This window comes from Salvelinus namaycush, chromosome 28 (assembly GCF_016432855.1).
Source record: "Salvelinus namaycush isolate Seneca chromosome 28, SaNama_1.0, whole genome shotgun sequence".
Classification (NCBI taxonomy): Eukaryota; Metazoa; Chordata; class Actinopteri; order Salmoniformes; family Salmonidae; genus Salvelinus; species Salvelinus namaycush.
Genome location: NC_052334.1, coordinates 46,439,104 through 46,500,051, shown reverse-complemented (window position 1 = coordinate 46,500,051; position 60,948 = coordinate 46,439,104). Strand labels below are relative to the sequence as shown.

The 60,948-nt window shown below is 42.3% G+C and overlaps 1 protein-coding gene, 1 non-coding gene and 1 pseudogene across 3 annotated transcripts; all 3 read right to left on the bottom strand.

The window, feature by feature from the left end:
- Window positions 1–608: 608 nt before the first annotated feature.
- LOC120023632 (WD repeat-containing protein 20) lies at window positions 609–12,543 on the bottom strand. 2 transcript variants are annotated; one of them, XM_038967677.1, is made up of 5 exons: window positions 12,295–12,543; window positions 6,995–7,120; window positions 5,671–5,853; window positions 4,165–5,475; window positions 609–1,514 (listed from the first exon to the last, which is right to left on the bottom strand). In XM_038967677.1, the coding sequence occupies exons 1-5, from the start codon at window positions 12,541–12,543 to the stop codon at window positions 1,464–1,466; spliced, it is 1,920 nt and encodes a 639-aa protein (XP_038823605.1). In that variant the 3' UTR covers window positions 609–1,463. The 2 variants fall into 2 exon arrangements, with proteins under 2 accessions (XP_038823605.1, XP_038823606.1); XM_038967678.1 differs by lacking the exon at window positions 6,995–7,120.
- Window positions 12,544–15,486: 2,943 nt separating this feature from the next.
- LOC120023377 lies at window positions 15,487–32,852 on the bottom strand (annotated as a pseudogene).
- On the bottom strand, window positions 17,697–17,768 carry LOC120023856. Its single transcript, XR_005472779.1, has one exon. It is a non-coding gene; the product is annotated as a small nucleolar RNA SNORD50 (small nucleolar RNA).
- Window positions 32,853–60,948: the final 28,096 nt, after the last annotated feature.

The window sequence follows — 60,948 nt, the reverse complement described above, 5'->3', positions numbered from 1 at the left end:
CCCACTGAAGTCAGTTACGACACCGAACTGCAATCAAGAACCTGGTGAGGACAAGCACACAAATGAGCTTCCCTGAGACAGTTTCTGACAGTTTGTGCAGAAATTCTTTGGTTGTACAAACCCAGAGGTTCATCAGCAATCCGGGACGATCAGACGATCCCGCAGGTGAAGAAGCTGGATGTGGAGGTGCTGGGCTGGTGTGGTTACACATGGTCTGCGGTTCGGAGGCCGGTTGGATGCACTGCCAATTTCTCTAAAATGTCGTCGGAGGCGGCTTATGGTAGAGAAATGAACATTCAATTATTTTGCAACAGCTCTGCTGGACATTCCTGCAGTCAGCATGCCAATTGTACACTACCTCAAAACTTGAGACATCTGTGGCATTGTGTGACAAAACTGCACATTTAGAGTGGCCTTTTATTGTCCCCAGCACATGGTGCACCTGTGTAAAGATCATGCGGTTTAATCAGCTTCTTGATATTCCACACCTGTCAGGAGGATGGATTATCTTGGCAAAGAGAAATGCTCACCAACAGGGATGTAAACAAAATTGTGCACAACATCAGAGAAATAAGCCTTTTGTGCACAAGGAACATTTGGTGTTGGTCTTTTATTTCAGCTCATGAAACCAACACTTTACATGTTGCGTTTATATTTTGTTCAGTAAATTAAAAATACTTTGGATGAAAGCAAATCCTTAGATACCCACATTCTTGGACTTAAAGGGATAGTTTACACTGATTTAATTTTGGTTAATCTTTTTCTTACCTTGAATGCAGTCTGAGCCTGGACTGACTGCAAAAACCACACCTACGATGACCGAGACCACCTTCTGAACGGAAGACAAGCCACACCAAAAGATGTGATAGTGTGTAGGTAGGTCAAGAACATAGTTTGACTTTAGCAACTGTAGTACCCTTTGACAATGCACATATTCCAAATCATGAAGGCTAATGTAGATGGACATGATTTTGGTGTGCAACTTTTAAACAATGGATGGTGGGCACTATAGAACACCACTGTTTTTGTGTAATTCATATAGACTTTAGCCTGTGACAGCTTGTGGCAGTCACTCCTGGCCCATGGACAACTTGCAAGGTAAGAAACAGGAATGATAAAAGTTGTTGGGTGAACTATCCTTTTAAACACAAGCATAATATGAATGGTTTCATCCAACTAAGCCAAGCTCGAAGTCCAGAAAAACAGCCTTAACGTATATGAGCGAGAGAAGACAATAAAAAAATATTTTACAAAATTCCAGAAAAGGACAGAGCAACTGTCCAAAACTGCACCACACCCTTTCCATTTCTGTATTTGAATACTTCCACCATCTAGGCCATGTGTCTGAAAATAAAATAAAAAATAAAAAACTTGCAGTGCTTTGAGGGGTGAAAAGCAGCACCAGGCTCTGGTGACAATACAGCTCTGTGATGCAGGTTTCTTAGCAGCATAAATAATGTGGGCTATACTACAGTTCCACTGGGAGAGCTGGCTTGGTTTTGGGATGACAAACCCTGGGGAAAAAAAGGAGACTTGCATTGGGGAAAGTTCACAAAGCATCAAATTCAGCACACCCATCTTCCTGCCTTCAAAATGGCCAGTGCACAGCAGTTACCTAGTGGATGATGCCGTGAATGTAATGCATTAACATATAACGTTTGTAAAATAAAGAGGTCCTCTCATAAAGAATCTGATAGAGTGTTGTGGGTGAGCGTACAAATGACTTGCTTGTTTATGCTGCGGTGCCTTGTGGGATGGTAATGCTCCAATATGGGTGTTTTAATATGGAGCCGATGCACACAAACATACTCAATTGGGATCAATGTCTTCTTTCCACTGATGAGGGCTACCTAAGTGCACTTACTTATCCACCAGGTGACTTGATTGTACTTGACATTTGAGATTGTTACCATTATGGATTTCTTTGAAAATGTATTGGCTTTGCATGGGGTGGCAGATGAACACAAACCACTCCCCTACTGATTTATTTGGACAGTGAAGCTAGAACTTTTATTTTGGCTCTATACTCCAGCATTTTGGATTTGAGATCAAATGTTTTATGTGAGGCTACAGTACAGCATGTCACATTTTATTTGAGGGTATTTTCATATTTGTTTTTACCATTTAGAAATGAATGCACTTCATATATCCAGTCCACCCATTTTAAGGTGTAATAAGTATTAAGACAAATTCACTTAAATTTAGATTAAATTACATTTTGGTGCCATATTCCTAGAACACAGTGACTACATCAAGCTTGAATTTAAAAAAAAAGTATTGGATGCATTTGCAGTTTGTTTTGGTTGTGTTTCAGATTATGTTGAAATGAATGGTAAATAATTTAGTCACTTATTGTAAATAAGAATATAATATGTTCTGAACACTTCTACATTTGGGTGTTCCGAGTGGTGCAGCGGTCTAAGGCACTGCATCTCAGTGCTAGAGGCATTACTACTGACCCTGGTTCGATTCCAGGCTGTATCACAACCGGCCGTGATTGGGAGTCCCATAGGGCGGCGCACAATTGGCCCTGCAACGTCCGGGGTTAGGGTTTGGCCCGGGGCAGGCCATCATTGTAAATAAGAATTTGTTCTCAACCGACCTGCCTAGTTAAATAAAAACACATTAATGTGGATGCTAAAATGATTACAGACAATCATGAATGAAATCGTGAATAATTTTGAGTGATTAAGTTCGATGCAAAGATCATGCCCCAAAAACATGCTCACCTCTCACCATTACCAATAACAGCAGAGGTTAGCATTTTTGGGGGGTATGACATTTATGCCTCCAACTTTCTCACTCATTATTCACAATATATTCATGATTATCCACATTAATGTAGAAGTGTTCAGAAACATATTCTTATTTACAATAAAACTGACAAAATGACTACACATTATTTACCATTACATTTCTATTAGGCAAACAAAATCCAAAACAAACTACAAATGCATCCAACAAGTTTGTAGAGTCACAAGCTTGATGGAGTCATTGAGTGCTAGAAATATTTTTATTTCACCTTTATTTAACCAGGTAGGCAAGTTGAGAACAAGTTCTCATTTACAATTGCGACCTGGCCAAGATAAAGCAAAGCAGTTCGACACATACAACACAGAGTTACACATGGAGTAAAACAAACATAGTCAATAATACAGTAGAAAAATAAGTCTATATACAATGTGAGCAAATGAGGTGAGATAAGGGAGGTAAAGGCAAAAAAAGGCCATGGTGGCGAAGTAAATACAATATAGCAAGTAAAACACTGGAATGGTAGATTTGCAGTGGAAGAATGTGCAAAGTAGAAATAGAAATACTGGGGTGCAAAGAAGCAAAATAACTAAATAAATAAATACAGTAGGGGAAGAGGTAGTTGTTTGGCCTAAATTATAGATGGGCTATGTACAGGTGCAGTAATCTGTGAGCTGCTCTGACAGCTGGTGCTTAAAGCTAGTGAGGGAGATAAGTGTTTCCAGTTTCAGAGGTTTTTGTAGTTCGTTCCAGTCATTGGCAGCAGAGAACTGGAAGGAGAGGCGGCCAAAGGAGGAATTGGCTTTGGGGGTGACCAGAGAGATATACCTGCTGGAGCGCGTGCTACAGGTGGGTGGTGCTATGGTGACCAGCGAGGTGAGATGAGGGACTTTACCTAGCAGGGTCTTGTAGATGACCTGGAGTATGTGACCAACTACTATACTTGACCAATTTTAATACACTAAGTGAATATGTCCAAATACTTGACACCTTAAAAGTTGGGTGACTAGATACATAAATGCTTTAATTTCTAAACGGTAAAATAGATATGTATGAAAACACCCTCAAATAAAAGGTGACATTCTGTACTGTAGCTTCATATAAAACATTTAATCTCAAATCCAAATTGCTGAGTACAGAGCCAAATTAAACGTTTTAGATTCACTGTCCAAATAAATACGTAGGGAAGTGTACATACAGACAGTTTGAGATGTAACATACTGCAAGTGCAAGAGATTCCCATACTCATCTACAGTAGGTAATGTTGTACACATCACAATGCTGTCTAAAATGTCCACAATAATACTAACATTTCTAAATGGATCCTTGCATTGCCCAAACAACTATTTTTTAGACTATAAAGAAATGCACAGGAATTTAGCAGAACTCCATTTCTATTCAAAAAGAACTTACCACTTTGCCAGGCCTTGCCCATGTGCAAATAAATCCCTCCTGACAAGCTGTCACTATACAGTCTTCAAGAAATATTAAGACAGTCAGTCTCTCATGTGCTATTTTTTTACAGATGAGGGGCTCTAGTAAGGGTATGTCTTCCATGTGGGGACAGAGCAGCGTCCCCAGTGTCTTTGCAGGGTCTGTTTTGGTTTTGGTGAGGATGTTGAGCTTGTCACTGCTCTTGCTGCTAATGTGGCCCATGCTGTGGTTCCGTTTGTGGTCCTTCTCGTGGTGCCGCTCTTTACGATCGTGAATGGAGAGCGTGGCGAACTTGCTTACGCCTGTGGCGATGGTGTTGTCCATGACGTTACTCTTGCTGTTGGCGGTCGTAGCTGCAGAGTGCGGTAAGCTGTTGGAGCGTGGCAGGGGAGTAGGGAGGGGGTTACCAGGGGTGTTGGTGCCGTTAGTGCTAGGGTTATTACTCACTATGCCACCACCTACCCCGCCTCCCACAGCCACGTCCCCTCCCGCCGGGGGGCTGGTAGCATTCATCACATTGGTGTGCGTTCTTGTCCGGGAAAGCGGGAGGTGGGGGAAAAGGATATCTTCTGTGAGGTCCCACAAGCAGAGTTGAGTGTCCTGGCCCACTGAGCCAAACCTGTATGTGACCTGTACCGGCCGACTGTCCGTGGAGTTGCGCTTAGAGAGTCGGGACTGCGAGCTGTTGGCCCGGTCGCGACCGAAGTGGATCTGGTCCTGGAAGTCCTCGTCACTGCCGCTGAACTCCATAGGGTCTGCATCCTCCACACTGGTTGTATAATGGTCAAACGCCACCACGCTCACCCACGACTTGTGTCCGTGACCGCGTGCAATAACCCGGCAGTCCACAAACGACCACACGGTCACCAGATCATCCTCGCCCCCCGTGACAATGTACTTTCCGTCTGGACTCCAGCACACGCACAGCAGACCCCCAAAGTAGCTTTTCATGGTCCCGTGCAGCTCCACCGCATCAAAGTTGAAGACCCGAAGGAAGCCGTCCTGGCTCACGCACGCCAGAAACTTCCCGTCGGGTGAGAAGGAAAACTCGTTAAGCGCTCCCTCGCCCACCGTCCATTTGAGCAAGGGGTTGCGCGTGGACTTGCTCTTACAAGTGTGCACTGAGTAGTTCTCGCCCTGTTTGAGCAACTGGTAGTGAGGCGCCGTGGTGCCACACGTGTGCTCCACGTTGTACAAGTACATGTTTCCACTGGAATGAGCGACTAGGAACAGACTCTCCGAGCCTGGCACCCATTTTACACAAGTTACTCTGGATTTGTCTATTAGTCTCTGGGGAAAGCGGTTTGGGATAGAAAGTGAGGAGGGAGAGAAGGCACAAATGTTACATTTCAATTGTTAGCAACAATGGCATTCATTGAGTTATATGTCAAAAACATAAGATTTGAGGCTAGTTCCCAAATGTAATTTCCATCTCTACTTCAAATTCAATCACAGTTTCTTTTTTTCCTTTCCTTCCCGACTTACTTCCTCATTGAAGAGCTTGCTGGTCTCCTTCTTGATTGGGTCGATGAGCTGCACTTGGCCTGCCGAGAAGCCCACCAGCAGGGAGACGCTCTCCGCCGTGGCCGTGAGGTGGTTGAAGTCATGACATGTGGGCTGTGTTCCTTTGTATATCCTCTTGTCGATAGGTTTGCTCAGGTCAGCAGCCTAAAAGATAAGCATACAAGAAAAGTAAGTTAATTGAAAAAAAGGGGGCTATCCCTAAGTTTTCGCCTAAAATGACATACCAAATCTAAATGACTGTAGCTCAGGCCCTGAAGCAAGGATATGTATATTCTTGGTACCATTTGAAAGGAAACACTGAAGTCTGTGGAAATGTGAATTGAATGTAGGAGAATATAACACAATAGATCGGGTAGAAGAAAATACAAAGAAAAAAACAACCAGCTTTTTTCTACCACCATCTCTGAAATGCAAGAGAAAGGTCCCAGTTCTAGCCGTCACTCTGGTTGTAATTCCGATAGTGTCCAAAAGATTGCAGAATATCGTCAAATCTGTATACTTGGACTTTGATTTAGCTTTTCCAGTATTAGTAGACATATTATAAGTTCAACATTTTCAAAACAACCAGTTTTCATAACTCTGAATATCCTTATAATTTTTGACCAAAAGGACAAGGCATGCTGTCGCACAATGTTAGCAGATAGATTTTACGACAGACACAGGGTTTCCGGATACTCCCATAAAGCCCAGCTCATTGGCTATCTAGCTAGCACCCCGATTGGTGCTTATTTGACAAAGTTAGAGTCGTTCAAGTGAAGACCGCCCGCGTCATCGGCGTGCCATGAAGGGGTCACTCTGACCAAATATGGTGTCGTTAGGATATACTACACCACAAATGATATAGTGAAGTCTGGTTGCGTTCTAGGATCTCTGAGAAATACTTACGAATGTGATTTGACTGGTTGAAACAACGTTTAGAGTTAGATTTTCACAGATTCCTTTCTTTGCAAATTGAACGAGTGGAAATACAAAATCGATCGTGCATGCTATTTGGCCCTTTTTAGGATATGAAAATTGATTTTATCTAACAAAATGACACTTCATGTTATCTCTGGGACCCTTTGGATGATAAATCAGAGCAAGATTTCAGAATGTAAGTACACATTTCACCTTCAGAGGGGAATTTATCAAACCTATCGCGGTGAAAAAAGTGTTTTGTTGTTAGGAGCTCTCAAACAATAGCATGGCATTTTTTCGCAGTAATAGCTACTGTAAATTGGACAGTGCAGTTATATTAACAAGAATTTAAGCTTTCAGCCGATTTAAGACACTTATATGTACCGACATTTGTTGTTTCTCTCAAATTTGCGATCGTGACACAAGGCGCTGCATGATTTACAACTGTCCCGTTGCGCCGATCCCTAAGAAGTTTGTATATCCTCTTGTCAATAGGTTTGCTCTGGTCAGCAGCCTGAAAGATAAGCATACAAGAAAAGTGAGTTAAGTTTGGAGCAGTAACCTTTTCAATGTTGCATGTTTTCGGCTCTTGAACAAAGCATCAATGGTGGCATGCAAAAGCAATGAAAGACATGAGTAGTACGCTCATAAAGCCACCAAATTCTTCGAACATAACAGCAAACAAAAGCTTTTTTCAAATGGCTACTGGGTCTATTACACGGTCTTTGAAGTTGATAGGTTTTTATGAGCATTACAGTATAATCAAGTGTTAAAATCAGAGGGCATCAAAGACTGATATTAGGCCTACATGACAATGAACAGTGTCTCAGGGGGATTGCTGCTGTTGATTGTTATGAACAAGAGTTCTATCCAGAAGCCCTGCAGGAAAAGTGAACTCAAAATAGGGTTACAGTAACAAGACTTACAATCAGATAACTTTGAAGCATCCAAACCCCAATTTTTTTTTTTTTTCTTAGGTTCGTGTTTTATTCTAAATGCCCTATGGGCACAGTTAATTAACAGCCACACTGGTTAATGGTTCACTCCATCGGCAGAGTGGAAAGATTCGTAGTGGTTAGAAGGCCATTTCTCGTGTCTCCAGTCTGCTCAGCTGTTGTGGCATAGGCCTATTCCAACCATAGGCATTTAGTATATCTTAGCTTGTTAATGTCAGAAAAGTACAACCTTTGGTAGTTATGCACCTGTAGGGTCTGCGTGAATAATGTAGATGTTTAGATCTGTTAACACACTTGAAAGAAATAAATGACTACAGATTTGTTTTGCTATGCCACACTGAGGAAATAAGGATCAAGCACCTGTAGCCCTGCATTATCAACCTGTCATGTCCACAACTACAGAGTGACTCACTCACTAAGATGCCTCTCTCTGAAAGAACTCTAGGAAGCACTTCCTACTTGACCATCAGTGTAACCACACTGACACATCAAAGTTGATGCAAAACCTTGCCAAGAAGGTTAACTCCATGAGTCAAAGGTTTTTAAATGACCCGCCGACTCGTTATTCGTTGATACTTAAAAAAATGTAAAAGTCGGTGGTTGTATTTGATTAACGTTTTATTAAAAAGTATGGATTTCAGCAAACAAATAAAGGCACGCAACAACAGAGGGAAAACATAGGTACACGTAAGGGTTTAAGGATTAACGTTTTTAAAGTATAGCGACTCGAATGAGTCGGGGTTCATTTAAAACTTAATCAACGCTTAATTTCGTGGAGAAATTGAGGTACAGTGCAAAACCACGCACTGGAAATTCACAGAGGTAAAGTTGGTTTTATATTCACACATTTGGACTAGAGGTCGACCGATTATGATTTTTCAACGCCGATACCGATTATTGGAGGACCAAAAACAACCGATACCGATTAATCGGACGATTTTCTTATTTATTTATTTGTAATAATGACAATTACAACAATACTGAAAGAACAATGAACACTTGTTTTAACTTTATATAATACGTCAATAAAATCAATTTAGCCTCAAATAAATAATGACATGTTCAATTTGGTTTAAATAATGCAAAAACAAAGTGTTGGAGAAGAAAGTAAAAGTGCAATATGTGCCATGTAAAAAAGCTAACGTTTAAGTTCCTTGCTGAGAACATGTAAAAGCTGGTGGTTCCTTTTAACATGAGTCTTCAATATTCCCAGGTAAGAAGTTTTAGGTTGTAGTTATTATAGGACTATTTCTCTCTATACCATTTGTATTTCATATACTTTTGACTATTGGATGTTCTTATAGGCACTTTAGTATTGCCAGTGTAACAGTATAGCTTCCGTCCCTCTCCTCACCCCTACCTGGGCTCGAACCAGGAACACATCGAAAACAGCCACCCTCGAAGCATCGTTACCCATCGCTCCACAAAAGCAGAGCAAGGGGAACAACTACTTCAAGGTCTCAGAGCGAGTGACGTCACCGATTGAAACGCTATTAGCGCGCACCCCGCTAACTAGCTAGGCATTTCACATCGGTTACACCAGCCTAATCTCGGGAGTTGATAGGCTTGAAGTCAAACAGCTCAATGCCTGAAGCACAGCGAAGAGCTGCTGGCAAACGCACAAAAGTGCTGTTTGAATGAATGCTTATGAGCCTGCTGCTGCCTACCACCGCTCAGTCAGACTGCTCTATCAAATCATAGACTTAATTATAACACAGAAATACTAGCCTTAGGTCATTACTATGGTCAAATCCAGAAACTATCCTTTCGAAAACAAAATGTTTGTTCTTTCAGTGAAATATGGAACCGTTCCGTATTTTATCTAACAGGTGGCATCCATAAGTCTAAATATTCCTGTTACATTGTACAACCTTCAATTTTATGTCATAATTACGTAAAAATCTAGAAAATTAGTTTGCAACGAGCCAGGCGGCCCAAACTGTTGCATATACCCTGACTCTGCGTGCAAGGAACGCAAGAGAAGTGACACAATTTCCTTAGTTAAAAGAAATTCATGTTAGCAGGCAATATTAACTAAATATGCAGGTTTAAAATATATACTTGTGTATTGATTTTAAGAAAGGCGTTGATGTTTATGGTTAGGTACACATTGGTGCAATGACAGTGCTTTTTTCGCGAATGCGCAGGCACAGCATCGATTTTATGCAACGCAGGACAAGCTAGATAAACTAGTAATATCATCAACCATGTGTAGTTAACTAGTGATTATGTTACGATTGATTGTTTTTTATAAGATACGTTTAATGCTAGCTAGCACTTTACCTTGGCTCCTTGCTGCACTCGCATAACAGGTAGTCAGCCTGCCACGCAGTCTCCTCGTGGAGTGTGATGTAATCGGCCTTGATCGTGTCCAAAATTGCCGATTACCGATTGTTATGAAAACTTGAAATCGCCCCTAATGTTATGTATTTCCATCAAATCAACTAGATTTTTTTTATTCAAAACAAAGTTTTTAAACGTTCCGATTAATCGGCCGACCTCTAATTCGGACATTCAACAGACATTCGCCAAAAGCCATTTTAAAAATCAATAACTAATGAATTGATTGTCACAGAAACATAAAAATAGATATGGTTTATTCTATAAATGTCTAGCATACTTTTAAAAACTTTGTTTTGAATAAAAAAATCTAGTTGATTTGAAGGAAATACATAACTTCTTTAAAATGCAATTTAAAGCTGTAGAAATCAATAACTAATTCACCGTTTGTCACAGAAACATCAAACTAGGTATGATTTATTCTATAAATGTCTAGCATACTTTTACAACCTTTGTAATGTTTCCTCAAAACAGTTTTGACTTGATAGAGGGCATGTAGTCCATCTAGAGGTTGTGTGGTCAAAGTTCTAACGAGTCTGTTATACCCTATCAGAAGGGGCCTGGCATAAAATTCTGCATCTTCAGTCATATTAAATTAGATTACAGGAAACAACTACGGGATGAAGGGGTCAGGCCTGACTAACAAAGAAGATAGGTGGATGGATCAAGAAGACCAAGACAGCTGAGAGGATCAACATGGACATTCCACAGTGGAGATAAGGAAAACTAAGAGTGACCCACAACATACACTACCGTTCAAAAGTTTCGGGTCACTTAGAAATGTCTTTGTTTTTGAAAGAAAAGCACGTTTTTTGTCCATTAAAATAACATAAAATTGAACCGAAATACAGTGTAGACTTTGTTAATGTTGTAAATGACTATTGTAGCTGGAAACAGCTGATTTAAAAAAATAAATGAATATCTACATAGGTGTACAGAGGCCCATTTATCAGCAACCATCACTCCTGTGTTCCAATGGCACGGTGTGTTAACTAATCCTAGTTTATCATTTTAAAAGGCTAATTGATCATTAGAAAACCTTTTGTAATTATGTTAGCACAGCTGAAAACTGTTGTTCTGATTAAAGAAGCAATAAAACTGGCAGTCTTTAGACAGGCTGAGTATCTGCAGCATCAGCGGGTTTGATTACAGGCTCAAAATGTCCAGAAACAAAGAACCTTCTTCTGAAACTTGTCAGTCTATTCTTGTTCTGAGAAATGAAGGCTATTCCATGCGAGAAATTGCCAAGAAACTGAAGATCTCGTACAACGCTGTGTTCAATGCTTTACAGAACAGCGCAAACTGGTTCTAACCAGAATAGAAAGTGGGAGGCCCTTGTTGCACAACTGAGCAAGAGGACAAGTACATTTCAGTGTTTAGTTTGAGAAACAGACGCCTCAAAAGTCCTCAACCGGTAGCTTCATTAAATAGTAGAGGTGACTCCGGGATGCTGGCCTTCTAGGCAGAGTTGCAAAGAGTAAGCTATATCTCAGACTAGCCAATAAAAATAAAAGATGAAGATGGGCAAAATAACACAGACACTGGACAGAGGAACTCTACCTAGAAGGCCAGCATCCCGGAGTCACCTCTTCACTGTTGACGTTGAGATTGGTGTTTTGCGGGTATTATTTAATGAAGCTGCCAGTTGAGGACTTGTGAAGCGTATGTTTCTCAAACTAGACACTCAAAGGTACTTGTCCTCTTGCTCAGTTTCCATTCTGGTTAGAGCCGGTTTGTGCTGTCCTGTGAAGGGAGTAGTACACAGCGTTGTACGAGATCTTCAGTTTCTTGGCAATTTCTCACATGGAATAGCCTTCATTTCTCAGAACAAGAATAGACTGATGAGTGGTATGTGGTCAGTCATATAACATCCTTACATACATGTGAATTTGCAAGTTATTGTGCAAATTAATTCTCAACAATACCTTGTTGACTCCATTGTTGTGAAAGGAGTTATTTAGTGTAGGTAACTTTACACCTCAATACTTTGCGTAGAGTACCTAGCTCGCCTAGGTCAGAACAGAAGCAGAGCATCCGTGCACTGTAGCGACGTCATGACCCAAGCAATTCAATTAAAGTACAGTGGAGGTCACATCTTGATTTCATGAGCATGCATTAATTGCCAATATTGGGATTCTAGTCAAATGTCCAGCATGGTCCGTAGATAGCTGTTACCTGTTAACTGACTGTCAGATTAGAGTTAGCCTGCTGGCTAGCTCGCGGTGCATAACGTTACCACAACACAATTTACTTAGACTGGTGGTGCTAGCTAGGACACAGTAACGTTACTGTGCATTAGTCATACACCAGGCAAACTGGACAACACTGACCTGTTGTCATCAGTTAAGACATACAAATTATAAATAAGACTGTTAGCATAATGTTTAGCTACCTTTCTAACGCCTTTGTAGATGTAGAAGTACAGCTCCCGGCCCACATTGAAACAGATTCGGTCGCCGTTGCCAGACTGGTCATTGACGTTGACAAATGAAACTTTGACAGGGTTCGAACCCTGGGAATTGAAAGGCACCCTATTGGGGCGGCTATATTCGGAATGAGTGAGGAGTTTATAGACGCCTTCCCGTGTAGTGAACTGAGTTTTAATTTCGCTAATCTCCTTCCCTCCTCCCTCCGCCGCCATCTTTGAATTACATTCATCCTTCCTCGAGACCGGATTTTACACATGGAACGTGCGCATGCCCGTTCATAGGTAAAAGTTGTGTCGACTCGCGCAAGTAGACCTATTCGAATGTAGGACAGGAGTAGAAGAAACCACCTCAAAACGTGATACGTTCTAACACTGGCAGCCCACATATTTCTCACCATGGTAAAATACGCATTCTTCTTCGGTGGAGTTTAACGGCGGTTGGCATCCAAAATGTTGTATTATCGCCCTAACTGAACTATAGTATACATCCATTACACTTTGTGATACAACATGTGAAAAGGGGAAACCGGAAAATAAAAATGAAATATATTTTTAATTACACTACCAACTAACCCTACACTCATTAAAACCCACAACCTTATTCTACTACTTTAACCCTATCTAACCCTACCCATGGTCAACAACCTGCGAGGACGGGACACTATACCACTCAACACACCCTGTAACTCTTCTGAAGTTAAATCTCGTACCCCCAAATACTTCTCTGCAGCTGCCACCACATCTATTTTCTGTGACTTACGTTCCATCTCCACGGTACAGTTGATAACCATTGCTATGAACACTAAGAAACCAACCTTAAAGAAACATATACACTACATGACTAAAAGTATGCGGACACCTGCTTGTTGAACATCTCGTTCCAAAATCATGGGCTTTAATATGGAGGTGGTCCCCCCTTTGCTACTATAAAAGCCTCAACTCTTCTGGGAAGGCTTCCGGTGATGACATCCCCAGGGGTCCGTGCTGATTGTACGGAGATTGTGACAGCAGGTTAAATGGCGTCCCTTGAGAAGGCAAGAATAAGATATATGTCAGGAAAAGTCCAGTATTATCATAAGGAGATGTATACTTGGAATACGGAGGAGGAATAGAGGGAAAAAGAGAGGCAGAGGAGGTTTAAGAGAGAAAGAGGGTGAGCTTGAGTCAGTTAAAAATTGCAACAAAAAGGGGGATTTGTTAAAGAAGAATGGTAGAAAGTGTAAGCAGAGTGGGCTGAAGAGGATAAATGGAAGTGAATGAGGTCGAAGTATCAGAGGTGGTAGGTGTGGTGAAGTTCTGACTCCAAGGCTTGCACCGAGGGTCAGGATAAAGATGAGTCTGTGACAGTAGGAGTGAAGCTTTTGGAAAAAGTGGACCTTTGCCTTTTGGCTGATCCATTTGTGGTTTCAGGGTGGGGGAAACAGAGTTGGGTGCTGTGGAATTGGTGAGGGTAACCAGAAGTGGTTTTGTGATAATTGTTTGTTTCTGCTGGTCAGAGGCAGAAGGTGCTCCGCGTTAAACGAATGGGGGCAAGAAATGTGAATTGTTTTGCTCTCAAGAAAAGGGTGCCATTGAAAGGAGTGATTACTGGGGTAGCAGTAAATGTAAAGACCAACTGAAGGGGAAAATCCCGGTGTTTGTGATGCTCGATGTTTGGTGCGACGCAGACAGGGTGGCGTGAGCGGTGAAACAGAAATCATTGTCTGTTCTTTTTGATGTTGAGTCTTTGCCCAACAAAGTGATGTTAGGATATATAACTTATCCTGTATGAGCTTTTGTGCCAAATACATTACGTTGTTACAGGTGTCAAGCTTATGGGCATGTGGCAGCAGTGTGTAGGAGGGAGATTCCTAGGTGTGAGAAGTGTGCAGAAGGGCATGAGACAAAGGAATGTGTTGTATTGGGGAAAGAAGCGGTATGTGTTAATTGTAGGGGTGCCCATGGGGCTGGGGATCAGAAATGTACCGTGCGAGAGAGGCAGGTTGAGCTTTCCAGGGTTACAGTAGTGTAGATATTGTCATATGCTGAGGCAGTGAAGAAAGTAGAGGAAGATGGGTCAAGGGGAGGGATCCTGAGAGGATTGGTGTGAGTAGATCTGTACCAGTACAGAAGGATAAACCAACAAGTGATATATGTTTCAGTAAGATTGGATTTTTAGCATTTATAATAATGGTTATCAACTGTACTGCGGGGATGAAACATGAGTCACAGAAAATGGAGGTTGTGGTGGCAGCTGCAGAAAGGTATTTGGGTGTGTGAGACTTGACATCAGAAGAGTTACAGGGTGTGTTAAGTGGTGGTGTCCCATACTCTACCATCTAACACTATACTAACACATTTTTTTTTAATAATACAAAAATAACACCACCCTACTCCACTATTTGAATCTATTTTGTCCTACCTCAGGCCAAGTATAAGGGAGTAGTACTTCAGTCTAGTAGGTGGCAGTAATACCACATTTATTGGATGCCAACCACCATTAAACCTCATTGAAGAAGGAAGGCTTTTCACTAGATGTTGAAACGCATCATGGGCTATTGTGTGTAGATTGATGAGGGGGGAAAAAACAATTTAATACATTTTAGAATAAGGCAGTAACGTAACAAAATGTGGAAAAAGTCAAGGGATCTGAATACATCCCGAAAGCACTATGTCCTCTCAGACCATTGGTCTAGAGTAGGACTAGGTAGGGTTAAATAGTGGAAAGGGTGTTTTTTTTTTTAGAGGGCTAATAGGTGGTAGGGTCATTTTCATTTTCTCCAATTCTTTATTATTGCATCAAATAATATGTTGGTAGGCTGTGAATTGCCTCACACACCAGTACAGTAGGTGTAGGCACCTAAAAGTTGGATACGATCTGCCAACCAAATCCCAAAGAAGAGCTCTTCAGAGAAATCTCCTGACAGTCCCGTCCCTCTCAGGTGACTCTTCAAATGGAAGTTCGGTCTTCCACGAGCAGAGACAGCACAAGTGTGCGGCCACAGGAAGAGGCAGTGCGTGATGTTAAATGCAGATTTTACTTCAACTACAGTTACATGAATAAAATGTTTCATATCGACATTAACCATACAAACTGTTTCATAAGAGTACTATACTACAAATAAATGATTAATAGGAATGATTTATTAATGGGAATTCTCTAGGCTTCTGGTGACACTACTCTGTGCAGAGCACTGCCACGCCACACTCGTAGAAGTTGTGAGGATCTTCCTTGGTGGCGATGTCAAAGTCTACGGTGAAGATGAGATCGGCTCTGGTGAAGTTCAAATACACAGGCAGAGTGACCTGTGGGATTGACAGATATACAAGTGTGTTATGTCATTAAGACAGTACAATTTTATGGTATTTGGACAATACAGACGAGGAATAGCTCCTAACTTAATTGTAGGTATTTGACTGACTTCCTATGAGCCATCTATTTATTGGATACATTCTAAGGGAATGTGAGGTCTGTATTATATGTGGAGAAAGTTGATATTTGTAATCTGGCAATACCCCGGAGGGAATAAATAAAGTTTTTGTATTGAATTGAATCCAATGAAAGCTTTGAGCTCAATCGGTTAACATTTGTACATTCCCATGTACAGTGCAGTATTTATGTTGCTATGAGCCGTACCATGTCCCTCTTCTCAGCGCTCAACTGCTTCACCCAGCGCAGCTGAGTCATTGGCAGCTCAGTGGAGATGTAGTTGGAGAGAGAGAGCTTGTTGTTGCCGTGGGTGGCTCCCTGCAGCTTCAGACCTGTCGGGAAGAAAGAGGGGTATGTTAAGATCACTTAGGTTGATTATAAACATTAGATAAACAATAGGGGCTGGTTTAAACACTTATTCTTTCTTCTAGTCAGTAGACATTGACTCAGAAGTTATTTGAGTATTAAGGTGGTGTTCTCATTATCAAAGCACTCCTCAGTGAGGCTAAGTGTGTCATCACAGCCAACCAAATAACACTCGTTCAATGGAGTTTCCATTATGAAATGTTTTTTTGATCCAGGACTAGCCTTAATATGGGTCCAAGACACCAAGGAAAATCTGCGCCAAAGCACAACTATATCAAAAAGTAGCTTTCGTGTTCCGCTGGTGTTGTGGTGATTCTTCCTCTCTGGTGAGAATACCTAGTGCCCTGACTCGTACTGTATATAGAGAGACTGAGGAGTGGACCTTTGATGCCGAAGCTGCAGACGTCGACGCGTCCTCCTGTGTGGTGGTGACGTTGACCTCCAGACACAGTGGGACCAGTACTGACGGGTGGCCGTGATGTAGGCCTCAGGGACAAACAGGCTGCCCAGGCACACATGGATGTTCTGTACAGAAGAGACATGAATTCAGAGTGGTTGGAGTCCAATGTCTCAAATTCCTGGTCAACTATGGTATCAATCCATGGCAAATCCACCATGTGGTATTAAAGGGATAACTTCTAGAGTGGCTTTGTTCTTAACTGTAAAACTGAACAACTGTTCATTGACTTCTTTAGAGTAGTTCAAGTCATTCAGAGTGGAATGAATAATATCCAAATGAGTTGCGAACATTAGCAATATGCTAACCTGACAAATTAGGCAAATAGGGTGTCTATCAACTGTGAGAAATCATTAATGGAGTCATTTTAAGGTAACACCAAATCCACTAAGATCTTCCTATGACAGGAAACTATCCCTTTAATATAGAAGTCAGATGAATGTACCTTGAGCTCCTTAGCGCCCTCGCTGGCAGCTCCCTGGGAGATGGCCTGCAGCTGCTTGAAGCGCTCGCTGAAGTCGGCCACCCACTGGATGACAGTCATGGAGGCAAGCACGGTGTAGCGGCACCAACTACGAGGCAGGATACCTGGAGGAGACATGCTACATGTTAGCATTGGGAATCCTTCTAGACAGACTCTATATAACCATATTGACTTGAAATAGTCAATATGTTATCATATTAAATTTCACATATTGTGACTGTACAACCACATTGGGGTATAACTGGAAAAGGTACATTTCCGGGAGAAAATGTGCGCTTGCTTCACCTGTATAAAAGCGTTTTATGGTAGTGGAAGAAGTGTAGGAGTTTAAATTGTTTGGCTAGTGCAGTAAAACTGAGACCAATGTGGTAGAAGTAGTAGTGAATTAATACTTAATTGAGGATTATGTGGAGAATGAGAGGAGAACCTTTGACAAGGTCGTTGATGAGGGTCCGCAGGTCGTTGGTTTGCTTCTTGCCCTCGCACACCTGCACCACATCAGTCAGGTCTTGCCGCACCTCCTGAAGCATGTGGGTGCCCATCATCACCTCACGCTCAAAGAAGCGGAACAGGGGATCCTGTGTGCGGCATTCTTTTCACCTGTACAGTCCTTGAAAAGAAACCCACACCCTGAGTGTTTGTGAACTGCATTATCAGAAGTCAGATCCGTATACGAGTTTCATTCACATGAAATCAGGTTCGGGATAGATTCATCATTTAATGCAAAGATCCTTAAGAGAAGGCAGTTTGAGTCAGTGTGCGCAAGTGTACGCTAAAACTTAAATTAAAAGCCCAGGCCTTTATTTGCTTAAATCACTGAACACAACAGGTGCTTATTAGAGACAGGCTTCTATTTGAGACAGGTGTCCATTTCCTTAACACAGACAGCTTTTGCTCATTTGCATAGTTAATTGTTCAATTTCCAGCATTTTAATACATTTCTGTCACGACCGTCGTATGAATAATTGGACCAAGGCGCAGCGTGAGTAGAGTTCCACATTTTATTGTTAGTGAAACTTCCAAAAACAACAAAGATATAACGATCGTGAAATACGTATCGCACATAGGCACTCAAACAAAACAATATCCCACATCGCAGGTGGGAAAAGGACACACTAAGTATGATCCCCAATTAGAGGTAACGAATATCAGCATCCTCCAATTGGGAACCATAACCACACAACAACATAGAAATATAATACCTAGAAACCCCCCTAGTCACGCTCTGACCTATTACACCATAGAGAACCCCGAGGGCTCTCTATGGTCAGGGCGTGACAATTTCTTCATTTCCTGCACTAATGTGTTATCTACACACCATGTCACGTTTCTTTTTCCTTTAGTATGCCTCTATTTCGTAAAAATAAAAAGTTGTGATTGAAATAATTTGAGTCATTTCGGAATGATTTAATGTAAAAAAAATCAAACATTAAACCTAAAACAATTCATGGTAAACAATTAATTTAGACCCAGTGTTTATTTGAAACAGGCATTTATTTGCTGAAATGTGTGCCGTTGCCTGGCTAGTCAGAGGGACAGGCGGCTATTTGAGACTGCGTTTACCTGAAGTGTTACGGTATGTACATACGTACTTGTGAAATATAAGTAATATAAAGAAATAGAAGTGGCAAAATACCATAAGAACACTCTTACAACCTCAACCCATCAGATCCCAGAGATGCTGCTCAAACCTGATGAGACGTTACTGGTACGTTACCTTGATATTCTCCACCGTACGCTTGAGGTGGTTGACCACCTGCGGGATGAGCGTCAGCCAATTGGTGGCAGTGGTGCGCAGCGTGCGCATCCAGGCGGGCTGGGCCTCGGTTGAGGTGGACGCCGTGCGGTCGCCCTTCATCTCCTTCTCGTAGGTCAGGTCATCCTCATCCTCCAGCATCTGCATTTTCAGCATCTTACCCATCATGTCAGTGCCTGAGCAGCCCAACAAGGGGAACCGGAGAGGAGACGGGTTAGGGAGGAGACAAGCCCGTGGAAGGAAGAGGAGTAGGAGTGAGGGGAGAAGAAATTAACGGTGGACTTGACCAATGCCTTGCATTGTAAAAAAGACAAAGCCTTGCATTCTCATACACATGTTAATAAGGGGTAGTTGTGCTTCAAAATTAGCGGTTACAATAAGTCAAGAAGACATGACGAAAACAATGACACGGACACCAAGTCAAGAGTAAACAGGAGACCATGCAATATAAAAAGTGAAGAGGGTTCCTGTGGGCTCTGAGAAAATCATAGTAACTCAAAGTGATAAAGTGATGGGGGCATGAAGTCGTGCATGAAAAAGGTTTCCAGGGCTCTGTGAGAGAAATCAATGTATTCAAATGGGAAAAGAGGGATGGATGGAGGGATGGATGCATCAATGGCTGGGAGTTGGAACCGGAAGCTAAGCAAGACACGAATTTGAAATGCAGCTGCTGGAGGGTGAGAACACCCCCATTCACATGGGTACAGCTACCACCACACGGGGCTTGTGTTATAACACTGGAACTGATAGGAGGAAAAGGAAAGAGACCTAGGGAGTAAAAATGAGCCACCAATGCCATTGCATCCAAGTTGACGGGAGCAATGTGAGAATATGTTCTGCATCAATGGTAGTCTTCTATAGGATTTAAAATTAAAATAAGATGCGTTAGAACATATGTAGAGCTATTAGAGAAATGGAGAAACTGGGAGATGAGCTCCTGTAGCTCTCCTCGCTGCTGACAAAGGATCCCACAGACAAACCCGGACACGCTCCTTGAGTTCAGCTGCAGCCGGGAACAACCAGCAGCAGACAATCGCATACCCTGAGTGGTGAGTAGGACCTTCTCAGCGTTGCTAGGCAGGCCCAGCCAGGACGTGGTCTGGGTGTCCGGCAGCAGTCCGGAGTTCATGAACTCCTCACCTCTGGAAGAAAAGACACAGAACAGCACAGTGTCAATGAGACAGTATGGAGAAAGTTAGAAAATCCCCTTCTGAAGGCGATTCCTAAATGTGTTTCCTAAATGTGTGCATTTCAGAAGTTGCACTTCTAAAGAATGTAAAGGTTTCCTATGAATTTCTTTGACATTTACAAAAGTTTTGCTGAGATGGATTGGTCACAATATATTGGAAACCATGTTATGTTTTTTTGCATGTACTGTATCAAAAAATGCAGCTTTTAGTTGCCAATGTAATGAAATAAAACGAAACTAAATTAACACCACTACCCCCCAACCCCGGCCACTGACCGGATGCCATCGGGCATCTTGATGTCCTTGTGGCCGTCCACCTTGAACTCTGAGTCGAAGCTGCCCGTGGTGAAGATGCAGTCCAGGAAGGTGTTGAGCAGCCGCTGGTCAAACTCGTTGTCGATGCGGCCGCCGTAGATGGATTAGGTCTCCAAGATCGCTCACGGGAACTTCTCTGGGGAGATGTTCTGACGGCCCTAGGGTTGTGGAGGAAGAGGAGAATAGAAGGTTACCACCATAGAAATACATACAGTCAGGGCTTTAAAGTGTGACCAATTTGGTCGCATATGCAAAGTTTTATTCTAGGAGCTGTCACGATCGTCTATAGGAGAGAGAGATGACCAAGGCGCAGCGTGTGCAAAATACATCTTCTTTTATTAGAAGAGAGGAAAAAACACGAAAACGAACACTATACACAAAACAAACCAAAACAACAAACGACCGTGAAGCTAATGACGTAAGTGCATGGACAAGCAACCAACGTTCAACATAGACAATTACCCACAAAAACCTAGTGCCTATGGCTGCCTTAAATATGGCTCCCAATCAGAGACAATTAATGACATCTGTCTCTTATTGAGAACCCTTCAGGCAACCATAGACACAGCTAGACTACTATACTAAACATAAACCCAACTACTCTAATAAACCCCCTAACCTTACAACCACCCTAGACACTACAAAAACACATACATTCACCATGTCACACCCTGACTTAACTAAAATAATAAATGAAAACAAAGATAACTAAGGCCAGGGTGTGACATAACCCCCCCCTTAAGGTGCGAACTCCGGGCGCACCAGCATAAAGTCTAGGGGAGGGTCTGGGTGGGCGTCTGTCCACGGTGGCGGCTCTGGTACTGGTCGTGGTCCCCACCCCACCATAGTCACTACCCGCTTTCGTAGCCTCCTCCAACTGACCACCCGCCAACTTAACCCAACTGGATTAAGGGGCAGCACCGGACTAAGGGGCAGCACCGGACTAAGGGGCAGCACCGGACTAAGGGGCAGCACCGGACTAAGGGGCAGCACCGGACTAAGGGGCAGCACCAGGATAAGGGGCAGCACCAGGATAAGGGACAGCACCAGGATAAGGGGCAGCTCCGGACTGAGGGACGGCAGCTCCGGACTGAGGAACGGATCCTGGCTGGATGACGGCTCTGGCGGATCCTGGCTGGACGGCTCTGGCGGATCCTGGCTGTACGGCTCATGGCTGGCTGCTCATGGCTGGCTGACGGATCTGGCTGCTCATGGCTGGCTGACGGATCTGGCTGCTCATGGCTGGCTGACGGATCTGGCTGCTCATGGCTGGCTGACGGCTCTGGCAGATCCTGTCTGGTTGGCGGCTCTGGCAGATCCTGTCTGGTTGGCGGCTCTGGCAGATCCTGTCTGGTTGGCGGCTCTGGCAGATCCTGTCTGGTTGGCGGCTCTGGCAGATCCTGTCTGGTTGGCTGCTCTGGCAGATCCTGACTGACGAATGGCTCTAGCGGCTCCTGACTGACTAACGGCTCTGACGGCTCGGGACAGACGGGCGGCTCTAATGGCTCGGGGCAGACGGATGGCTCAGACGGCGCTGGGGAGACGGATGGCTCAGATGGCGCTGGGGAGACGGATGGCTCAGATGGCGCTGGGGAGACGGATGGCTCAGATGGCACTGGGGAGACGGATGGCTCAGATGGCACTGGGCAGACGGATGGCTCTAGCCGGATGAGGCGCACTGTAGGCCTGGTGCGTGGTGCAGGAACTGGAGGCACCGGGCTAAGGACACGCACCTTCAGGCTAGTGCGGGGAGAAGGAACAGGGCATACTGGACCCTGGGGACGCACATTAGGCCTAGTGCGTGGTGCCGGAACTGGTGGTACCGGGCTGGGGACACGCATCTCAGGGCTAGTGCGGGGAGCAGCAACAGGATGCACAGGACTCTGGAGACGCACAGGAGGCTTAGTGCGTGGTGCCGGAATTGGTGGTACCGGGCTGGAGACACGCACCATAGGACGAGTGCGTGGAGGAGGAACAGGGCTCTGGAGACACACTGGAAGCCTGTTACGTGGTGTAGGCACTGGTGGAACTGGACTGGGGCGGGGAGGTGGCGCCGGAAATACCGGACCGTGCAGGCGTACTGGTTCCCTTGAACACCGAGCCTGCCCAACCTTACCTGGTTGAATGCTCCCCGTCGCCCGACCAGTGCGGGGAGGTGGAATAACCCGCACCGGGCTATGTAGGCGAACCGGGGACACCATGCGTAAGGCTGGTGCCATGTATGCCGGCCAGAGGAGACGCACTGGAGACCAGACGCGTTGAGCCGGCATCATGGCACCTGGCTCAATGCCCAATCTAGCCCTACCAGTGCGGGGAGGTGGAATAACCCGCACCGGGCTATGAACACGTACAGGAGACACCGTGCGCTTTATTGCGTAACACAGTGTCCGCCCGTACTCCCGCTCTCCACGGTTAGCCTGGGAAGTGGGCGCAGGTCTCCTACCTGCCCTCGGCCCACTACCTCTTAGCCCCCCCCAAGAAATTTTTGGGTAGTACTCACGGGCTTCCAGCCTTGCCTCCGTGCTGCCTCCTCATATCGCCTCCTCTCGGCTTTCGCTGCCTCCAGCTCTTCACGAGGGAGGCGATATTCTCCCGGTTGTGCCCAAGGTCCCTTTCCATCTAATATCTCCTCCCATGTCCATGAATCCTTGATGCCTTGATCCTGTTGCCGCTTGTCACGCTGCTTGATCCGGGTTTGGTGGGTAATTCTGTCACGATCGTCTATAGGAGAGAGAGATGACCAAGGCGCAGCGTGTGCAAAATACATCTTCTTTTATTAGAAGAGAGGAAAAAACACAAAAACGAACACTATACACAAAACAAACCAAAACAACAAACGACCGTGAAGCTAATGACGTAAGTGCATGGATAAGCAACCAACGTTCAACATAGACAATTACCCACAAAAACCTAGTGCCTATGGCTGCCTTAAATATGGCTCCCAATCAGAGACAATTAATGACATCTGTCTCTGATTGAGAACCCTTCAGGCAACCATAGACACAGCTAGACTACTATACTAAACATAAACCCAACTACTCTAATAAACCCCCTAACCTTACAACCACCCTAGACACTACAAAAACACATACATTCACCATGTCACACCCTGACCTAACTAAAATAATAAATGAAAACAAAGATAACTAAGGCCAGGGTGTGACAGGAGCACCGTGCGACTAGAAGTAAAATCTCCCAGATAATAATTGTTGTAATAAGGCTGTTGTTTCAGAGTGCCCTAGAAAGAAAAGCATCATGGTTGCACCATTCCTACAGCGAAAACGGCCTGCTTCTAGCCCAACCATGTAACGGGTGTCTAGTTCTTCCTCCTCCGACGAGGAGAGGCGAGACGGATCAGATGACCAATATGCAGCGTGGTAGTTTGACATTATATTTATTAACAAGACAAAAACCGAACTATACTTGAATATAAACAAAATAACAAAACCGATGTAGACAGACCTGGACGTAAGAACTTACATGTAACGAAGAACGCACAAACAGGAAAACTGACTACACAAAACGAACGAACGGACAAACAAACCGAAACAGTCCCGTGTGGCGCAACATAGACACAGACACAGGAGACAACCACCCACAACAATCAATGTGAAAACACCTACCTTAATATGGCTCTCAATCAGAGGAAATGAAAACCACCTGCCTCTAATTGAGAACCATATCAGGTCACCCTTTAACAAACATAGAAACACATAACATAGACTACCCACCCAAACTCACACCCTGACCGTCAAACACATACAAAATAACAGAAAACCGGTCAGGAACGTGACATAACCCCCCCCTCAAGGTGCGTACTCCGAACGCACCACCAAAAGTCTAGGGGAGGGTCTGGGTGGGCGTCTGACCACGTGGTGGCTCAGTCTCTGGGCGAGGTCCCCACCCCACCATAGTCAATCCCAGCTTACGTCTCCCCCTTCGAATGACCACCCTCATATTACACCCACTTAATTTAAAGGGTAACCTTAAGATAAGGGGCAGCACCGGGACAAGGGGCAGCACCGGGATAAGGTAGCTCAGGACAGAGAGATAGCTCAGGACAGAGAGGTAGGTCAGGATAGAGAGGTAGCTCAGGATAGAGGGGCAACTCCGGACTGAAGGGCAGCTCCGGACAGAGAGACAGCTCTGGACTGAAGGGCAGTTCTGGATAAATAGCAGCTCTGGGCTGAGGGGCAGCTCATGACTGGCTGACGGCTCTGGACGCTCATGGCTAGCTGACGGCTCTGGACGCTCATGGCTGGCTGACGGCTCTGGACGCTCATGGCTGGCTGACGGCTCTGGACGCTCATGGCTGGCTGACGGCTCTGGACGCTCATGGCTGGCTGACGGCTCTGGACGCTCATGGCTGGCTGACGGCTCTGGACGCTCATGGCTGGCTGACGGCTCTGGACGCTCATGGCTCGCTGACGGCTCTGGACGCTCATGGCTCGCTGACGGCTCTGGACGCTCATGGCTCGCTGACGGCTCTGGACGCTCATGGCTCGCTGGCGGCTCTGGCAGATCCTGTCTGTTTGGCGGCTCTGGCAGATCCTGTCTGGTTGGCGGCTCTGGCAGATCTTGTCTGGTTGGCGGCTCTGGCAGATCCTGTCTGGTTGGCGGCTCTGGCAGATCCTGTCTGGTTGGCGGCTCTGGCAGATCCTGTCTGGTTGGCGGCTCTGGCAGATCCTGACTGACGAATGGCTCTAGCGGCTCCTGACTGACTAACGGCTCTGACGGCTCGGGACAGACGGGCGGCTCTAATGGCTCGGGACAGACGGATGGCTCAGACGGCACTGGGGAGACGGATGGCTCAGATGGCGCTGGAGAGACGGATGGCTCAGATGGCGCTGGAGAGACGGATGGCTCAGATGGCGCTGGGGAGACGGATGGCTCAGATGGCGCTGGGGAGACGGATGGCTCAGATGGCGCTGGGGAGACGGATGGCTCAGATGGCACTGGGGAGACGGATGGCTCAGATGGCACTGGGCAGACGGATGGCTCTGGCCGGATGAGGCGCACTGTAGGCCTGGTGCGTGGTGCCGGAACTGGAGGCACCGGGCTAAGGACACGCACCTTCAGGCTAGTGCGGGGAGCAGGGACAGGGCACACTGGACTCTCAAAACGCACTATGGACCTGGTGCGTGGTACCGGCACTGGTGGCACCGGGCTGAGGGCACGCACATCAGGACGAGTACGGGGAGAAGGAACAGTGTGTACAGGGCTCTGGAGACGCACAGGTGGCTTAGTGCGTGGTGCCGGAACTGGAGGCACTGGGCTGGAGACACGCACCATAGGGAGAGTGCGTGGAGGAGGAACAGGGCTCTGGAAACGCACTGGAAGCCTGGTGTGTGGTGTAGGCACTGGTGGTACTGGGCTGGGGCGGGGAGGTGGCGCCGGAAATACCGGACCGTGCAGGCGTACTGGCTCCCTTGAGCACTGAGCCTGCCCAACCTTACCTGGTTGTATGCTCCCAGTCGCCCGACCAGTGCGGGGAGGTGGAATAACCCGCACCGGGCTATGTAGGCGAACCGGGGACACCATGCGCAAGGCTGGTGCCATGTAAGCCGGCCCGAGGAGACGTACTGGTGGCCAGATATGTAGGGCCGGCTTCATGACATTCGGCTCAATCCTCAATCTAGCCCTGCCAGTGCGGGGAGGTGGAATAACCCGCACCGGGCTATGAACACGTACAGGAGACACCGTGCGCTCTACTGCGTAACACGGTGTCTGCCCGTACTCCCGCTCTCCACGGTTAGCCTGGGAAGTGGGCGCAGGTCTCCTACCTGCCCTTGGCCCACTACCTCTTAGCCCCCCCCCAAGAAATTTTTGGGGTTTCTTCGCGGGCTTCCAGCCACGTCTCCTTGCTGCCTCCTCATACCACCGCTCCTGGGCTCTCGCTGCTTCCATCTCCTCACGAGCGCGGCGATATTCCCCAATATGAGCCCAGTGTCCTTTTCCCTCCAATACTTCTTCCCATGTCCAGGATTCCTGTTTCGTAGGCCACTGCTCGAACTCACGCTGCTTGGTTCTGGTTTGGTGGGTGGTTCTGTAACGGGTGTCTAGTTCTTCCTCCTCCTCGGACGAGGAGAGGCGAGACGGATCAGATGACCAATATGCAGCGTGGTAGTTTGACATTATATTTATTAACAAGACAAAAACCGAACTATACTTGAATATAAACAAAATAACAAAACCGATGTAGACAGACCTGGACGTAAGAACTTACATGTAACGAAGAACGCACGAACAGGAAAACTGACTACACAAAACGAACGAACGGACAAACAAACCGAAACAGTCCCGTGTGGCGCAACATAGACACAGACACAGGAGACAACCACCCACAACAATCAATGTGAAAACACCTACCTTAATATGGCTCTCAATCAGAGGAAATGAAAACCACCTGCCTCTAATTGAGAACCATATCAGGTCACCCTTTAACAAACATAGAAACACATAACATAGACTACCCACCCAAACTCACGCCCTGACCTTCAAACACATACAAAATAACAGAAAACCGGTCAGGAACGTGACAAACCAGGTCATAGGATCTGACCCATATTACCGGCGCAATATTTGTATCTTCCTATAGCGGAATGCCGTGACCACATTTTACAGTCATAACATAAACCGTGTCGTGGGCCGTTCTAAAACTACTCACGCATCGTTACCCAGTTGTTTACTTTGTTCAGTCATGTTACCTCATTGGCTAGCTTGCTAACAACCTGGTAACTTTACCAGCAAAATCAAAAGGGATGGCTTCTTCAGGAGATCAATGATCATAGCATTGAATGAACGACAGATCTCTTGCATGTCTTCATCACAAACCTGACATTTTTAAAGAGAATGTATAATAAACGAATGTCTTCACAACGTTACATATTACACTGAACAGAAATATAAACGCAACATGTAAAGTGTTGGTCCCATGTCTCATGAGTTGAAATAAAAGATCCCAGAAATTTTCCATATTTCTCAAATTTTGTGCACAAATTGGTTTACATACATAATAGTGAGCATTTCACCGTTGCCAAGATAATCCATCCACTTGACAGGTGTGGCATATCAAGGTGATTAAACAGCACAATCATTACATAGGTGCACCTTGTGCTGAGGACAAAAGGCCAATAAAATGTGCCGTTGTCACACAACAATGACAGATGTCTCAAGTTGAGGGAGCTTGCAATTGGCATGCTGACTGCAAGAATGTCCACCAGAGCTGTTGCCAGAGAATTGAATGTTAATTTCTCTACCATAAGCCGGTCTCACAACCGCAGACCATGTGTAACCACGCCAGCTCAGGACCTCCACATCCGGCTTCTTCACCTGCGGGATCGTCTGAGACCAGCCACCCGGACAGCTGATGAAACTGTGGGTTTGCACAACCGAAGAATTTGTGCACAAACTGTCAGAAACCGTCCCAGGGAAGCTCATTTGCGTGCTCGTTGTCCTCACCAGGGTCTTAACCTGACTGCAGTTTGGCGTCGTAAAAGACTTCAGTGGCAAATGCTCACCTTTGATGGCCACTGGTACGCTGGAGAAGTGTGCTCTTCACGGATGAATCACGTTTTGTACCGGACAGATGGCAGACCGCGTGTATGGCGTTGTGAGGGTGAGCGATTTGCTGATGTCAACATTGTGAACAGAGTGCCCCGTAATGGCGGTGGGGTTATGGTATGGGCATGCATAAGCTACTGACAACAAACACAATTGCATTTTAAATGAATGCACAGAGATACCGTGGCGAGATCCTGTGGCCCAGTGTCGTGCCATTCATCCACCGCCATCTCCTCATGTTTCAACATGATAATGCATGGCCCCATGTTGAAAGTATCTGTACACAATTCTTGGAAGCTGAAAATGTCCCAGTTCTTCCATGGCCTGCATTCTCACCAGACATGCTCCCCAGGCATTCTCTGGATTTATGGTGCTTTCAAGACAATTGGGAACTTTGAAAAAAAGGTTGAATCATGACGTCAGTGATCTTCATGTCGAAGCTCTAGAAAGAGGCCATGTTCCTGACTTGGAATTCTGTGTTGGATGTATTTTTCTAACTTCCCAGTTGTCTTGATGTCACGCCCTGACCATAGTAAGCTGGTTTTTCTCTCTGTTGGTTGGGGGCGTGATAGTGACTTGGGTGGGACATCTAGGTGTTTTTGTATTTCTATGGTGGCCTGATATGGTTCCCAATCAGAGGCAGCTGTTTATCGTTGTCTCTGATTGGGGATCATATTTAGGTAGCCATTTCCTCATTTGTGTTTGTGGGATCTTGACTATGTGTAGTTCCTTGTCAGCACTATTTTGTATAGCTTCACGTTTCATTTGTTAATTTTGTTGGTTTGTTCGGTGGAAATTCATTACCCTTTCTAGGACATGCGTTCCGCTAGCGGAACCCCTGACAACATTCCGCTGAAAAGGCAGCGCGGGAAATTCAAAAATATTTTTTTTAAATATGTAACTTTCACACATTATCAAGTCCAATACAGCAAATGAAAGATAAACATCTTGTTAATCTACCCATCATGTCCGATTTAAAAAATGTTTTACAGCGAAAACACAACATATGATTATGTTAGATCACCGCCAAGTCCAAAAAACACACAGCCATTTTCCCAGCCAAAGATAGCAGTCACAAAAAGCAGAAATAGAGATAAAATGAATCACTAACCTTTGATGATCTTCATCAGATGACACTCATAGTACATCATGTTACACAATACATGTATGTTTAGTTCGATAATGTGCATATTTATATCCAAAAATCTCAGTTTACATTGGCGCCATGTTCAGAAATGCCTCCAAAATATCCGGAGAAATTGCAGAGAGCCACGTCAAATAACAGAAATACTCATCATAAACTTTGATGAAAGATACATGTTTTACATAGAATTAAAGATACACTTGTTCTTAATGCAACCGCTGTGTCAGATTTAAAAAAAACTTTACATAAAAAGCACACCATGCAATAATCTGAGATGGCGCTCAGATATAAAAAACATTTCTCCGCCAGAAATACGAAATTACATCATAAATATTCCTTTACCTTTGATGATCTTCATCAGAATGCACTCCCAGGAATCCTAGTTCCACAATAAATTTTTGTTTTGTTCGATAATGTCAATTATTTATGTCCAAGTAGCTACTTTTGCTAGCACGTTTAGTACACATGTCCAAACGCTCGCGCAGATCCAGGCAAACTCGGACGAAAACTTCTAAAAATTATATTACAGGTTGAATAAACTTGTCAAACTAAGTAGAGAATCAATCTTCAGGATGTTGTTATCATAAATATCCAATAACATTCCAACCAGAGAATTCCTTTGTGTCTCTAGAAGTAATGGAACGCAAGACGATATCATTTGGAATGCGCGTGACCAGGAACTGGCACTCTGCCAGACCACTGACTGAAACAGCTCCCATCCGGCCCCACATCACAGTAGACGCTTCATTCAACGTTCTATAGACTGTTGACATCTAGTGGAAGGCGTAGGAAGTGCAAACAGATCCATATTCCACTGGGATTTCAATAGGCGATGAGTTGAAAATCGACCAGCCTCAGAATTTCCACTTCCTGTTTGGAAGTTTGCCTGCCATATAAGTTCTGTTATACTCACAGACATAATTCAAACAGTTTTAGAAACTTCAGAGTGTTTTCTATAATAATATAATATATTAGCATCTGGGACAGAGTAGCAGGCAGTTCACTCTGGGCACGCTATTCATCCAAAGTGAAAATGCTGCCCCCTATCCCACGTATACCATGCTGCGCCTTGGTCTCATTCTAACGACGGACGTGACACTTGAACTCACTGAGTCTGAGATTTCCCAGTTCAGAGTCCAGTTGTTTCGAACGCGGCAGAAGTCATGCTGGATTAACAGCATGGTCAATGTATTCAACCTTTTCTGGCCCATGGTGTTGAATCTTTATCCTTTTAAGTTTGGAAAATAGACCCTTAACTTTTCTAGGGTAGGTGAGACGCTAACGTCCCACCAGGCCAACATCCGGTGAAACTGCAGAGAGCTAACATTCTAAATACACCATTCGTTATATTAAACATTCTTGTAAATATATGTATCTTACATCATTTAAAAGATGAACGTGTTATTAATCCAGCCGCTGTGTCAGATTTCAAAAAGGCTTTACTGCAAAAGCAAACATGCGATTTTCTGAGGACGGCGCCCCGCACACACAAGTATTACTAGCATTTTCTAGCATTAGCATCACGAAAGTCAGAAATAACAATAAAATAAATCGCTTACCATTGAAGATCTTCCTCTGGTGGCAATCCCAAGTGTCCTAACTACATGTTCGTTTTGTTTGATAAAATCAATTTTTATAGCCTAACACGAAACATTTGTAAACCGCTTGCGTCGTGATTTCCGTCTCATTTAAACTTTGGATGAAGCGTTTGTGGTAATTACACACACTAAACAAACGTTTATCCAGTCATGGTTGGTTTCATTGCAATCGACTGGTTGTTACCAACCATACTTGATGGTTCTTTTCCCGGGACGTTTTGACCGAAACAAACCGATTTGAAGACACCAATCAATGACCTCATTGCGCACCAATGGTAAGACAAGTCTATCGTTGATTGACTGTATTTTGGCCCAATGACCACTGATCATCTTGAAATCTAGCTTGGAAGATAGCCAGTAAGCTGAGGTAAACGGCAATATTTAATGGTTATACGTTCGAAGACCCGCCTTTGTCGTAAACTCTGGCGTAAAAGAGGTTCATTCGCCATTGCAAATCCTACTTGACGGAGACACGAGAGTTACGCATAGCAGCACATATTCAATAGCATTTTCAACAAGTTTATACAGTATATTTAAATTATGGCAAATAAATCAGGAAAAGCTAAAACAAAGTTTAGGTATACAGATTTAACCCAAATTATAGAGGAAATTGATAAAGACAGCGAGACCGAGTTGCTTCAGGAAGATGAATCTTTCAGCAAAGCTAGTTTTGACTCCCAGACGGAAGACATGTTTCTGCACGGTGAAGATGCCATGCTGGATTGGTAAATTCTAATGCTAATGTCATTGTTTGAAATTAATAATATGAAATATTATTCATTTGAGATTTTTTTTGTTGATTTCCTTATTTTATTTGCAATATATAAAAATATAATCTGTAATGAAATGTGTAAAGTACACATTGGCTATACTGTGTGTGTGTGTGTGTGTGTGTGTGTGTGTGTGTGTGTGTGTGTGTGTGTGTGTGTGTGTGTGTGTGTGTGTGTGTGTGTGTGTGTGTGTGTGTGTGTGTGATATATTTTTTAAATATATTTTACATAAACATGAAATGGAACAGCACTCCATATATATATATATATATATATATATATATATATATATATATATATATATATGTACTGTATATATATCTGTTTATTTCACGTGTTGATACACGTGTTGATACAGGGCTCATACGTGAAAGTATTGTTACTGATTTTTTAAATCTTTCACAGTGGCAGTGATTCTGATTATGAGCCACCAATGTCTAGGTGTCTATCTCCCTCTGAAGCTGGTTCATCCAGCCGGACCCCCGCTGTCTCCGGCTCCACACCTACCCGGCCATCTAGAGGTGTGAAGTCAGTGACAAAGAAGCGGAGATGGGGAAGAGAGAAACCTGCAGACAGAGGGCCAGAGGGTTGTTGGCACTCTGTGTTAGAAGATGATGTGGAACCAAAACCACCAGTTTTTAGACCCAAAAGGCAGCCAGGACCTCAACTAGACATGACTGCAAAGTACAGCCCCCTTCAACTTTTTCAACTGTTTTTCACCTCGTCAGTTGTTGATTCCCTGGTGTCGAACACCAATAAGTACGGGGCTAAGAAGCAGGCAGGAAAGAAAGAGGCATGGAAGACCATTTCCATGTCAGACCTTTTCTGCTACTTTTCAATGGTCATTTACATGGGGCTGGTGAAGTTGAAAACTCTAAGGGACTACTGGAAAACGTCAGCTCTCTATCAACTGCCTTCCCCCTTGACTGTCATGTCTTCTAAAAGGTTTCTGACTATCTCACGGGCGCTTCACATCAGTGACCCAGAAGTTAATGGGGAGAATGACAAGAAGAGAGGCACACCAAGGTTTGATAGGCTCTGCAAAATCAAACCTCTCTAGCCCAGCATCATTGAGGCCTGCAAGACCTATTTTCAGCCCGCCCAGAACCTGTCCATCGATGAGAGGATGGTAGCCTCAAAGGCCAGAATCATTCTCAAACAATACATGCGTAACAAACCAACCAAATGGGGTTACAAACTGTTTGTTTTGGCTGATTCTGTGTGTGCCTACACTTGCAATTTTTTTGTTTATGGAGGGGAAAAACAGTTTTGCTACCGGTAATGGACTGAGTTATGATTCCATTATGGAGTTATCGGATTTTCAACTGCTGGGTAAGGGCTACAAACTGTTTTTGGACAACTTCTACACAAGCCCTACCCTGTTTACAGAGCTGAGGAAGCGGGAGTTGTGGGCTTGTGGCACCATTCGTACCAACAGGGTGGGATTTCCAAAGACAAAGGTGAAGGACATGCCTAAGCGGGCTGAGCGGGGTACCATGCGATGGATCCGTGAAGATGGCCTGCTGTTTGTGAAGTGGATGGATACCAGAGATGTGGTCATGTGCTCCAGTATCCACAAGTCCTTCAGTGGAGATCACATCGTCAGGCGTGTGAAGGACGGTGCCGGGGCATGGACCACAATTTTTTTTCCCATTCCAGCTGCTGTGAAGGACTACAACAAGAGCATGGGAGGTGTGGACCTGTCAGATGCGCTGATAGGATACTACAATGTTCTCCACAAGACCATGAAATGGTACAAGACATTTTTCTATAATTTCATTGACATTGCTGTGGTGAATTCCTTCAGGAATTCCTTCCTTCAGGTGAAGTCCACTGCAGCACCTTCTGTCCCTTCTGCTCCAACCAGTGGTGTTCACCTGTCCAGATTCATCTCTGCGGGCATGAATGTGCCTCAGGGCAAAAAGGGCACAGTAGGGAGATGTCGTTGTGCCCTTTGTCACAGGAAATGCCCCATCACCTGCACCACCTGTTCAGTAAGCCTCTGCTTTACAGCAGAAAGAGACTGCTATGGGCCATGGCACCAGCAGCACAATATTGTGTTGAGGACTGAGGGTCTTCACAATATTGTAAATAGAAAATGTTTAAATAGTTACCCTTGTTATTTGTTTATTATTATTATTATTATTATTAATAATATTTTTTCATATATATATATTTTTTGGGGGGGGGTGTGTTAGAATAGCATTTATGTATTTTATATATAGTTCTTTCCTTCAAAATGTATCACTGTACCAATTCGGCCACTGGGTGGCTTCATGCTCAATGTCATGTAGCTCGCTCATTTTTGAAGTTATCTGTCTAAAACTTTGCTCAGCTATTTTTGCCATCTTATGTTCTTCATTCAAATCATCCACAGCATCCTATCTGTATGTTTTGTTGTTCTTCGTTATTTGAAAGATGATGCAGCAACAATAAAAAACAGAAAACTTATGTTTATTTCCTTGTATTTTCTTCTACCAGATCTATTGTGTTATATTCTCCTACATTCAATTCACATTTCCACAAAATTCAGAGTGTTTCCTTTCAAATGATACCAAGAATATGCATATCCTTGCTTCTGGGCCTGAGCTACAGGCAGTTAGATTAGGGTATGTGTCACGCCCTGACCTTAGTTATCTTTGTTTTCTTTATTAATTTGGTTAGGTCAGGGTGTAACGAGGGTGGCATGTGTGTTTTTTGTCTTGTCTAGGGGTTTTATATATCTATGGGGTTTTGGTATTGTATAGGGTTTATGTATGTCTAGGTGTGTGTAGTTAGTCTAGGCATATGTAGGTCTATGGTGGCCTAGATTGGTTCCCAATCAGAGGCAGCTGTTGATCGTTGTCTCTGATTGGGGATCCTATTTAGGTTGCCATTTTCCAGTTTAGTTTGTGGGTTATTGTCTATGGTTAGTTGCCTGTGTCTGCACTTGTTTATATATAGCGTCACGTTCGTGTTGTTGTTTTGTATAGTTTGTTTAGTGTTTCTTCGTTAATAAATAGAAGAATGTATTCACATCACCCTGTGCCTTGGTCCTCCTCTCTTTCTCCTAACGACGAGCGTGACAGTATGTCTTCAGGCGGGAAAATTGAGAAGAAGGGGGGGTACCCCAAAGAAGTTAACTTCTTGTCAATAGGGGGGCGCTGTTTTCACTTTGAAAAAATCGTGCCCAAATTAAACGGCCTCGTCCTCTGTTCTAGATCATACAATATGCATATTATTATTACTATTGGATAGAAAACATTCAGAAGTTTCTAAAACTGTTTGAATTATATCTGTGAGTAAAACAGAACTCATTTGGCAGCAAACTTCCATACAGGAAGTGAAAAATCTGAAAACGAGGCTCTGTTTTAGGGCCTGCCTATTCAACTGGCTTTTATTTATCGATATGTATGCACTTCATACGCCTTCCACTAGATGTCAACAGGCAGTGGAAGGTTGAATGGGGTGTCTAGCTTGAGGCCGAATAAGAGCTTTTGGAGTGACAGGTCCGGTATTTTCTTTGTCTTCGACGGCGCGCGGGGGACCTCGACATTGTCTTCTGAAAAGCGTTCGGTATACACGGCGAATATCTCCGGCTCTGATTTTATTTGATACATATGATAAAAACATCATAAAGTAGGATTTTTCAACCGAGTTTTATCAGTTTATTCAACGTTTATTGGGACTTTTGGAATTTTCCGTTCTTTGCGCCAAGAGAGGATGGGAACGTTCGCGCCACAATGCTAGCCAAGGTTGCTAATTCGACCGAAGAAACGGACATTCTAAAACCAAACAACGATTTATTCTGGAAATAGGACTCCTTGCACAACATTCTGATGGAAGCTCAGCAAAAGTAAGACAACATTTATAATGTTATTTCGTATTTCTGTGTAATTTGTTGACTCCTATTCTCCGCCGTGTTGGTGAGCGCTGTCTCACAATAACCCAAGCTGTATGTTGTGGTAAAGTTATTTTTAAAAATCTAACACAGCGGTTGCATTAACCTGTTTGGGCTGCAGGGGCAGTATTGAGTAGCCGGATAAAAGGTGCCCATTTCAAACGGCCTCGTACTCAATTCTTGCTCGTACAATATGCATATTATTATTACTATTGGATAGAAAACACTCTAGTTTCTAAAACCGTTTGAATTATATCTGTGAGTAAAACAGAACTCATTTTGCAGCAAACTTCCTGACAGGAAGTGGAAAATCTGAAATCGATGCTCTGTTCTAGGCCCTGCCTATAAATGTCCTTGATATTTATTAGTATAGATGCACTTCATACGTCTTCCACTAGATGTCGACAGGCAGTGAGAGAAGAAATGGAGTGTATAACTTGATCTGGGGTCGAATAAAAGCTCTCGGCATGACGTGTCACCAGTTTCCTGTTTTCTGGAGAGCGCGTGAAGGGACCTGGTTTTGCCTTCTGATAAGCTGTCGTTATAGACGACTAATATCTCCGGCTTTGATTTTATTTGATACATGTGACAATATCATCGTAAAGTATGTTTTTTCAATATAGTTTTATTAGATTATTGAAATTTATTCGGGACGTTAGGCGTGTTGCGTTGTGTGCCTTTGTTCAGGAAGGAGAGCTTCGCGCTACTTTGCTAGCTTTCCGTGCTAATTGACTGGAGAAGAGGACATTCTAAATCCAAACAACGATTGTTCCCGACAAAGGACCCCTTGTACAACATTCTGATGAAAGATCATCAAAAGTAGGACCCATTTTATGATGCTATTTCATATATCTGTCGAACATGTGAAATAGTCGTTTGCGCCCAGATTTTGGGTACTCTCTCGCTATACCTAAGCTGGATGTCGTAACGAAGTTATTTTTTAGAATTCTAACACGGCGATTGCATTAAGAACTAGTGTATCTATCATTTCCTATACAACATGTATTTTTTAGTAACGTTTATGTATAGTTATTTGGTCAGAATAGTTGAGTGCCATAAAAATATCCGCACATTCTGGGAAAAAGATGCTACGTTAGCACAATGTATAACCACTGATTTCAGCTCTAAATATGCACATTTTCGAACAGAACATAAGTGTATGTATAACCTGATGTTATAGGACTGTCATCTGATGAAGCTTATCAAGGTTAGTCAAAAATTATATATCTTTTGCTGGTTTATTCGCTATCGCTAACATGCCTATTGCTATCGCTAACGTGCCTTGATGAATGCGGTAGTGTGGTAGGCTATTGTAGTAAGCTAATATAATGCTATATTGTGTTTTCGCTGTTAAACACTTAAAAAATCGGAAATATTGGCTGGATTCACAAGATGTTTGTCTTTAATTTGCTATACACCATCGATTTTTCAGAAATATTTTATGATGAGTATTTAGGTATTTGACGTTGGTGTCTGTAATTACTCTGGCTGCTTCGGTCCTATTTGTGACGGTAGCTGTGATGGTAGCTGCAATGTAAAACTGATTTATACCTCAAATATGCACATTTTTCGAACAAAACATAGATTTATTGTATAACATGTTATAAGACTGTCATCTGATGAAGTTGTTTCTTGGTTAGTTTGGTTGGTTCTTGGTTAGTTAGGTTGGCTTTGTGCATGCTACCTGTGCTGTGAAAAATGTCTGTCCTTTTTTGTATTTGGTGGTGAGCTAACATAAATATATGTGGTGTTTTCGCTGTAAAACATTTTAAAAATTGGACATGTTGGCTGGATTCACAAGATGTTTATCTTTCATATGCTGTATTGGACTTGTTAATGTGTGAAAGTTAAATATTTCTAAAAAATATATTTTGAATTTCGCGCCCTGCACTTGAAGTGGCTGTTGTCATATTGTGCCCGGCTTCGGGCTTGCAGCCCAAAGAAGTTAAGAACCAGTGTATCTTTCATTTGCCATACAACAAGTATTTTTATGTAAAGTTTATGATGAGTTCTTTGGTCAGATTAGGTGAGTGTCCAAAATATCTCCGGACATTCTGGCGAATTGTTGCTACGTATTCACAATGTATAACCACGATTTGCAGCTCTAAATATGCACATTTTCGAACAAAACATAAATGTATTGTATAACATGATGTTATAAGACTGTCATCTGATGAAGTTGTCCAAAGGTTAGTGATTAATTTTATATCTATTGCTGGTTTTTGCGAAAGCTACCTTTGCGGTGAATAAATGCCTTTGTGTGTTTGGCTATTGTGGTAAGCTAATTGTCACGTTCCTGACCTTATTTCCTTTGTTCTGTATTGTTTAGTTGGTCAGGACGTGAGCTGGGTGGGCATTCTATGTTATGTGTTTCTATGTTGGGTTCATTTTCAACTAGCCTGATATGGTTCTCAATCAGGGGCAGGTGTTTTACGTTTCCTCTGATTGAGAACCATATTAAGGTAGGCTGTTCTCACTGTTTGTTTGTGGGTGATTGTTGCTGTGTCTGTGTTTGTACGCCACACGGTACTGTTTCGTTCGTTTGTTCCTGTTCGTGCGTTCATGTTTTATATGTTCTCAAGTTCAGGTCTGTTCACGTCGTTTTGTTATTTTGTATTTTGTTTAAGTGTTCTTCATTACGTCGCTTAAAGAAATAAAATATGGATACATACCACGCTGCATATTGGTCCGATCCTTGCTCCTCCTCAGACGAGGAGGAAGACGGAAAAAAAAAAAAAAAAAAAATCGGAAATATTGGCTGGATTCACAAGATGTTTATCTTTCATTTGCTGTACACCATGTATTTTTCATAAATGTTTTATGATGAGTATTTATTTATTTCACGTTGCTCTCTGTAATTATTCTGGCTGCTTTGGTGCTATTTTTGATGGTGGCTACAATGTAAAACCAGGATTTGTAGCTATAAATATGCACATTTTCGAACAAAACATAAATGTATTGTATAACATGATGTTATAAAACTGTCATCTGATGAAGTTGTTCTAGGTTAGTGATTAATTTTATCTCTATTTGTGGGTTTTGTAAAGGCTACCTATGCGGTGGAAACATGGTGAAAATATGCCGTTGTGTGTTTGGCTATTGTGGTTAGCTAATATAAATATATATTGTGTTTTCGCTGTAAAACATTTTAAAAATCGGAAATGATGGCTGGATTCACAAGATGTTTATCTTTCATTTGCTGTATTGGACTTGTGATTTCATGAAATTATATTATATGATATCCCTGTCCCGTTAGGCCAGGCTATGCTAGTCAGCTTTTTTGATCCTCCGGATCCGGGATGGGTATGAAGTAAAGGTTAAACCCAGACATGGACCACACACCCACTCCACTGAATAGCAGGCTAGTGATTGCTTCGCAACACGTGCAGTTAGCCACTGATCCCTTCCAAACCAGTCATTGTTGAATTTGCGATTTCCAACTTGTTTTGTAAAGTTTATGTCCAATGGCTGATGAGCATCGCTACATTTTATCTGTACATTTTGTTCATAAGACAAGAATTGAAAAGGATTTGCCAGTAGATTGTCGACTTCATCATGACGATGACTGTTTGTCTAGCTTGCTAACAAAAATTTTGAGGGCCTTCCTCTGACATTGCCTGGTATAGAGGTCCTGGATGGCAGGAAGCTTGGCCCCAGTGATGTACTGGGCCTTATGCACTACCCTCTGTAGTGCCTTGCGGTTGGAGGCCGAGCAGTTGCCATACCAGGCAGTGATGCAAACCATAAGGATGCTCTCGATGGTGCAGCTGTAGAACCTTTTGAGGATCTGAGGACCCATGCCAAATCTTTTTAGTCTCCTGAGGGGGAATAGGTTTTGTTGTGCCCTCTTCACGACAGTCTTGGTGTGCTTGGACCATGTTAGTTTGTTGGTGATGTGGATGCCAAGTAACTTCAAGCTCTCAACCTGCTCTACTACAGCCCCGTCGATGAGAATGGGGGCATGCTCGTTCCTCCTATTCCTGTAGTCCACAATCATCTCCTTTGTCTTGATCACGTTGAGGGAGAGGTTGTTGACCTTGCACCACACGGTCAGATCTCTGACCTCCTTTCTATAGGCTGTCTCGTCGTTGTCGGTGATCAGGTCTACTGCTGTGTCATCGGCAAACTTAATGATGGTGTTGGAGTCGTGCCTGGCCGTGCAGTCATGAGTGAACAGGGAGTCCCTGTAGATTTTGCTGTGACGTAGTGTCCCCTAGAGTGACAGGAAACTGAGCCAATCACGGCGCAACCAGAGAACATTACCAACCCCTATGCTCTGTATTTTACGCTGGCTGCCCAACCACCACAGAAAACACTGAGCTAGGCTGAAACACCTGCATTTTGGAGCTGCCTTACTCAAGAAAGCAAAAAAGAGAGCATGTTGGTATGCAGCTTTATTAACTCAATTATATATATATTTTTTACATTGTTTGCAAACAGATACGTGACACGTATTAATGCTACTGATGACGAGTACATACCGTATCTGGCATATTAGTGTCTGTCTGACGATTTTTCACGTGAACACGAGGCCATTCCAGTTGTCTGAAAATCGGTGGGACACACACCAGCGGCAGCACCACTCCTCTTCTCCTTCACCCTTTTCTGATTGCGAACATACCGGTCCCGAATCAAATCAAATCAAAATCAAATCAAATGTATTTATATAGCCCTTCTTACATCAGCTGATATCTCAAAGTTCTGTACAGAAACCCAGCCTAAAATCCCAAACAGCAAGCAATGCAGGTGTAGAAGCACGGTGGCTCGGAAAAACTCCCTAGAAAAGGCAAAAACCAGGCTATGAGGTGAGGCCAGTCCTCTTCTGGCTGTGCCGAGTGGAGATTATAACAGAACATGGCCAAGATGTTCAAATGTTCATAAATTACCAGCATGGTCAAATAATAATAATCACAGTAGTTGTCGAGGGTGCAGCAGTCAGCACCTCAGGAGTAAATGTCAGTTGGCTTTTCATAGCCGATCATTAAGAGTATCTCTACCGCTCCTGCTGTCTCTAGAGAGTTGAAAACAGCAGGTCTGGGACAGGTAGCACATCCGGTGAACAGGTCAGGGTTCCATAGCCGCAGGCAGAACAGTTGAAACTGGAGCAGCAGCACGGCCAGGTGGACTGGGGACAGCAAGGAGTCATCATGCCAGGTAGTCCTGAGGCATGGTCCTAGGGCTCAGGTCCTTCGAGAGAGAGAAAGAAAGAGAGAAAGAGAGAATTAAAGAGAGCATACTTAAATTCACACAGGACACCGGATAAGACAGGAGAAGTACCCCAGATATAACAAACTGACCCTAGCCCCCTGACACATAAACTACTGCAGCATAAATACTGGAGGCTGAGACAGGAGGGGTCAGGAGACACTGTGGCCCCATCCGATGATACCCCCAGACAGGGCCAAACAGGAAGGATATAACCCCACCCACTTTGCCAAAGCACAGCCCCCACACCACTAGAGGGATATCTTCAAGCACCAACTTACTTAATCTTTCACCATGTTTCTTTGATATCAGTATCGGTGCTCAAATTTTGTGATATCTCCCTCCAGCTGTTGTCTTTTGCTTGCTTGTCCAAATGCAACCACATCAAAGGGTTGTAAAGGTTCTCGTATTGTCTCACCAGCTCACACAGGCAGTATTCCAAACTGGACGTAGACAATTGCGCTTTGCAAATCTCGAAATAAAAAGCACAAAAAAGGAAGCTTGCAAGTAGTAGAAGCGAAGTAGCAGAACGTCCATCTCTTCTGTGTTTATACCAGAAGGGATACCGGAAAAGACGTGTTGTAGAAACAGGGCCGGAACTTCTGTTGCAAAACTCACTCAATACTGCCCCTCAGTCTTCGCAAGGAATGATAAGTCGGGTCTCAATTTCCAAGTAGGAAAAAACTGCGTTGAACAACGGAGCATATTACAAGGAGCAGCCCCTTTTGTGATGAAAAACGACATTGCAACACTGCGCTACGCTCCGACGACCCTGTTTACGTATTGTCTGTAGACCCCTTTAGTGTGAGTGACCATAGAATTATATGGCATTGACCTTACTTGTCATCATTTCATTTTAGTGAATCACACGACTGCTAGTCGTGGCTCTGTGCTTGTGATGTGCTAGTGTATGGGGTGGGTTAGGAGGGAAGGTGTTATGGGAGATGATTGGTTGGTAGATTAAGCCGATTAAGCCAATGCCTATGCCCCAGGAGTTTCTCCTGGTATTTCTGTATTTGTTATAACAGGCCAAGATTGACATGTTGGTTCACCAGACTCTTTGCACATTTGGGTGGAAGTGTCTGGGAACGAGATTACTGTATTACCCTTTTATTTGATAGACAAGAGACCTCTTAGGCAAGAAATTACTTTGTAATGATTACATTGAGTTCTCTACTTAAATTATACCTACACTCAATGACATCCTCCATATTTAATTGACATACTATCTGTCACCTGTCTTGAGACCCATTTTAAGTCACTTTAGAGCTCCTTCATTAGTAGCCTGAGTGTCATGAAAGTGGTGTCACCTTAGCACATTTTATCTAGATGTGTGCAAATGCCAAAAGTGACTAACAAAAACTGAATTGATCCTAAACTCCATATATCCCCAGGCTTTATTCAGAAAGGCATGAAAAAAAAAACCATCAACAAACACCGATCGATCAGGGGGGCAATGATTGGCCCATGTTCTACTGAAAATCCACTTGTACTACTGCCAATCCATTTTATTTACAACCCTCTATGGCTACATTTACACAGGCAGCCCAGTGCTATGGGAAAAATTGCAGATAGAAACGCTGAAGGCAAAGTGAGTGGGAAGCAGGCATGACCCAAAATTGCTTCAAGGAGAGAAAATATATTCAATTTAATGATCAGGCCCCCTCCATTGACAATTGGAAAATCCAATATTCCACCTTGGAGCAGGCAATCTCTGAGTCTCTTTCTATTTCTCATGGCAATGTATTTTCAGTGCGATCCGCGGAGGAGACCAATGAACATTTATAACTCCCCACATATTTGGCATCAAGTCCACCTTCACAAGTGTACCAGAGACACTGTGTAACCTGTGATGTGTGAGAAACAGAAAGATCCCGCTGAGCTGCAGGAATTATTTCACCAGGATGCAAAACCACAGGACAATATCATACACCTGGTGACAGTGACATCCAATTAGTGCACCTGTTATTGTGTGTACCTCGAAATCATATATCAATTTACTTATAGCAATTGTTTGGTTGCTGGAATCAGAGGGTGACAGCTGTACCACATTTGTAGGAAATACATTTCAAATTGAGTGAATACACCTGCATTCATTCAGATTCATCAATATTGATTATTCTTTGAACTCTGACCTGATCAGAATTTACTCCTGACTCCCAACCCTCCAAATGGTGCTGAGGCACACCACTTTATATTCCAATTCAATTTCTGCTGTAATTTTGTAAATGTAAAAATTTCACCTCACATTATTACAAAAGTAAAAGTACATTGAGAACTTCACAGTTTCTGTTTTCGATCTAATGTGTTGAAATAAATCAACCAACCACCGGTATAAAAAACCTGAACTGTAAATAAGATAGAGCACAGAACAACCTGGCTCAACCTCCGCTCCAGCAGATTACCTCGTTGACATTAATGGAAATAAACATGGAGAACTTATTCAGCCCTCTCTTCTTTAATGAAACTTCAACAAATTCCAACTCGAGAAGCTGCTTGTATGACTGGCATGGTAATTACCCATGGAAGAAATTCCCAATTTGTTTTGTTGCCAGTGTTTAAATGCTTTTTGGATTTATTTGTAAGCCTGAAATGTGGATTTATTTGTAAGCCTGAAAAGTAGCTTGGCATCTAAATCATTAACAGTGGGTAACTCCATGTTTAATCATGAAGTTTGGATATGTAAACCCATTCATGTAAACCCATACATGTAAACCCATACATGTAAACCCATTCACCACCACCTGCACAATTACTGTATGAGCTCCAACCTGAGGGAAAACACAACAAACAAATAATGCACAATGGAGAGATGCTTCTCTCAGTACATGACCTTGTAGGGTGCTTTCAGGAGGCCTATCAAAACATTTGATTACTTTGGGCCCAAGGCCAAACACAACGTACTGTAGCTTTGTAGAAAAATATATCAACTTTAAAGCCAAACATAATTATGAAATATCCAGTGTTTGGGCTTCTTAAACACACCTTAGTAATCGTTGGGTTGGGTTGAAGATTTTAGAGTATGTTCAGGTATTATTTTTTTGACTATATCAAAACACTTTAAGCAAAATACGTCCCATCCCAAAAAGGCCTAATGAGGACACATGCAGAGGTTAAAACCTACAAAACACGTAAAAAATGTATTCATGTCGCTTTTTTATTGTCTGGAAATAAGAAGCCACCTAGTGCATTCGGAAAGTATTCAGACCCCTTGACATTTTTTCCCTCATCAATCTACACAAAATACCCCATATTGACAAAGCAAAAACTGTTTTTCATTTATCTCAAGCTCTGTCAGGTTGGATGGGGAGCGTCGCTGCACAGCTATTTTCAGGTCTCTCCAGAGATATTCGATCGGGTTCATGTCCGGGCTCTGGCTGGGCCACTCAAGGACATTCAGAGACTTGTCCCAAAGCCACCTCTGCGTTGTCTTGGCTGTGTGCTTAGGGTTGTTGTCCTGTTGGAATGTGAACCTTCGCCCCAGTCTGAGGTCCTGAGCACTCTGGAGCAGGTGCTTTACTCCGTTCATCTTTCCCTTGATCCTGACTAGACTAGTTTCCTCCAGAAGTGACGCTTGGCATTCAGGCAAAATAGTTAAATCTTGGTTTCCTCAGACCAGAGAATCTTGTTTCTCATGGTCTGAGAGTCTTTTAGGTGCCTTTTGGCAAACTCCAAAAAGGCTGTCATGTGCCTGATTGGTGGAGTTCTGCAGAGATGGTTGTCCTTCTGGAAGGTTCTCCCATCTCAACAGACAAACTCTGAAGCTCTGTCAGAGTGACCATCGGGTTTTAAGTCACCTCTCTGACCAAGGCCCTTCTCCCCCGATTGTTCAGTTTGGCCGGGCGGCCAGCTCTAGGAAGAGTCTTAGTGGTTCCAAACTTCTTCCATTTAAGAATGATGGAAGCCAATGTGTTCTTGGGGACCTTCAAAGTTTTTGGTACCCTTCCCCAGATCTGTGCCTTGACACAATCCTGTGTCGGAGCTCTACGCACAATTTCTTCGACCTCATGGCTTGGTTTTTGCTTTGACATGCACTGTCAACTGTGGGGCCTTTACAAATCATGTACAATTAATTGAATTTAGCACAGGTGAACTCTCAAGGATGATCAATGGAAACATCTCAAGGATGATCAATGGAAACAGGATGCACTGGAGCTCAATTTCGAGTCTCATAGCAAAGGGTCTGAATACTTATGTAAGTATGGTATTTATGTTTTATATGTGTAATACATTTGCCAACATTTTGAAAAACCTGTTTTCGCTTTGTCACGGCCAGGACTGAGTTTGGGAAAACCTGCCTTATAATTTGATCTAATAAATGCCACTTAGCAGGCACTTTTATCCAAAGTGACTTACAGTACAGTACAGTGAGTGCATACATTATTTAGGCTATATTTATCTAGCTAGCTATAGCACAAGATTTGATTAGGATTTGAGTATGGTCATACTGTCGCCAAAAATATCCAGTTAGTACCGTGGACAACCTGGGACCAGAAATCAGGCATTTCTAACATATGATTAATGAGATATGTGTCGCTCTGCATGAGGCAAATCGTGGTCACACCAGATACTGACTGTTTTTCTGAGCTACGCCCCTACCTTTTTTTAAGGTATCTGTGACCAACGGATGCATATCTGTATTCCCAGTCATGTGAAATTCAAAGATTAGGGCTTAATGAATTTCAATTGACTGATTTCCTTATATGAACTGTAACTCAGTAAAATCTTTGAAATTGTTCCATGTATCATTTATATTTTTGTTCAGTGGAGTATTGTCAGCTGGATGGGGTTGTGCAGAAAGAGAGTTTGCAGAAAGAGAGTTTAATAATAAGACGAGGCAGATGACTAAAACAGGAGTAGTGTACTGAACGTGAAAACAAACAAATACTGCCTGATGACTAAGGCTACTGAGGGCTAAATAAAGGGAAGGTAATCAAGGTGGTGATGAAGTTCAGATGTGCGTAATGATGGGGAGCAGGTGTGCATAATGATGGTAGCGAGCACAGGTGGTTAGTAGACCGGCGACGTTGAGCGCTGGCGAGAGGGTTTACACTTTTGGGATGATTCCATTGGTTTCATTGTGCCAGGCAGGCAAGATCAATCAAGCAAAGCTAAAGTAGGCCTATGTGAAAGATTTTAAATATTATCTGAACCCAGATCTGACTACTGCAAAACAGTCAAAATAACTAGCTATCTGTGTGGTTCCAACATGGCTTTTCTGTGTTGTAACGTTCCTTATCGCCATCATAAGGCTGAATGTAAACATGGGCAGATAAGTGGCTCGGTCGGGTTAATGTTGTGTTAATTATGTGTTTTCATTCCATGAGTGAGTACAAAAGACAAATGAGACGTATCAAAATGTTTCTGTCAGCAAGTCAAGCGAGTACAGAAGGGGAGATGTCCACAATTCAGCCAATTATATCTAAAGACTGGTTTAAAAACTGTGAGTTTACATACAGTAATCATCTTGATTAGTACACACATCTTTTTAAATCAAAAGAAGGATTTCAGCCACTGTAAACTTATATTTTTCGCAACGCAAACGTATAGGCTAATATAGGACCTGAAATATCAAAATGGAAAAGCCTGACTGAAACCATTCCCCACACCTCAGGGAATTCACGTCTGATAACTGTCACACAGGTTTTAGTGCCCCCATGTAGGTTGATTATAACTTGCTTGACTTTACCTTTCCGGAGGTTAATGGTAATGGAGTTATGGAATCCAAACAGTCCATTTGTTTGCTGCAATGTAATTAATTTTGGCCCATATATTATTAACGTTGACATTGAGTGTAATAGCGAGTTGTATCCATTTCAGCGGGACTGACTCTGTTGTGAACTAAAAGGTGGAGCGGTGTCACAATTAATGAGAACTATTGGCGCTTGATTACAAATCCCCCACCCAAAACCAATCTCATTACGCATAAACAATGTTTTTTTCCCCAGTCTCCTCTTGTGGACCCTGTTTGCAGACTTCACAAGATGTTCCTCAAATGTAAGGCCTTAAAAGGGAATTTCACCCTGGCTCTGCAATGGCATATATTCATTACTATATTAACAACATGACGTTTTTATCATAAACATCACAATTATCCAAACCACAAGCTAGAACAAGCACATTTTAATTTCACTGGTAGAATCGAGAAGTTTTGATTCATCTGCTCATAGTGAACCACAAAGTCCGGCATTCATGGTGAATGCTGATACCGCCCCCTAGGTAGAGGGGTCTGTCCACAAACTTGAATAATGGCGTTGTTTACTTCGAACGACCAACACACAGTAATCTCTAAACTTCTCTAGGCAAGATTTTTTTGAAAACTGTTTGTCATGATGCCCGTGTGGTGTTCTGTGCCTGGCTGTGCTAATTACAAACAAGCGCAAAAATGAATTATCTTTCATCATTCTACATACCAGAGATTCAACCCGATTCTGCCAGTGGGGCTTGCAGCTATGAAGAATGATGCGGTGACCAAAGATTAACAGAGGGATTTTCAGGTTGAACTGATGGGGAATCCATTTCTACGAAGTGATAAGGGTAGGCAACAACATGTCTGCCACGCTGATCCTCAACACTGGGGCCCCTCAGGGGTGTGTACTTAGTCCCCTCCTGTATTCCCTGTTCACCCACGACTGCATGGCCAAACACAACTCCAACATCATCATTAAGTTTGCTGACGACACAAGTTGTGTTGGTCTGTGGTGTTAAATGAGGAGCAACCAGACGCAGAACTTGATGAATTTCTGAAACTACTTATTCCAGTTACTAAGCACGCACCCATTAAGAAAATGACTGTAAAAACTGTTAAATCCCCTTGGATTGATGAGGAATTTAAACATTTTATGGTTGAGAGGGATGAGGTAAAAGGTATGGCAATTAAGTCTGGCAGCCCAAACGTACTGCAAATTTAAAAATCATGTGACTAAACTAAATAAAAATAAAAATAAACTACACTATGAAACAAAGATAAATTATATAGAGAATGATAGTAAAAAGCTACGGGGCACCTTAAAAGCTTTACTTAATCACCCTCCCGGATCCGGGATCATCCTCATCAGAAAAGCTGACTAGCATAGCCTAGCCTAGCGCCACAGGAATATCATATAATATAATTTCATGAAATCACAAGTCCAATACAGCAAATGAAAGATAAACATCTTGTGAATCTAGCCAACATTTCCGATTTTTAAAATGTTTTACAACGAAAACACAATATACACTGCTCAAAAAAATAAAGGGAACACTTAAACAACACAATGTAACTCCAAGTCAATCGCACTTCTGTGAAATCAAACTGTCCACTTAGGAAGCAACACTGATTGACAATAAATTTCACATGCTGTTGTGCAAATGGAATAGACAAAAGGTGGAAATTATAGGCAATTAGCAAGACACCCCCAATAAAGGAATGGTTCTGCAGGTGGTGACCACAGACCACTTCTCAGTTCCTATGCTTCCTGGCTGATGTTTTGGTCACTTTTGAATGCTGGCGGTGCTTTCACTCTAGTGGTAGCATGAGACGGAGTCTACAACCCACACAAGTGGCTCAGGTAGTGCAGCTCATCCAGGATGGCACATCAATGCGAGCTGTGGCAAAAAGGTTTGCTGTGTCTGTCAGCGTAGTGTCCAGAGCATGGAGGCGTTACCAGGAGACAGGCCAGTACATCAGGAGACGTGGAGGAGGCCGTAGGAGGGCAACAACCCAGCAGCAGGACCGCTACCTGATAAAATGAATCACTAACCTTTGAACAACTTCATCAGATGACAGTCTTATGACATCATGTTATACAATGCATTTATGTTTTGTTCGAAAATGTGCATATTTATAGCTACAAATCTGGGTTTTACAATGCAGCCATCGTCACAAATAACACCAAATTGTCCGGAGAAATTTTACACAGCGACGTAATCTAACCAAAAAACTCATCATAAACTTTGCTGAAAAATACATGTTGTACAGCAAATGAAAGATACACTTGTTCTTAATGCAACCGCTGTGTTAGATTTAAAAAAATAACTTTAGTACAAAGCACAGCATGCAATAATCTGAGACAGCGCTCAGCCATTCTCCGCCATGTTGGAGTCAACATATTCCACAGAAAATACGAAATAACATCATAAATATTCTCCTACCTTTGATGATCTTTCATCAGAATGCAGTGCAAGGAGTCCTAGTTCCACAATAAATTGTTGTTTTGTTTTAGAATGTCCATTTCTTCTGTCGAATTAGCAACTTTGGCTAGCATAATGGTGCTCACGTGTCCATGAACGCTTGGCGCATGGAACACCAAAAGTCATAATAAAAGTCGAATAAACTGGTCAAACTCAGTTGAAAATCCATCTTTATGATGTTTTTCTCATATGTATCCAATAACGTCCCAGACGGAGCATTTCGTCGTGTCTACCTAACGCATTGCAGAAATGATATGGTGCTCCCAGGTGCGCAGCAAAATACTGCCAATATGGCGGACCTGTCACTCCAAAAGCTCTCATTCGGTCCCACATCAGGCTAGACACCTCATTCAACATTCTACTGCCTGTTGACATCTAGTGGAAGGCGTATGAAGTGCATACAGATCCATAAATACAAGGCAATTGAATAGGCAAGGCCTTACACAGAGACCCATTTCAGAATTTTCACTTCCTGTTTGGAAGTTTGCTGCGAAATGAGTTCGATTTTACTCACAGATATAATTCAAACAGTTTTAGAAACTTCAGAGTGTTTTCTATCCAATAGTAATAATAATATGCATATCGTTTGATCTAGAACAGAGTACGAGGCTGTTTAATTTGGGCACGATTTTTCCCCAAAGTGAAAACAGCGCCCCCTATTAAGAAGAAGTTAATAACGAGTCACCCTCCCGGATCCGGGATCCTCCTCATCAAAAAAGCTGACTAGCATAGCCTAGCCTAACGGGACAGGGATATCATATAATATAATTTCATGAAATCACAAGTCCAATACGGCAAATGAAAGATAAACATCTTGTGAATCCAGCCATCATTTCCGATTTTTAAAATGTTTTACAGCGAAAACACAATATGTATTTATATTAGCTCACCACAATAGCCAAACACACAACGCCATGTTTTCACCATGTTTCCACCGCATAGGTAGCTTTCACAAAACCCACAAATAGAGATAAAATTAATCACTAACCTTGAACAACTTCATCAGATGACAGTCTTATAACATCATGTTATACAATACATTTATGTTTTGTTCGAAAATGTGCATATTTGAGGTATAAATCGTAGTTTTACATTGCAGCCACCATCACAAAAAGCACCAAAACAGCCAGAATAATTACAGAGAGCAACGTGAAATACATAAATACTCATCATAAAACATTTATGAAAAATACATGGTGTACAGCAAATGAAAGATAAACATCTTGTGAATCCAGCCAATATTTCCGATTTTTTAAAGTGTTTTACAGCGAAAACACAATATATATTTATATTAGCTGACCACAATAGCCAAACACACAACGCCATTTATTCACCGCCAAGGTAGCTTTCACAAAACCCAGAAATAGAGATAAAATTAATCACTAACCTTTGGACAACTTCATCAGATGACAGTCTTATAACATCATGTTATACAATACATTTATGTTTTGTTCGAAAATGTGCATATTTAGAGCTGCAAATCGTGTTTTTACATTGTGAATACGTAGCCACAATGCACCAAAATGTCCGGAGATATTTTGGACAGTCACCTATACTAACCAAAGAACTCATCATAAACTTTACTAAAAAATACATGTTGTACAGCAAATGAAAGATGCACTGGTTCTTAATGCAACCGCTGTGTTAGATTTTTAAAATAACTTTAGTACAACATACAGCATGCAATATTGTGAGACAGCGCTCACCTACTCTCCGCCTTGTTGGAACCAACATATTCCACAAAAATACGAAATAACATCATAAATATTCTCTTACCTTTGTTGATCTTTCATCAGAATGTAGTGCAAGGAGTCCTAGTTCCAGAATAAATCGTTGTTTGGTTTTAGAATGTCCATTTCTTCTGTCGAATTAGCAACTTTGGCTAGCCATGTGGAGCTCACGTGTCGAAGAAATGTTTGCGCATGGAACGAAAAATTCCAAAAGTCCCAATAAACGTTGAATAAACTGGTCAAACTCGGTTGAAAAATCCTACTTTATGATGTTTTTCTCATTTGTATCCAATAAAATCAGAGCCGGAGCATTTCGTCGTGTAAACAGAACGCATTTCAGAAGACAATGTTAGGTTCCCTTGTGCGCAGCTGACTACTGACAAAAGAGCGGACCTGTCACTCCAAAAGCTCTCATTCGGCCTCACATCAAGCTAGACACCCCATTCAACCTTCTACTGCCTGTTGACATCTAGTGGAAGGCGTATGAAGTGCATACAGATCCATAAATATAAGCCAGTTGAATAGGCAGGCCCTGACACAGAGCCTCATTTTCAGAATTTTCACTTCCTTTCTGGAAGTTTGCTGCCAAATGAGTTCTGTTTTACTCACAGATATAATTCAAACAGTTTTAGAAACTTCAGAGTGTTTTCTATCCAATAGTAATAATAATATGCATATTGTATGATCTAGAACAGAGTACGAGGCCGTTTAATTTGGACACGATTTTTCCCCAAAGTGAAAACAGCGCCCCCTATTAAGAAGAAGTTTTAAACTACATCTTTAATAATAAGAGTGTTGCAATAGCCTTTGACTGTCAATGATGCACTATCTCTAATGAACCATTGAAAAGTGTCAACAGAAAAGTACAAAGATCTTTTATAGCCAAGATTCACCCCTCTCAACTTCCACGACACGAATCACAGATCTTAGGAACTGTTCACAAAGAAAGACTTTTACTTGAGAGAGAGGAGTATCCCATAGCCAGATAGCATTCGCTATAAATTATCGTTCAGTTTGGTCCCTAAGACGAGGTTCTAATCTCGTTCCGGGTACTTCATAGCACAAAAACATTACCTCATGTTATCTGGAATGCTCTTTAGGTTGTATCACCCAAAGACAATGTAAATCTCCTCTGTCAGTGCTATCTCATAGAGGCCCATCCTCAGTGGAACACACACACAATAGTTAACAGAATACTCTATTCTGTCGAATAAAACAACCATTATAATGCAATACAAGCATTATAATTTTCCACGACACCGCAAGGCACTACAGAGGGTAGTGCGTACGGCCCAGTACATCACTGGGGCTAAGCTTCCTGCCATCCAGGACCTCTACACCAGGCGGTGTCACGGGAAGGCTCTAAAAATTGTCAGACCCCAGCCACCCCAGTCATAGACTGTTCTCTCTACTACCGCATGGCAAGCGGTACCGGTGTGCCAAGTCTAGGACAAAAAGGCTTCTCAACAGTTTTTACCACCAAGCCATACGACTCCTGAACAGGTAATCAAATGGCTACCCGGACCTTTTGCATTGTGTGCCCCCCAACCCCTCTTTTTACGCTGCTGCTACTCTCTGTTTATCATATATGCATAGTCACTTTAACTATACATTCATGTACATACTACCTCAATTGGGCCGACCAACCAGTGCTCCCGCACATTGGCTAACCGGGCTATCTGCATTGTGTCCCACCCACCACCCGCCAACCCCTCTTTTACGCTGCTGCTACTCTCTGTTCATCATATATGCATAGTCACTTTAACCATATCTACATGTACATACTACCTCAATCAGCCTGACTAACCGGTGTCTGTATGTAACCTCACTACTTTTATAGCCTCGCTACTGTATATAGCCTGTCTTTTTACTGTTTTATTTCTTTACCTACCTATTGTTCACCTAATACCTTTTTTGCACTATTGGTTAGAGCCTGTAAGTAAGTATTTCACTGTAAGGTCTACCTACACCTGTTGTATTCGGCACACGTGACAAATAAACTTTGATTTGATTATTTCTAGTTCCCTCCGGGATCAAAACTAATCAGCAACTTACTGTTTTTGTTGAAAACAAGTTATGTGAGAGGATACTAGGTTGTTTTTGCATATACTATGTGTATATGGCATTTGTTTAATACAGAATTGGGGCTTTGAAAAACAAAGTAATAGCTATCTTTCCACCTATTAAATGTACTGCTTTGAAACCAAAGGGAGGTTAATCCATATGCTAACAGTTATAAGTAGAAACAAAGCTCCCTCTTTCAACTCTGTTTGAAAAGTCTCTCTGAAACATTGCATGTGTAATTACACTGTAACGTATTGTAGTTAATTGTAAAAACTCATATTTACACTGTAATAACAAATGCTACGACAAATGCTTGTTACAAATGGGCAACTTTCCACTAAATTCACACATTTTGTGTTTATTTTCTTCTCAGCTGCATCTGAATCAGTAATAACTGTTACAAGGTTGTAATTTCTTGTAGACCGATGCGCTGGGTGTCCGAGATTACAAAGCTCAATAGGCTCTAATTACCTACCCATGATTGTGCACTCTTCAAATTCTCAACTCAATGTTGTTGCTAGTATTTGCCCCCAAAAAGTCAAGTGTACCATCTGGGTTAACTTGGTTGAGTTTACAAAAACAGATCAGATATAGGTCAACCTCACTGACTGGAGTCTACCATATGGCTGTCATCCCAGATTATAATACAAAAATTAAACACATGGAATAACTTCCAACAAGCTGATTTGTAATTACATATCTTTGTTCCACTTGTGTAATAACCTATCGCTAAACTATTATTACAGTGTAATTACATGGTATTTACATAGTAAATACATGTTATAAATACATGTATTACTATTTAGCAGTGTTGGACAAAAGTCAAACTTGAGTAAAAGTAAAGATACCTTCATAGAAAATGACAAGTGAAAGTCACCCAGTAAAATACTATTTGAGTAAAAGTCAAAGTATTAAAAGTAGATGTAATTGCTCAAATATACTTAAGTATAACAAGTAAAAGTACAAATATAAATCCATTCAAATTCCTTATATTAAGCAAAGCAGACGGCCATATTTTCTAGTTTTGTATTTATTTACAGATAGCCAGGGGCACACTCCAACTCTCAGACATCATTTACAAACAAATTATGTGTTTAATGAGTCCGACAGATCAGACGCAGTAGGAATGACCAGGGATGTTCTCTTAATTCTTAGCGCTAGGGGTCAGATTTTTTCATTTTCTTAAAATAACGTTCCCAAGGTAAACGGACATTTTCTCAGGCCCAGGTTGTAGAATATGCATATCATTTACAGATTAGGATAGAAAACACTCCAAAGTTTCCAAAACTGTCAAAATATTGTCTGTAAGTATAACAAAACTGATTCTGCAGGCGAAAACCTGAGAAAATCTAACCCGGAAGTGATTATTTTTATTTTTAAATCTGTGTTTCCTGGACCGTCTTTCTTCCATTTAAAGGGGTATCAACCAGATTCCTTTTCCAATGGCTTCCTCAGGCTGTGACCAGGCTTTAGACATAGTTTCAGGCTTTTTATTTTGAAAAATTAGCGAGATTTTTCTAAAGTAGTCAGGTGTCCTCTGATTAGTTCCTGCGTGCGAGAGGGGTAGCTCTCCATTTTCTTTCTCTCTTTTATTGAATAGGTTACGGTCCGGTTGAAATATTATCGATTATGTTTGTTAAAAACAACCTGAGGATTGATTATAAAAAAACATTTGACATGTTTCTATGAACATTACGGATACTTTTTCGTATTTTCGTCGAACGGAACGAGGCTTTGGTTTTCTGAACATAACGCGCAACCCAAATGGCGTTTTTTTGTTATAAAAGTAATATTTATCGAACAAAAAGAACATTTATTGTGTAACTGGGAGTCTCGTGAGTGCAAACATCCGAAGATTATCAAAGGTAAGCGATTAATTTTATTGCTTTTCTGACTTTCGTGACCATGCTAATTTGGGGCTAGCTGTTGTAGCATTGATTGATAAACTCACAAAAGCTTGGATTGCTTTTGCTGCAAAGCATATTTTCACAATCTGACACGATAGGTGGATTAACAACAAGCTAAGCTGTGTTTTGATATATTTCACTTGTGATTGCATGATTATAAATATTTTTAGTAATATTTTTGAATTTGGCGCCCTGCAATTCAGCGGTTGTTTAGGAAAGTGATCCCGCTAACGGGATCCGTAGCGCAGAGAAGTAAGTGTGTGAATTATACAATTTTCCTGTCCTGCTAAGTATTCAAAATGTAATAAGTACTTTTTGGTGTCAGGGAAAATGTATAGAGTAAAAAGTACATTTTTGTTTTGGAATGTAGTAAAGTAAAGGTTGTCAAAAATATAAATAGTAAAGTACAGAAACCCCCAAAAACGACTTAAGTAGTACTTTAAAGTATTTGTACTTAAGTACTTTCCACCACTGATATTTAGTTACATATTAATTAATATACACTTAAATTTTGCTTGCTCCTATCTACAGTATCTGCTTTTTACCACAAGTACTGCTTTGTGTCATTTCGCAAAGGCCCTATGTTATACTGATCGCACTTTACGTTAATTTCTGTGTAGATATGGTTGTCCTTGTTCGATAGAGCCATTGGACATCTTTCAGTGATGTTCATATTGGCTTATTCATTGCTAAATATACAAACAGACACATTGTTTCCAGTCTCTGAAAGACTACAACTTGTGTTGGCCGTTCTTTGTGCTCTAGCCCCCGTCCCTCCCCCAAGGAGTGCTTTTTTGAAAAGGAGGCGAACACTAACAGCAATCCTTTGGGCAAAACTGAAAGAACTGACCAGATGCAATGGCTTCAAGTGATTCCTGTCATTAACACAAATTCAACGATGGAGCATCTATTAGCGACATGGTGACATTCAATCATACATGTTTCAACCGGAATATAGCTAAGAGGATTCGAGTTGGATTTAGCTTATGTTCGAAGGTCAGCTACAGCCGATGCCAGCACCAAGAGGTCGGATGACAAATACGGTGCCTAGCTAAGTAGGTTATTTTTCCTGCAAGCCACCTAGCTAGCTAGTTAACTTAAATGTATCTACTGAAACCCATATTTTGTATTGCTGGCTAAAATACTACTGTGTTACAGTGGGGAGAATTGAAAAAAAATTCTGTTTGCTAACTTAGCTATGTAGCTAGGTAGCTAGTTAGCTAATGACCTACTGGTAGCCATATCTATGACAAACAATAGAAGAGGTTTTAAAATCTGAGATCTTTTGAATCTCGATTGTAAAACCTATTCGCTGTTTAGTCGTACATATGGCTAGTTACTAAACATCAAGCTACAACATTAGAACCCGCCACCTACAGTAAAGCTAGATTTACCAGCAAACATTAGCATATGACTGGAGTTGGTTAGCTAGTTAGCCAGGCGCCTGCTAACTTGTTCTGCGCCACGCCTCGCATTTGTAACTTGTTAGCAAACATGTGTAACTTCAGCAACTGTAAATAATTTTACAAGCTGTATTTTGTACCATCTATTGCACCTTGCTTATGCTGCTCGGCCAACACTTTTCAGTGTTTACATACACTTAGGTTGTAGTCATTAAAACTTGTTTTTCAACCACTCCACAAATTTCTTGTAAACAAACTATAGTTTTGGCAAGTTGGTTAGAACATCTACTTTGTGCATGACACAAGTCATTTTTGTTTACAGTTTACATTGTTTATAATTCACTGTATCACAATTCCAGTGGGTCAGAAGTTTACATACACTAAGTTGACTGTGCCTTTAAACAGCTTGGAAAATTCCAGAAAATTATGTCATGGCTTTAGAAGCTTCTGATAGGCTAATTGACATCATTTGAGTCAATTGGAGGTGTACCTGTGGATGTATTTCAAGGCCTACCTTCAAACTCAGTTGCCTCTTTGCTTGACATCATGGGAAAATCAAAAGAATCAGCCAAGACCTCAGAAAAAAATTGTAGACCTCAACAAGTCTGGTTCATCCTTCGGAGCAATTTCCAAACGCCTGAAGGTACCACGTTCATCTGTACAAACAATAGTACTCAACTATAAACACCATGGGACCACGCAGCTGTCATACCGCTCCGGAAGGAGACGCTTTCTGTCTCCTAGAGATGAACGTAATTTGGTGCGAAAAGTGCAAATCAATCCCAGAACAACAGCAAAGGACCTTGTGAAGATGCTGAAGGAAACAGGTACAAAAGTATCTATATCCACAGTAAAACGAGTCCTATATCGACATTACCTGAAAGGCCGCTCAGCAAGGAAGAAGCCACTGCTCCAAAACCGCCATAAAACAGCCAGACAACGTTTGCAACTGCACATGGGGACAAAGATTATACTTTTTTGAGAAATGTCCTCTGGTCTGATGAAACAAAAATAGAACTGTTTGGCCATAATGACCATCATTATGTTTGGAGGAAAAAGGGGGAGGCTTGCAAGCCGAAGAACACCATCCCAACCGTGAAGCACGGGGGTGGCAGCATCATGTTGTGGTGGTGCTTTGCTGCAGGAGGGACTGGTGCACTTCTCAAAATAGAATTGACCCAAGTTAAACAATTTAAAGGCAATGCTCCAAATACTAATTGAGTGTATGTAAACTTCTGAACCACTGGGAATGTGATGAAAGAAATAAAAGCTGAAATAAATAATTCTCTATACTATTATTCTGACATTTCACATTCTTAAAATAAAGTGGTAACCCTAACTGACCTAAGACAGGGAATTGTAATTGTGATTAAATGTCAGGAATTGTGAAAAAACTGAGTTTAAAGGTATTTGGCTAAAGTGTATGTAAACTTCTGACTTCAACTGTATGTGTACATATTCTCATTCACCCCTTTGAGATGTGTGTATTAGGTAGTTGTTGGGGAATTGTTAGATTACTTGTTAGATATTTCTGCACTGTCAGAACTAGAAGCACAAGCATTTCACTACACTCGCATTAACATCTGCTAACCATGTGTTTGTGACCAATAAAATTTGATTTGATTTGAGTTGTATATAAGACAACTGCTGGGTCTGCCCAGGAAGAACTCCTGATTGACATGTGTACTATGGTGCATTGAATTAGTTGGAACCTCTCCAGCATGCTGACAATAAACAATGATTAATTTAAGATTGACTTTGAGTGTCCCTGTGTAAGAATTTTTCCACAACAACACCTTATGGGACAGAGGGGACTGTGAAGAGACATACACAGGCACAGACACGCATACACATGATAAGACATGACATCTACACACACGTACACATGGATTTTGTATTGTAGATATGAGATAGTAGAGTAGTGGCCTGAGGGAACACACTTAATGTGTTGTGAAAAGAAAGTAATATTTTAAATTGTATATAACTCAAAATTCAAAAGGCACTCGCACATCTGAGCTATCTTTTTTGGAGGTGCATGGTAACAGTTGAATAAAATGAGAAAAAAGAAGGAACCCGCAAACTGCTCTTGATAGCATCACTGCTCTTTTAATAAGCTTTACGTATCGATCTCACGGCCTTCGTGAGACGTAACTGCCTTAATTTTGCTGGACCCCAGAAAGAGTAATGGGGATCCTTAATAAATACAAATAAATACAAAAGTATCAGCCGAATGGGACCGGCTAGCGTATTGTTTAGGGACAATGAGGGGACATTAGGAGCTGACTTTTGAGAGGAAAGATCAGTCGACAAAGTGAATGGGTCGGGGGTCTAAGGAAGGTGTGAAAAGTCTTAGGAAGGCTGTATTATCACAGTATGAATTGTTGTGTATGGGAGTTGAAGAGCAACGGCACCTCAATCGCTCTCATACACAACATTTACTGTCGAAGCACAACCCTGCACAACCAAAACCCCTTCCTCCTCTCAAAGTACTGTCTGTAAATCTCCCCCAATTTGACAGATCATTCTTGTCAAATTGGCAATGTCTTGGCAATGTCTTTGTATTGTGTTTTGATAGTCTGCAGAGAGAATGAGGTGGTGTCATTACTGTTCTAGTCTTGGTTTTATACCTTTCAGTGTCCCTTGCTGGTTTCTGTCCCACAATCTTGTTGTGTTCCATAACCGCAAGGTGTGTCCGCTACCTCTTGCTTATGTGCCCAGAATGCCCCGCTTTGGGATATTTTTCAGCAGGGCACTGTGGAATGAGTCCAGATAACCTGAGTTTTACAAAAAGAAAAGTTAAAAAGAGAAGAGGGGTAGACTAAATTGATTACATGGTCTGGAAGGTACTCTGTGGTCCTCAGGCTACCTCTAACCACCTGAAACCCCATAACACAAACACAAACCTTACAAACAAAACCCAATTCATGTTTATACCATCCTTACTGTAAATTAAGCTATTTTTGCTATCAGCTTGTAAATAAGTTAACTTCACCTTGTGCAGAGCTAGGGGTTGGAAGCGCACAATTTAACCACCCCATTAATTTTATTGATGTTTATCAGACTGGCTAGCTAAGCATATCTATCATGGACATTTCAATATTGCCAGCTTGCTGTTAGCTAACTAGCGTCACTAAGTTGGCAGCAAGATTGCTAGCCAGAGGAGACTGGCTGAGATCCAACTAACCAACCATAGATTATTTATACACATTCATCATTGCCTTCAACACACAGACAGAGAGTGAGTTAGCTATATTGACAATTTTCTGTTTAGTAAAAAAAATGTTTTCACCAGACAAGGGTGGAATAGATCGCTACCAAATTAAGATACTCTTTTTTTGGTAACATTAGCAAGCTTACGTTAGCTAATGTCAGTCAAAGATAGAATGAACAAACAAACATGTAGCTACCAGTCTAGCAGTGATTACCATGGCATAGGCAAAATTGATTGACAGTGTCTATACCAAAAGATACGAATATGATTTAGCTGATGTCTTGCAGAGTTCAATACAGGACTATAACGTTAGCTAGCTAGCTAACTTACCCAGCTAGGCTAGCAAGCTAGCTAACGTTAGGTTACCTCTAATTGAGAATCTTCCGTTTTGTTGTGATGGGAAAAAAAATATATGGCATCAAATCAAACTTTGTCACATGCGCCGAATACAACATGTATAGACCTTACCGTGACATGCTTACTTACAAGCCCCTAACCAACAATGCAGTTCAAGAAGAGTTAAGAAAATATTTACCAAATAAAATAAAAAGTAACACAATAAAATTGGTACCGAGTCAGTGTGCGGGGATACAGGTTAGTTAGGTAATTTGTACATGTAGGTAGGGGTGAAGTGACTATGCATAGATAATAAACAGCGAGTTGCAGCAGTGTACAAAACAAATGGAGGGGGTTAAATGTAAATAGTCGGGTGGCCATTTGATTAACTGTATCTACAGTACTAAATCCATGTGTATTGTTAGGTTCAAATTTTTCAGAGTAAATAACTCACGGACACTAGAGAAGCTTCACCAAGTTTAATTCTTCCCAAAGGGTCAAAACAGCTGTATTCAGACAAAATACATTTCACACAAGCACTGATATTTAACCCTTTCTCCTCGGCTGAGACTCCTCCTACCCATCTGTACAAACATCGTCCTTTACTGCTAGGCAGGACACTAGTGATACGGGCCATAAACTTCTATTTCTCCCTTAAGCTGACCTGACCTCAACCCCCCTCCATCACTAATCCATGGATCTCTCCCCTTATCAATGCCTGCTGACTTCCTCCCGTCCATCCAACACATTCCAAAGCCATCTGTCTTTCTACAGAGAACCATTCACTTCTGATGTAAAAACCAGTCTCTTTCACTTCTTTATATACTCTGCTTCTCATCTATCATGTCTCTAGTATATCAATATTCAAAGTTTATATTCAAAGAATCCAACAGTATGTATAGTGTGTGTGTGTGTGTGTGTGTGTGTGTGTGTGTGTGTGTGTGTGTGTGTGTGTGTGTGTGTGTGTGTGTGTGTGTGTGTGTGTGTGTGTGTGTGTGTGTGTGTGTGTGTGTGTGTGTGTGTGTGTGTGTGTGTGTGTGTGTATGCATGTGTCTGTGCCAATGTTTGTGTTGCTTCACAGTCCCGCTGTTCCATAAGGTGTTTTTTTAATCAGTTTTTTAAATCAAATTTTACTACTTGGGTCAGTTACTTGATGTGGAATAGAGTTCCATGTACTCATACCTCTATGTAGTACTGTGTGCTTCCCATAGTCTGTTCTGGACTTGGGGACTGTGAAGAGACCTCTTGTGGCATGTCTTGTGGGGTATGCATGGGTATCCGAGTTGTGTGACTGTTGTTTAGACAGACAGCTCAGTGCATTCAACATGTCCATTTGTTTACTGTGAAATAGCATTGTATCTGGTCAAACACAATTGTTCCAGAAGTTTTCTAAGGGTTGGTAACAGGCTGATTGGTCGGCTATTTGAGCCAGTAAAGGGGGCTTTACTATTCTTGGGTAGCGGAATGACTTTAGCTTCCCTCCAGGCCTGAGGACACACTCTCTCTAGTAGGCTTAAATTGAAGATGTGGCAAATAGGAGTGGCAATATTGTCTGCTATTATCCTCAGTAATTTTCCATCTAGATTGTCAGACCCTGGTGGCTTGTCATTGTTGATAGACAACAATAATTTGTTCACCTCTTCCACACTGACATTACGG

Coding starts and splice junctions, on each gene's coding strand:
- LOC120023632 (XM_038967677.1), bottom strand. CDS start 12,543: ATGGCGGCGGAGGGAGGAGGGAAGGAGATTAGCGAAATTAAAACTCAG. Junction 5,854..6,994: donor ATTTGAGAGAAACAACAAAT/GTCGGTACATAT, acceptor CTTATCTTTTAG/GCTGCTGACCTGAGCAAACC. Junction 5,476..5,670: donor GCAAGCTCTTCAATGAGGAA/GTAAGTCGGGAA, acceptor CGCTTTCCCCAG/AGACTAATAGACAAATCCAG.